General features: G+C 46.3%; 1 protein-coding gene across 1 annotated transcript; it reads left to right on the top strand.

Annotated features, from left to right (window-relative positions):
* Positions 1-28,564: 28,564 nt before the first annotated feature.
* Positions 28,565-55,677, top strand: LOC136933187 (NLR family CARD domain-containing protein 3-like). Its single transcript, XM_067228537.1, is given in 10 exon segments — positions 28,565-28,648; positions 29,915-30,031; positions 32,322-32,385; positions 32,496-32,724; positions 33,021-34,833; positions 34,964-35,131; positions 45,311-45,484; positions 48,323-48,369; positions 54,420-54,771; positions 54,773-55,677. Coding segments are annotated over 10 exon segments (3,222 nt in total). The 5' UTR covers positions 28,565-28,577; the 3' UTR covers positions 54,960-55,677.
* The last annotated feature ends 12,294 nt before the right edge of the window (positions 55,678-67,971 follow it).

Genomic DNA, 67,971 nt, shown 5'->3' with positions numbered 1-67,971 from the left:
AGCCTGGTTGTTGTTTAGGCAGCGGGTGATAAAAAAGAAAAAAGACAAAAAAGAAAAAAGAAAAGCCTGTACATCTCTGTGAGCCCGTAAGGCTTGACAGAGAAATGAACCACTAATAACCTGGGCACTCCAACCAGGAATAAAGTGGGGTTGTTATGGAAAGAGGCCCGAAAAAATATATAAGTAAATAGCCACACTTATTCTGCCCCAGACAGAAAACCACATAGTTATAGATAAAGATAAAAAATAAAAATAAACTGTTTTGAAAGCCGATGGCAAGCTCAACTCCAATGTTTCATGATTTTCTTGGATCCTAAGTTGTGAGACATGCAAAGTTGTTGGTTGAACATATCCCTGAATCATTGATATTTGTGGATGGTTAGAAACAGTTATAAGTGATTAGGAAAAATTGTGATATTCAGAAGCATCAGCGGATCATATCTCATAGACTCTTTTTCTCTCTCCCTCTCACACACACACACACACACATCCTGTCTCTCCCCCTCGAACACGTACACTCACATTCTGTCTGTCTCATTTTCACTCCCTCACGCACACACACACACTCACTCCCAGTTCCATATACTCACACATACATACATCCACAAAACACGCATCGCACTCACACACACACACATAACCACTGAAAACACACACACATTCACATCCTCTCACTCTTTGTCTTTTCTCCCCGTTTCAAAAACCCCCACCCTGTCTCCATCTCTCTCTCTCTTCTTCTCTCACACACACAAAAACACACACACACTCATTCCCAGTCATACACACACACACGCATATATCCACAAACACTTTCACACACACACACCCACCCACACATCCCAGTTACACACTCACGTACACACACGTCCACAAACACTCTTACACATATTTAAACTAACGTCCATCTCACGTACACATACTTCCATAAACACTCACTCTCATTCACGCACACACATACATTCACAAACACTCTTCAAACACACACACATGCACCCACTCATTCTCAGTCACACACGCACACACACACACTCGTTCCCAGTTACACACACACATACACACACACACATATATCCACAAACACTTTCACACACACACACACTCACGTACACACACTTCCACAAACACTCACTCTCATTCACGCACACACACACAAACGTTCATTCTCGATCCCTGTCACACACTTTCGCACCCTCTCTGTGACTCGCTATTCCTTGTTGTTACTCGCTGAGTTGTGTTTGAAGTTACCGAACGATAGACACGGGCTTGGCGGGGAGTAGCGCCACCTGTAAAAGATAAGAAAACGACTGCTTTCACAACTAGGAGCAATGTTGTGTGTGTAAGAAGCAGGAAGCGGCTCCATAGTCAGACAGGAAGAGAGGCACTAGAGATTGTGTGTAATACTGACAGCAATCGGAAGTATCAGGGGACTGTGATTATAGTAAAGTACACACAGAACTGAATGAACAAGTAAAGTTATTGTCGAACACTTTAAGGATCCTAGAGTTCCAGTTTTGAATACGGTGTGACATTTAAAAAATTGGCATACTGATAACAGTGATATAAAATACTACTTCTTACTTATTCTACTTTGATTAATGCATACAGACAGTAGTATTTTTGATAATAATAATAATAATAATAATAAAAATAACACACATTTGGAAAAGCTGAGAATTGACAGAACGCTCAGCTGTTAAACTTAAAAACTTGGCAGATTGCCTAGTAACAAATTCTGCCCTAGAAGAGAATTTTTCCCGGACGTGTCTTAACAGTAACACAATTGACTAACTCTACAGGTCCGGCCCAGGTTGGAGCAGACCACAGTAGCCACTATCCAAGTGACTTCCGTTTAAAAGTGCCAGTAGGGCACACACTAGTAGTGTGGGACAAGCCAGTCACATATCCTTCACTCAGTATTACCGTTGTTCCCAGTGGGCTAAGTAAGGATAGGGTGGTAGGATTGTACTACCAGACCTCCCTGAGCGATAGATAAAGAGACTGGTGTGGAAACCACCCTAGCTCCAGGGAGCTAGCTGAGACAGTAAATGAGCTATTTGGTAAAGATCAAGAAAGTTGGGGAGACGGACTGCCAACTGGAGCCTCCCAGGTCCTTGGCCAGCAGAATACAACAAACTTGCATGGGGATCATTCACGGGAAAAACAGGGGAGGAGCTATGGACAGCCAGGTGGTTCAAATGGAGGTAATAATACAACGCCACCCAGAGGACAAAAAGTCAATTCAACATTTTATGAAAAGATGGCATGCACGCAATTCACTGTGGCCGAAAGAAGGATCCTTTGATCTTGCATGTTGTGAGGAAATGGAGGTCAACATCAAACATCATAAATCTGAAGACCACAGCGACCAGAGATTAGGCAAGAAAACAAGGGAAAGAGTTGAATTGGTTTAGGAGAGAAGGATGTAGACGCCAGATGACTAAAAGAGCGAGGAAAATACAAGAGAAAACAGAGGAAAAAGCCTATCCAACAGTGGCAGGAACAGAGGGAGTACCGGGACAGAGCCCCACGGCACCAGTGTGGCCCCCTGAGCCACCCCCATATTTGGACAGTAAGAATCCATTCAGAACAGGACTGTATCCAGTCCTGAACACAGGCCCCGAGGGAGGAAAGAGGTCTGGACAACTACATGGAGATTTTACTTTCACTCTGGACACAATACCAGAATTATCAGAATTACCAGAAATCCACACCGGGCCCAGAGAAGCGATGATACCAAGCAGGAGGAAGTCGGACAAGGCTGGCATGGAGCAAGAGGACAGGATGTCGGCATGCAGCAGTGAACAGTCACAAGACATTCGAGACAGACTGGAGTACCAAGAGAAAACTGCAGCAAAGGCAGACGTGGCGCACCTGGTGGACAGACTGAATTACCTGGAAGAAGTAATAAGAAAAGATTCCATCGAAGATGAACTGAGAAGGTTAAGACATCATGACCGTCGAGAAATCCAACAAAAAGAGTGTGAGGACACCAACACAGCATCTCCACAAGCAACTCATCACTCATCAGGGGCACGCCCCAAACAAAGAAGCCGCGAGCTCAAAGAGAGGGACAACCTCAATCAGAAATGTGAAGACTGGAAAGAAAAAATAAGCAAGATGGAGAGTGAAATACACAATCTAACAACAAAAATACAACTTCCCGATGTTATGAGGTCCACACCTAAGTCGACACCTGAAGTCAGATCGAACGAGGATCCCCACAGCTCATGGCATCAGCTCAGCGACAGGAGGGCCCTGCACCTAAGTCTGGAAGGCCTCATCACTCCGCAACATGGAAGAACTGAAGCTAGACAACAGCAGGCTGCGGAAATGGAGAGGGCTCCGGACGAAGGACAACGACGCAGGCGACACACACACCAAGAACAACCACAACAGTGGGTAAGAGACGGAGGAAGACTTGGGAGAAGATCCAGCCTAACCGACCACCTAGATGGGAGGACAACAGAGGATCCAGACGATCTATCCCAGCAATGCCCCCTGGTGGTGAAAGGAGCTGGACAACATCCCTTGTACGTACCATGGTCATTCATGGACATGATAGGCCTGGCAGGGAGACTGCCTACACTCACTGATGGAGCTAACAAATGGATAACAGCATTGGAAGAGAGCACAGTAGGGGTGACATTGGCTCTGGGAGATATAAAGGCTCTGCTGATGCACATGGCCGGAAAAAAGATAACGGAAGACATTTTCCAAAATGCACAACTGCCAAGAGTGGTGACCGGAAACCAAGCGGACAGCGTAGGGTTCGGAGGTCACCGCAATCAAGTGTGGGCAGAGCTAAGGAAACACTACCCAGAGAAGATGGAACCCTCCAAGCTGGATGGCGAAATACTGAAAGACGACGAATGCCCATCAAAGTTCCTGCATGTTTTCCAACGCAGATGGAGAAACGAGACTGGGGCTGCCTGGAACACCAACAACACGACACAGAGACTGTTTATGCTGATGGAAAAGAAGGCAATGCCACAAGACGTGCAAAAGCGTCTGGACGGTGTGGTGGGCCTGATGAAAATGGACTGGCCGTTGTTCTCAGAACACATAGTCCACCATGTTGATAACTGCAGAAAAGAAAAACGGGAGGCTGAGGAACTGAACAAACAACTTGTCAACAAGCTAACACAACTACAGCTGGGAGAACTGTGTAAGCAAAAGAAAGACAAGGCCAAGACACAAGCCCCAGTGATAACAGCACAGGCCCTGGTTCCTGAGAAACCGACACCCCAGGCCCCAGTAATGTTCCAGCCATCACCCCAGTCTCCTGCTCCACCAGGACCAGTGCAGGCAGCACCAGTTCTCCCCCCAACTCTCACCCTGCCGCCAATCCATGTGCACATTGGCTCCTCAGATCAACCCTGGAGGGGAAAGGGAGGACCTTCGCAACGTGGTGGGAAACCCCGTGGGGGAGGAGGACGAGGCCAACCCCCACAGCCAGATGGACAAACACAGTCCAACCCCAATCTGATGAACAATCAGCCACAAAATGCACGGAAGTGCTGGGGATGTGGACAACAAGGACATTACCATCAAGACTGTCCAACAAACCCACCTGTGGGGCCTGCGGCAGACTGGCAATAGAGGTGCCCAGAGAAGCCTGAGGGGGAAAAAATGTCGCCAGTCATCTCATTACAACCACGAGAAGAACCCACCATACCAGTTACAGTGCAAGGACGAGAACATGCCTTCATGGTGGACACAGGAGCGACGTACTCATGAATTGGAAAAAATGGCTTCAATCTCCCCCTCTCAAATTCATCCATCCGAACTGTAGGCTTTTCTGGGAAAACACAAGTGATACCACTTACGGAGCCACTCACAATGCAAATTGAAGGAAAAACTATAGTAGCGCCTCTACTGTACTCAGCGCATACTCCCATCAATCTATTGGGGAGAGACATTCTCTGCATATTAAAAGCCAATATCGTGTGCACCCAAAACGGCCTGCAAGTGGAGTTCCAAGAAGATCCCTCAGCAGACCAGATGATGCCACTGACGGTTGAAAAGGACCTGCAGCATGCCTTAAGTCCCCTAATGAATGTAACATCACAAGATACCCACAGCCAGACACCACCACTAGCGTACTGGCTACAGTTGGCCCCTCAGGAATCTTCACTGATCCAGTCATGGGAAGAATGGGAGCCATGGATCCAAGCACTAGTAGGGAAACCAAGACCACAACAAATGCCGCTCCACTGCACTCTCCTCTATGACGAACATCAAGACCAAACAGACTATGCTAACTGCTGGGAGGAACTGATTAATAAAAAACTGCATTCTATCATCAGTCAGGATATATTTGTAGGCCCCGAAGGAGCTGCTGCAGCTGTAAAACTCCCGCCAGAGTTACTAGAATGGTATCAGATACAAGATTCTGCGCCCCACATCACACTAATGACCGCCAACGGACATAGATCTAGAGAGTTAGGACCAATGATAAAAGCAGCTTTACAGGTGTTAGACTGGAGGCCCACAAACAATAAGTACATACACATATCCCCTGACGCACGCTTTTATAGGATTTCAGCAAAAACTTACAACGTAGGGATAGCAGAGACAGTTATATTAAATGTACAACCACCAACCAAACAATGCTTACTTTCAGAACATGAGGATTTGTTAGGACAGGTACCTCCAACTTATGGTCAAAACATAAAACAGATGTAGGTTACATAAAGTCAGCAGTGCCCATACACATAAACGTAAAGAAGGGAGTAAGATTGCCCTACCAGAGACAATATCCACTCCGACAACACGCCATAGACGGGATTAGGCCGACCATTAAGGGCCTAGTGGACGCAGGAGTCCTTATAGAAACTAAAAGCTCCTGTAACACACCCATCTTTCCAATAAAAAGCCACACTCAAATGATTATCGATTGGTTCATGATCTGCGTGCTATTAACTCCATTGTAGACACTCCAAAGGCGATTGTTCCAGATCCACATACACTACTCTCTAACATTCCACCGGGTACTAAATGGTACACCGTCATTGATCTGTGCTCTGCGTTCTTCTCGATTCCCATAGATCCAGACTCTAGATACCTGTTCGCTTTCACCTATGGAGGCAAGCAAATGACATACACTCGCTTGCCCCAGGGATATTTGGACAGCCCAGCTGTGTTTAATCGAGTGTTGGCACAGGACCTGCAGAATCTTCAGGTTGATAGTACCGTACTTCAGTATGTAGATGATATCCTGGTATGCAGCTGTTCAAAGGAGCAGTGTGAGAGAGACTCTGTCACAGTGTTAAAACAGCTGGCAGAGGGAGGTCATAAGGTCAGTAAAAGTAAGTTGCAGTTTTGTCAGACGACAGTCGATTATCTGGGCAGGCGGCTTAGTGGAGATAAGAGACAGATAGCTCTGTCACAGATTGAGGCGGTAGCCAAAGCTCCGAAGCCTCAGACGGTAGGGCAAATGCTTACCCTGTTGGGAATGGCGGGATACAGCAGACCATGGATTTGTGATTATGCCCTCAAAACTGCACCTTTGCGTGCCCTTATTAGGGCTGCAGGGCAGAATAGTAATACTGCTATATTGCAGTGGACCGACGAGGCGGAGGGAGCTTTTTTGGCTCTTAAGAGTGACATGCAGTCCGCCCCCGCCCTTGGCAATCCCGACTATTCAAAACCATTTCACCTGTATGTGGCGGAACGCTCTGGATATGCTACTGCTGTATTGTTACAGGACACGCCCATAGGGAAACAACCACTAGCCTATTACAGTACAAAACTAGACAATGTAGAGGCAGGATTGCCACCCTGTTATCAGGGACTGGCAGCCGCTGTTTTTGCTTTCAAGAAAGCTTCAACATTAACGATGGGACACCCAGTAATTTTATATACATCCCATCAACTATATGCCTTACTCACTAGCCCACGCTTTGTGTTGACACAGGCCAGAAGGACTGGCTATGAGGTGATACTGTCGGCCCCAGAACTTACCATACAGAGATGTGACACAGTGAACCCAGCAACTAAGATGGTGTTACCTGTGGAGGGAACACCACACGATTGTGTTCATGCCACGGATGTTTTCATGCGTGCACGTGAGGACCTCCACAATGAGCCTATCGCAGCAGACCTCACATTGTTTGTGGATGGATCTTGCAATAGAGATGCAGTAGGTAACCATGCTGGCTACGGCATTGTGCAGCTCAAAGATGACGACACTTTTGAGATAATCCAAACTGTAAAAATGTACCAACCGTGTTCAGCCCAACTGGCTGAGATAAAGGCTCTTGCAGCGGCATGTCAGCTGGCAAGAGGTAAGAGTCTTAATGTCTATACTGACTCTGCATATGCGTACGGTGTATGTCATGTGTATGGTAACATATAGAAGCAGAGAGGCTTCCACAGAGCCGATGGTACCGTGATCAGCCACGGACAGTCTATTTCACAACTGTTGGACGCCATGCATGTTCCAACAGCCCTGGCCATTGTTAAATGCCCAGCCCACCAAAAAACGAACACTCTCATTGCCCGAGGTAACAACATGGCCGATGAGGCAGCCAGACAGGCAGCAACAGGGACAGGGGCAGTAATGGGACCCATACAGGTGGCTGACGACCCCGCCCCATTAACAACCTTATCTTCTCTTGTGCTGGCACAAGACCGCGTCAGCCCTCAGGAAAAAGACGTGGTTGAAACGAGGGGCCATACAAAACACTCAAGACGGTCCCAACAAGGGTCTATGGAGGAGCAGTCATGGACATTTCGTCTTGCCTAGTGCATTGTTGCATTCTGCTATAAGGATTGCGCATGGTAGTGATCATTGCGCCAGGGGGGAGATTATACGTCGCCTTCAAGCTGTGTGGTGGTCTCCTTATTTAGCAGCCACAGTTGACAGAGTGTTACACGAATGCGAAGTATGTGCACATTATAATGTTAGTAAAACATTTTCTGCTCCCATTTCACACATTCCAACGCCAGACGGACCATTTAGACATCTGATGATAGATTATGTAGACATGACGCAACGTATAGGAAGACTAAGATACATCTTGGTAGTAATCTGTCGGTTCAGTAGATGGGTAGAGGCAGTGCCAACTGCAGGACCAGACTCCCGATCAGTAGCCAAGTTCCTGTGTAGAGAGGTCTTTCCAAGATTCGGAATCCCGGATAGCATAAGCTCAGACAATGGACTACATATCGTGGCTGAAACATTCAAATTGGCAGTGAAAATGTTAGGAATCAGACAACGGTTTGGCTGTGTCTATCATCCCCAGTCACAAGGAGCAGTCAAGAGAGCCAACGGTATCTTGAAAACCAAGCTAGCAAAGATTATGGCTGATGGCAAGTTAAACTGGGTACAGGCTTTACCGCTGGCACTAATGGCAATGCGCTCGAGCACTAACCGCCTAACATTTCTAACACCGCATGAAATGGCAACTGGAAGACCGCTTCCAGTTCCTTACTTGAGAGGACCCATCGAGGGTCCTCCCCTCGAAAAATTGGAAAGGGAGCTGCATAGCTACCTACTGCTCTTAACACAGATACGTAAGGTAGTGTTTTTAACAGGTGAAAGGTGTCACCAAGGAAAGGGAAGCAGAGATTCCAGAGAACCTGCAGATGGTTGCACCTGGAGATTGGGTCTACGTGAAGATGAACATGGAAGACGATCCCAACCGGCTGAATGACCAACAACCCAGACCGCCGGCAGAGACCCATCTCCACCAGCCCTACTGCTCCGAGCCCCGGTGTGGCCACCACCTTTCAGTTCACCAGGACCATCACACCGGATCCAGCGGCTCGATGACCCAGGAACCACCAGGCTACGATCCAATGACCAACCACCACCTCCTGGAGACCAGACCATGGACAGGGAATCCTCGGGAGACAAGAGATGGAGAGCAGAGGAGGACCTGGATGCAGTCCGAGAAGAGGCGACCAACACCTACGAGGCTGTCGAGCTGATCTTCGGACCAGGAACAGCGGAGTCGGATCAGCGGGTGGGAGAGATGTCTACGGCCCAGTTTAACAGCTTCCGAGATGCGGCAGCCATGGTGCTATCGAAACGTCTGACGAGGACGAAAAGGAGAGGACAAGCGCAAATTCGGTGGAGGCAGCGCCAAAAGGAAAAAGAGCGGCGGAGGGAGGAGATGGCGACACTTCGCGACAAGAACCGGGGACTGAAGAGGATGTTGGAGAGCATGCAGCGACGTTGGGACAACTTCGAACGCGCACACCCCCCGGATACACGGGAGGATGATGACTACGAGTAAATATACTTGCTCACCTCCACCACTCAGTGGTAGTTATGTGGTTTACCAGTTACGCAGCTGTATTGTGGAGTGTGAAGAGGTCTGTCCCTGAATCACAGATTGGTTAACAACAGTTGAAGAGATTGATTATCCTATTATTTACATATGGTTTAGAATGATTTAAACTTAAGAAAGTGTTTGCTCTACACCTAGCAAAATTAAGCTCATGAGCACATAACCCTTGATCTGATCTATTAATTATGTTCCCTGTATCATTGACGAGTTGATATTATTCTTTTTTATTATGCCTACATAGCCATAAGTTGGGTCTTTGGAAGGTGTGACTACGAAAGGCCTGTGTAACTAAGGCAAGTCAGAGGTCACAATATTTCCAAAGTGTATAATGTCATGCAACTTTGTACGAGGAAAAAAGAAAGGAATGACAAGGCCAATTCTGGGAGCCCTATCTGTAGACCTAATCGAAAGCTATCTAGCCTACGATGTCCTTTTTCACTGCCTGACAATGGCTATGTTAATCATTTTGTATCCTCCCATGTAGTGATACCATATACTCTTTGTTTGAAGGCGTCACAATATAAGTGTATTTATGTCATTGTTTGTTTTGTCTTGTCTCTGGCAAAGTTGCCCTGGAGATGCCCTTACGGTGTAGGTCTTCTATCACATGGATGCAGAGTTATGTGGGACATGTAGAGGTATTGATGGCCTCTGCAAGTTATATCTGCAGAAGTGTAGTGGTGGGGAAAAACCCTAGTGCTCACTGGCTCATCATATGTCCAGCAGTCCCTGTGTGTAAGACGCTCACTGTCAAGGGAGAGACACCAAATTTACTAACCAAGAACGTCACGACCACTGGCTGGGGTGATGAGTATAATCGATATGTAATCATATATACATCACATGGAGTATTCTGTGCACATTATTTTTGATCTATGCGAGTGAAACGGACCAATTTTGATATATGTAATAGGACCTCAGTGCGAAGCATCTCAGTGTGGATGGTGGAAGGGCAGACAGTACAGTATGACGACTAGCGATGACTCAGTTTGTCACATATACTTAGGTAGAGGCTAGAACGGATACTCATGTCGCATTATGAGCATAGTTAACCCATATGGCTCGTGTTATGCGTGTCATTGGCTACGGGGAGTTTCTAGTTTTAGTCCCCCATACCCTTACAATTATACTCCCCTGCTATGTGATTGCAATAATCTGATAGCTTAAGCGAGTGTTGGAATGAAGGATAGTCCACCAGGCCACCTATGTTGTGCTTCGCTCATGATGCCATTTAAGGAAAAGATCAACATTTCCGATGCCTTGTTTTTGATTTTGATGTTTCAACGGTCAACTTGTATGCTTTTAAGGTGTATGTTGTTGATGTTTCAATGTTTTGACTATTTGTATTTTATCATTGTTTATGTTCTATCATGATTGTTTCTGTTTCATAATTACAATGGTAGTTCCAGCTTGGGTTGTGGTGGGACTTTGCCAGTCCCACAGGGGGGAATGTTGTGGAAAAACATCATATTGTTGTAATTATGAAGATGGTTAATGATTATGGACTTAAAGATATTTGTAATCACTCTTTGGTGTATGCCATATTATTGGAAACCATATTATTACAAGTTATATTATAGGAAACCAGATGCAAAGCTGTTTGCTGAATAGTGTTATTCCTAAACAATAGTAGGAGACATGAAGCCCAAAAATAAGGTTTAAATAATTAAAGGATGAGTGGGGGAGAGGAGCATGTGTATGCTTTCATAAAGGACCAGGACGCACAGCTATGACTTATGAGACATATTTGTGGCCTTTCGCCCAGAAGCCTAATGCAGCTGGCTGTTCAAGGTCAGAAAGAGCCTAATTGGAAGAAGTGTCTATGTAGGAAAGTACCTGTTTTGAATCCCCTGAGACAAGGGATCCGCTTTGTAAGATTACCTAATGTCTACGAAACCAACAAATATCGTACCATATTAACATACAATGGGGAGAAGACTATATAAGTTAAATTGTCCGGAGAGAACTTCAGTCTGATCCCGGGATCAGGCTCACGTTCTATTGGGAATCTTTGTTACCTGAGAACCAATAAAACACTTTGCATCAACCCTGCTGAGTTCCAGTGCCGTTTTTACATTTTGAGAATTGACTGAAGATGTACAGAACTTTTGTTTCATCAGTATGAGAAGGCTCAAAGGACATATTTAGGTGCCTGCATGAGTACCTGTCTTGTCTCTCCTCCCTGAGAGCCCTGCATATCCCAGACCTGCTCAACAAAGGACCAGACCTGATGTCACGGGGACGAACCACCGTTGGGGGTGGATGGACGAGGCCTCTCCCTCAGTGGAAGGATGCTCTCCCAAGCCGGAGGCACGGTGAAGAGCCCACCTGGGATCGGAGGTCCTCTCATGGCTTGGCTACTGAGAGGGACCTGTTAGAACACAGAGGTCTGTCTGAGGCTGTCATCCAGACTGTACAGAGCACACGCATGTGATCCACTGTGAGGGGTCATGTGACACGCTGACAAACTTTCTCTCGGTGGTGTGAAGGACAAAACGTTGACCCAGTCTCGTACCGGATCAAAACGTTCTTGTGCTTTTTACGATCACTGTTTGACAGGAGACTGCGGGTAGTGTCAGGGTATATGCAACAGCCGTCTCAGCTTGTCATGAAGGTGTTGCCAGGACGACTGTTCAGCCTCCTGTTGGTTAAACGTTTCCTGTCTGGTACGTACAGGCTCAGACCCCCTCAGAGAGCGTCAGGGCCCCGGTGGGACCACGTGAATTCCAGCACATAACCATGACAACATGGATCTCATTCCAGTGCTGCTGAATCAGCAGAGAGCAGCTGTCTGGGGAATGTCAGAAGGTTAATAAAGTGAAATGGATTAAAGCCTCAGAGACAAGGGTCTAGTTATGGAATCCTTTGTTTGAACCGATCAACAGCCTGCGCTTCGTTTATCTCACCAGCTTCCTCCTCGCTCTGACTCCGGCTAAGCCAGTGACTGACCTGTGTGCCTTGTCCACACACACAGACTGTCTGATCATCTCAGGTGACCAGACAAGCCCAGTGGTGTGACCTAACCCAGGCTGTGTGCCCAAGGTCACCTGTGGGATGTTCAGGGTACAGAGCTGCCAGCTGAGATCATTCTTCCCCCCTCCACACAGCGGGGAGAAAGAAAAACGTAGCTGTGTTTATGTCCAGTAGGTGCTCTCTCATGCTACTGTAAGGCTGGGTGTCCCCCTGCCCCCTCCTCTCTCATGCCACTGTAAGGCTGGGTGTCCCCCTGCCCCCTCCTCTCTCATGCTACTGTAAGGCTGGGTGCCCCCCTGCCCCCTCCTCTCTCATGCCACTGTAAGGCTGGGTGTCCCCCTGCCCCCTCCTCTCATATGCTAACATCTGGAGTTGCTGGACAGAGTCTCTGCTTGATGGGTCTCACACCTCATTGTGTAACTTCCTGTCACATTGCTAAGTCATGTGTTGATAAGTAAGGGTCAAGATGTGATCTGATTGGTTGTTCTTGTGTATAAAGGGAATGGTGAAGCATTGTTCTGTGGATTCTTCATCTCCTGAGACCTTCTCCTCAGCTCTGGCTTGTCCTACTCCTTCTCCTTCCTCACCTCTTGCTTTCTCTCTCTGAATTACAGTAATCATGGTAGAGTAGTATGATTTAAAGACTTCATTTTGTAACATGTTTGCCTTGTAATTGATTTCATTCATTTGCAATGTTATTAAATGTATATTCATTTAACCTTACTTTGACCATTCTTGCTCTGATTTAACCCACAGTTAAATACCTAATTATATTGATATTGGCATTGACATTGGTTAATGTTAAAACACTGTTTAGTTTCCCATTTTCCATCAAACAGGGGAATTTGTTTTGGTTGTTTGGCCAATATTGTCCTGTGTTACTGATGTGATGTGGTGGATCAAGAGTTGGGATACTTTGTCTCCACAAAGCCTCTCTCTCTGGCTCCACAATGCTCTCAGTATCATGGATGAGGGTGTGGGATGTCCTGTGTCTCCTGGCATTCAGGCTCATTCCACCAGAGGAGTGGAGACTTCGGTAGCCATCCTCCGTGGTGAGGGAGTGGAGGAGATCTGTAAGACACTACGGCCCTCCCTTTCTAACCCTAACCCTGTCTGAGACTGCTGTTATTGGACCCATTTACATGTGACCTCCAGCACACAGCCATGACAACACTGCTCTCATTCCAGTGCTGCTGAATCAGCACACAGCAGTTATCTGGGGATGTTTACAACAGAAGGTTAATAAAGTGAAATAGATTCAGCCCAAGAGAAAAGGGTGTAGATATTCCTGGTCATGAAGACTCTTGGTTGTAACAGGACAGAGAGACCAGGAGAAACACAAGTGCAGAACTTTTAATCAGAACACAGGTTCAGATGTACCAAGAGCTGATCCAGAATCATGGTCAGGAACAGGTGAGGGTCAGTCCAGGTACAGCAGGTCTATAGGAGTGTGGTGGTCAGTGACAGGTGAGGGTCAGTCCAGGTACAGCAGGTCTATAGGAGCGTGGTGGTCAGACAGGTGAGGGTCAGTCCAGGTACAGCAGGTCTATAGGAGCGTGGTGGTCAGACAGGTGAGGGTCAGTCCAGGTACAGCAGGTCTATAGGAGCGTGGTGGTCAGACAGGTGAGGGTCAGTCCAGGTACAGCAGGTCTATAGGGGACAGGGGAGATAGGGGAGGGTTTATACAGGAGAGCAGAACTTCTGGTTAAGTCAGGCAGCCAGTCCAGCCTCGGCCCTCCCCCTCTCTGACCCCCCCAGCCTGTGTCCCAGCCCACCGTCTGCTCCCCCTCTCTCTCCTGGTCCCCATCCCTCCCCCCCTCCGGCCAGAGCCAAGCTCCAGTACCACAGACTGCGCTCCCTGCCCCCCCCCCCCCCCCCCCCCCGTTACCTAGAGAGAGAGGGAAAGAAAGATCCTACCCTCCTCCCTGCCTTCTCACATGCACAACCTCCCCCCCACCCCCCTCCTTATTTACTCTCTCCCCCCTCGACCTCCTCGCCCCCCCCCCCTCTTTATCTACTCCCCCCCCCTCTTTATCTACTCCCCCCTCTCTATCTACTCCCCCCCCTCTTTATCTACTCCCCCCCTCTCTCTATCTACTCCCCCCCTCTTTATCTACTCCCCCCCCCCTCTTTCTATCTACTCCCCCCCTCTTTATCTACTCCCCCCCCTCTCTCTATCTACTCCCCCCCTCTTTATCTACTCCCCCCCCTCTCTCTATCTACTCCCCCCCCTCTTTATCTACTCCCCCCCTCTCTCTATCTACTCCCCCCCTCTTTATCTACTCCCCCCCCCTCTCTATCTACTCCCCCCCCTCTTTATCTACTCCCCCCCTCTCTTTATCTACTCCCCCCCTCTCTCTATCTACTCCCCCCCCTCTTTATCTACTCCCCCTCTCTATCTACTCCCCCCCCTCTTTATCTACTCCCCCCCCCTCTTTCTATCTACTCCCCCCCTCTTTATCTACTCCCCCCCCTCTCTCTATCTACTCCCCCACTCTTTATCTACTCCCCCCTCTCTTTATCTACTCCCCCCCTCTCTCTATCTACTCCCCCCCCTCTTTATCTACTCCCCCCCCCCTCTCTATCTACTCCCCCCCCTCTTTATCTACTCCCCCCCCTCTTTATCTACTCCCCCCCCTCTTTATCTACTCCCCCCCCTCTCTCTATCTACTCCCCCCCCTCTTTATATACTCCCCCCCACCTCCTCTCCTTGTCTCTGTCCTCCTTCCCTTCACTGCGCTCTCTCAGTGTGTCTATTGAAACGTTTTCATCCTCATCTCTCTCCCCCATGTGTGCTATCCCCCTGAAGAGAGCACATTCTCCCTCCCCCTCTCCCTCCTCCACGTCTTTGCCTGCAGCAGTTTCTCTCTCTCTCTGTTTCTCCCTCTTTCTGGATCTCTCTCTCCCTTCATAGTATCCTCTTTCCTTTGTGATCTCACCTTTCTCTATACTGCTTCTTTTACTTTTACTCTGAGGCTCCTCTGAGGTCATCTCCTCTGAGCTCATCTCCTCTGAGCTCATCTCCTCTGAGCTCATCTCCTCTGAGCTCATCTCCTCTGAGGTCATCTCCTCTGAGGTCATCCCCTCTGAGCTCATCTCCTCTGAGCTCATCCCCTCTGAGCTCATCTCCTCTGAGGTCATCTCCTCTGAGGTCATCCCCTCTGAGCTCATCTCCTCTGAGCTCATCCCCTCTGAGCTCATCTCCTCTGAGCTCATCTCCTCTGAGGTCATCTCCTCTGAGGTCATCTCCTCTGAGGTCATCCCCTCTGAGCTCATCTCCTCTGAGCTCATCCCCTCTGAGCTCATCTCCTCTGAGCTCATCTCCTCTGAGGTCATCTCCTCTGAGGTCATCCCCTCTGAGCTCATCTCCTCTGAGCTCATCTCCTCTGAGGTCATCTCCTCTGAGGTCATCTCCTCTGAGGTCATCTCCTCTGAGCTCTCCTCCTCCCTCCACTTCAGATGCAGCACTGTCCTGCATTCAAACCCACCTGCCGAATGTGGCTGGTGCATACGTGCCCCTCCCCTTCCTGTGTACAGACTCTGTAGCTCCTCCCATGTTCCATCTAGGATGGTGTCCATCCTCCACCTCCCACCTGTGCACCCCTGAACTGAAGCCCTTAGAACCCAGAGCATTCCAATACTTCCAGAAGCTCTCTGGGTGGTCAGGGAGCTGCTGCCATGTGTAGTGACATGTCACTCTGGTCACGTCATCAGACAGAGAGACACAAGGATGTGCAGTGTTGGGGTCCAAAACCACAGCAGCTGAAAAAAAAAGATAGAAGAATTCTACCCTTTAGATACTTTACACCAATAATACAATATGTTGACTTTGATATGAATCGGTCAACTTGCTCACTAACTGCACACCTTGTGGTGAAGAGTGGTATTGCTCTGTGCAACAGGAATGTGTTTACAATCTGCAGAGCTACACACGTTGTTCCATGAACCAGTGTGAGCAAATGCTGAGTGTGCCCAGAGTGGCCCCCACAGTCGTACTGACTTTGCAAGGTGAGTCAGCAGGTGCACATGACATGTCATGGATGCTTCCCCTGACAGTAACTGAAACCTTGTCCCAAACTGGACCAGCATGTTATCTGCTTTGTTGATGTCTTGGAAGGTGACCTTCTCTTTCAGAAGTAGAAACCCTGCTGACAGCAGAAGGCCTGGGTGCTCCACACAGCTTGGTTGAAGTTCACCATTCAGGACTGGCGAGCTGTAGAACAGGAGCCGTGCTCGCCACTGTGAGGCTTTCCAGGACTTGAACTCTGCAGGGGGTCTGGGTAGTCGTGTTATTAGGTGTGGTGGATGTATATCCTTGATCCTGTTGTTTCAGCACCCTCGTGTAGCAGGGTGGATCACTACTGTTCAGAAGAAGCTCTGCAAGCTGTCTAATGACACCAAGTAAGACAGCATTCATCTAGTCTGGATCAAAGCCCACACTACATCAGACTCTCTAATGACACCAGGTAAGACAGCATTCATCTAGTCTGGATCAAAGCCCACACTATATCAGACTCTCTAATGACACCAAGTAAGACAGCATTCATCTAGTCTGGATCAAAGCCCACACTATATCAGACTCTCTAATGACACCAGGTAAGACAGCATTCATCTAGTCTGGATCAAAGCCCACACTATATCAGACTCTAATGACACCAAGTAAGACAGCATTCATCTAGTCTGGATCAAAGCCCACACTATATCAGACTCTCTAATGACACCAGGTAAGACAGCATTCATCTAGTCTGGATCAAAGCCCACACTATATCAGACTCTCTAATGACACCAGGTAAGACAGCATTCATCTAGTCTGGATCAAAGCCCACACTATATCAGACTCTCTAATGACACCAGGTAAGACAGCATTCATCTAGTCTGGATCAAAGCCCACCTTATATCAGGCATGTTTATGAGTGCTGATGGACCTTCACTCCTCTTCCACTTGAGTTTGGTGCTACTGCTTGCTGTGTATCTGCCAGCATGTTCTTTGTCTCTCTGTCAGGATGTTCTGTAGCAGCACAGTTTACTTCACCTTGTTCTCTACTAGAGTACCAGGAATACAATACGCATCACGATATTTTGAACAACATTTTAAATGAAACTGAAATTCAACTTACAGATTTATTTCCAAAACATTAAACATTTTCAATCATTTTCTTTGTTGTACATACGTAAGGGATAATGTATAGAACGCCGGTCATTATCGGGAAAATAAGCCCTGACAGGGCGAACAGCACCCCGACGGGAAGCGGTGGAACACCTGGTTGACCTACGTCTGGTGTGTAGGTCCTCCCTCCACCCTGGGGGGTCATGGGGGAACTGATCACTTCCTGCCCTCCTCTCCAAGGCTGTATTCATACCAGGTGTGTCTCTGACTGCTCTATAGCAGCTCCCCCAGCTCTCTAATCACATGACCAACAGGCTGCTGGAGAGCCTTCATTTGTGTCCAGTTGGTCTAATGCTAGGGCCCCTGAAGAGGTGACTAATACCAGAAGAAACACTTTGAGGATCTAAACACTTGCAAAGTCTTGACATTGTTTCAATGCGACAAGTGTCCTGTAGCACCACTAGAGGGCAGCACTAGGACATGGCTGCATTGTGAACCACTGATTAGTGCTTCCACACACAGTAATGGAAAACACTCTCTATCCCTCCCTCCCGCTCCTTTCTCTCTCTCTCTCCCTCTCTCTCTCTCTCTCTCTCTCTCTCTCTCTCTCTATCTCTCTCTCTCTGTCTCTCTCGCTCTCCCTCTCTTTCTCTCTCTCTCTGTCTCTCTCTCTCCCTCTCTATCTCTCTCTCTGTCTCTCTCTCTCCCTCTCTATCTCTCTCTGTCTCTCTCTCTCCCTCTCTTTCTCTCTCTCTCTGTCTCTCTATCTCTCTCTCTGTCTCTCTCTCTCTCTCTCCCTCTCTTTCTCTCTCTCTCTCTCTGTCTCTCCACTCACACTTACATACAGTATATTTACACATACAGTACACTGATACAAACACGTTCACACATATACACAGTGTACATTCTCTATCTTTTTCTCTATCTCTCTCTCCTTCCTGTCAAGACTCAGGTTAAGAAAAATGATCTCAAGTGCGAGTCACAACATGCCTTAACCAGGATCAAATCCTCCCCCTCACCTCCTGTCTCATTTACTTCCTCTCTCCTCCTCTACACCTCCCCCTCTCTCCTCCTCACCCCCTGTCTCCTTTAACTCCTCTCTCCTCCTCTACACCTCCCCCTCTCTCCTCCTCACCCCCTGTCTCCTTTACCTCCTCTCTCCTCCTCTACTCCTCCCCCTCTCTCCTCCTCACCCCCTGTCTCCTTTACCTCCTCTCTACTCCTCTACACCTCCCCCTCTCTCCAAATCTCTGCCATTCTCCCATCCTGTTTTGGCATGCATGCACCCTTACATAAGAAAGTTCCAGTAATAAGACTCCAAACAGGATCAACTGGTCCAAGCATAAGAGTGTGTGTGTGTGTGTATGTATGTGGGTGTGACACATTCAAATATGTACTGTATGTTCATGAACAGTAACAATAACAACAGCAGTAAGAGCAGTCTTTAATGTTGGGATCAGATGAGTACAAGGCAGCACTACAGGTGATCAGACTGTCAGCATTACTGTCAGACACACACAGAACCAGATGGAGCACAGAGAGGAGGCTGATGGGGAAACCAGACTTTTATAAAGGTCAGTAGAAGGTGTTTATTCATATGTTGGAGAGTGAAGGATTTACTGTCAGTCCAGAATAGGTTATGAGTAAGTAAATTAGCATCTCTATTCCTGGTCGGATGTCTAACCCTTTCAAATACTGGACATGTGTTTGTTTAACAGAATAGATCCTCGGCTACAATATAACATGATTTCATGTCTGTTAAACATGTCTATTGTGTCTGTAAATGTTACCATAGGCTATTGTGTGTTGGCAACAATGTCAGTCAGTGGTTAAGGACCTCCCACCTGTGCTGATCAACAGGAAGAGGATGTGCTGTGTTATCAGTTATCAGTGTCGAGGGAGGAGACAGGCTAGGAGATTTGACAACAACACTATGTGTCATTAAGGGTTTAAAGAATATATATTTATATATCATATTTAGACTACTTTGGTCCTCTATAGACTGGGGAGCTAGTGCTAACAGCTTTTGATTGTGGGTCAAAGAGATGGCTAGCCCATGACAACCTATGATGATATAAACCTATATTCTATACACTCTCTAGTGTAAACCTGTTCCACTGTGTTGCTCTGTGCATTGGTGAATGTTTCATTTGCACTGGGTGACAAGTTATGTTTCTGGAACGATTAGGGGTGATTGTACATCAGACTGGCAGAGGTTTTTAAAATTATTTGTTTAGATCACGTCGTATTTACCCATCATTCTTATAAGTCCTGAGACCCACAACTCCACCCAACACATTTACATTACATTTACATTTAGTCATTTAGCAGACGCTCTTATCCAGAGCGACTTACAGTAAGTACAGGGACATTCTCCCCGAGGCAAGTAGGGTGAAGTGCCTTGCCCAAGGACACAATATCATTTGGCATGGCCGGGAATCGAACTGGCAACCTTCTGATTACTAGCCCACTTCCCTAACCAGTGAAACTGCATTTCCTCATCCATGACATGGTTTCTACAGAGCCCTGTAGCAGGAATGTAGAACTGGAATGTAGAAATGGGTAAAACCAGATAGATGAGAATCAGACTAAACTCTACAGTGGAGATAGAGAGGGGGAAGGGTGATGATTGACAGGAAAATTACATTTTCTTGAAGAAATATTGATAAATACAAAATGTTATGACTAATGTGGCAATGAAAATATCAATTTCTATATTTCATTTTGAGCACCTCCAGACAGTAGATTGAACTTGCGAGCACTGTCGGTGTACGGTTAAGTTTAGCTTAGAAACAGGTTTTGTTGCAGAGGGCCTAACAGGTAAGGTTTAGTTTATAGCACTGGCAGCGTCTGGTTAAGTTTAGCTTAGTGTGTTTTTGTTGCTCCATGATACTTTTCTTTGTACACTGCTGAATGATTCATTGGCGAGAAGTGTCATGATTATATTTATAAGGGACAGGTCTTGTTTCTGGACATAATAGGTGTCAGAGAGAGAATGACCTGTCTATATGGTTCAGTCAGGATCATGTCTTAGCAGGTCCAGGATGCTTGACTGATATAAATGACCTGAGTGACAAACCAGCACCTTGGGAAGTGGAGATTTGATTAATGCAGGTTAATGAAGGAAAGCATGTTTACAACTCCTCTCCTATATACACAGACTGCATCATGTAGACCTCTCCTATATACACAGACTGCATCATGTAGACCTCTCCTATATACACAGACTGCATCATGTAGACCTCTCCTATATACACAGACTGCATCATGTAGACCTCTCCTATATACACAGGCTGCATCATGTAGACCTCTCCTATAAACACAGACTGCATCATGTAGACCTCCTATATACACAGACTGCATCATGTAGACCTCCTATATACACAGACTGCATCATGTAGACCTCTCCTATATACACAGACTGCATCATGTAGACCTCCTATATACACAGACTGCATCATGTAGACCTCTCCTATATACACAAGCTGCATCTTGTAGACCTCTCCTATATACACAGACTGCATCATGTAGACCTCTCCTATAAACACAGACTGCATCATGTAGACCTCTCCTATATACACAGACTGCATCATGTAGACCTCCTATATACACAGACTGCATCATGTAGACCTCTCCTATATACACAAGCTGCATCTTGTAGACCTCTCCTATATACACAGACTGCATCATGTAGACCTCTCCTATATACACAGACTGCATCATGTAGACCTCTCCTATTTACACAGACTGCATCTTGTAGACCTCTCCTATATACACAGACTGCATCATGTACACCTCTCCTATATACACAGACTGCATCTTGTAGACCTCTCCTATATACACAGACTGCATCTTGTAGACCTCTCCTATATACACAGACTGCATCTTGTAGACCTCTCCTATATACACAGACTGCATCATGTAGACCTCTCCTATATACACAGACTGCATCATGTAGACCTCTCCTATATACACAGACTGCATCTTGTAGACCTCTCCTATATACACAGACTGCATCTTGTAGACCTCTCATATATACACAGACAGCATCTTATAGACCTCCTATATACACAGACTGCATCATGTAGACCTCTCCTATATACACAGACTGCATCTTGTAGACCTCTCCTATATACACAGACTGCATCTTGTAGACCTCTCCTATATACACAGACTGCATCATGTAGACCTCTCCTATATACACAGGCTGTATCTTGTAGACCTCTCCTATATACACAGACTGCATCTTATAGACCTCCTATATACACAGACTGCATCATGTAGACCTCTCCTATATACACAGACTGCATCTTGTAGACCTCTCCTATATACACAGACTATCTTGTAGACCTCTCCTATATACACAGACTGCATCATGTAGACCTCTCCTATATACACAGGCTGCATCTTGTAGACTTCTACTATATACACAGACTGCATCTTGTAGACCTCTCCTATATACACAGACTGTATCTTGTAGACCTCTCCTATATACACAGACTGCATCTTGTAGACCTCTCCTATATACACAGACTGCATCTTGTAGACCTCTCCTATATACACAGACTGCATCTTGTAGACTGCACCCCCTCAGTCTCACCATGTGTCCATCTCTGGGTTAACTTTGCCTCAAATGTTCTCAGACGAAACAACCTCTGTTACCTCAACCAGTCAGGTTAGCTCTGTCTTCTGTTACAGGGAGGGACATGTTCACAACAACCGCATTTCCTCATTCCTGGCTTGGTTTCTACAGAACAGAGGCTGACAGACTGATAGACATGAGCAGGAGTGATGAGTACAGTTGAGGAGTGACTGCCAGGTTCTCAGAAAGAAGAGATTCATATAAAGTTATAAACATTTAGACAATGCATCATTAACATTAGAGACTATTTTTGTAAAACATAAAATATTTCTACATGAAGCCAGTCTAAATTGTTATGGTGAGTGTTGGGGTACGACCAAATGCAGGAGAGGTAGCCAGTTAGAGCGTCAAAACCATGGTTTATTGTTGAACTCAGAAACAGACCGGATACTCACAGGGCAAGGACAAGACCAACTCTGGACACAAAACTGGAACCTAAATACACAGAACCAAACAAGACACAGGTGGACACGATAAGACTAACGAGAACTGAAACCACTCAACGAGACACAGGTGAAGACAATGACAGACACAGGGAAACACTAGGGCAGGGAAGACCATGACAGACACAGGGAAACACTAGGACAGGGAAGACCATGACAGACACAGGGAAACACTAGGACAGGGAAGACCATGACAGACACAGGGAAACACTAGGACAGGGAAGACCATGACAGACACAGGGAAACACTAGGGCAGGGAAGACCATGACAGACACAGGGAAACACTAGGACAGGGAAGACCATGACAGACACAGGGAAGCACTAGGACAGGGAAGACCATGACAGACACAGGGAAACACTAGGACAGGGAAGACCATGACAGACACAGGGAAACACTAGGGCAGGGAAGACCATGACAGACACAGGGAAACACTAGGGCAGGGAAGACCATGACAGACACAGGGAAACACTAGGACAGGGAAGACCATGACAGACACAGGGAAACACTAGGACAGGGAAGACCATGACAGACACAGGGAAACACTAGGGTAGGGCAAAACCGAAAAAAGATGGGGCACGGCTGTGGCCGTGACATAAATAAAACTAGTGCCATCTTCCAAGTTGGAGGCCTTCTCCTTCTTTATCTCTCTGCCCCTCTCTCTCTCTCTCTCTCTCTCTCTCTCTCTCTCTCTCTCTCTCTCTCTCTCTCTCTCTCTCTCTACCTCCCTCACAGTCTTGTCCTCTTCTTCCGCCCCTCCCTCCTATTTCTCTCTCTTCCGTTCTCTCTCCTCTTTGTCTTCCTCTCTCTCTGTCTCTCCCCCTCCTTCTCTCTCTTCCTCCGTCTCTCTCTCCCCTTCTCCTGTCTTCTTCTGTCTTTCTCTCCCTAAAGTTATTCTAAATATTGTAATTACACTGACATTGTTGTAATCCTGTAAACTCTATAAACATAGATAATCATACATCCAGAGACACATGTCATACATTACTGATCCATCAAGGTTTTCTAAGAGGAAGTGAGGTAGTGCTCAGTACAGCTGATGGTGCAGTGTGATGGAGTGGAGCTTGTTGTAAGAGGAAGTGAGGTAGTGCTCAGTACAGCTGATGGTGCAGTATGATGGAGTGGAGCTTGTTGTAAGAGGAAGTGAGGTAGTGCTCAGTACAGCTGATGGTGCAGTATGATGGAGTGGAGCTTGTTGTAAGAGGAAGTGAGGTAGTGCTCAGTACAGCTGATGGTGCAGTATGATGGAGTGGAGCTTGTTGTCTTCTGTTGTCTTATGTCAGTATGAGGTAAATGACTGAGGTACTGAATACATTTTAACTGAGTTGTGCACATCATAGTGATGTGTTCGTAATGAGGGTATCAAGCAGGGGCGATTCTAGGATCAGACCTTTAGGGGTGCTCAGCCCCCAATGAGAATGTGACATGAATACAGTGCCTTGCAAAAGTGCTAAACCCCCTTGCTAATATAAATCCCTAATTTCACTGGATAACAAGAAATACATTTATGTATTATTATGCAAAATATTGAATGAATGAAAAAACTAAGGATGTCCCTTTCTTCATGAACTACCAGCATCAAATGATAATAAACAATATTTTTTAAATGTTTTTATTATTATTTTTAGGGGTGCTGAGATGAAATTTAGGGGTGCTTGAGCACCCTAAAAAGGGTCTAAAATCGCCACTGGTATCAAGTTAGTTTTCCTTCCTCTCTTGAGGTAAAAGTCTGACAGGGTTGGATTATATCTGTTATTTGTTTACAGGTCTACAGTTCTGGCTTTAAAATCCTTCTAATCTGACCCTGAGGAGAGAAGTTCTGACTTTGAGAGAGAGGAGGGGAGCCCTGCCTCTAAAAAGAGTCTCTCTGGGAAGAGAGAGGAGGGGAGCCCTGCCTCTAAAATGAGTCTCTCTGGGGAGAGAGGTGAGGGGAGCCCTGCCTCTAAAAAGAGTCTCTCTGGGAAGAGAGAGGAGGGGAGCCCTGCCTCTAAAATGAGTCTCTCTGCGGAACATGACATGGACACCAAAGCTAAGAGGTAAGATGAGAATCCATACCTGTTCATGACTGTTCTCCATCTCAGAGCTCAGCAGTGATATTATGACATCATCATTAGTCAGAATAAATGAGAGACTGAAGGTTTGTCTCTGTTGTGTTGAAGCCCAATCCAGCAGAGACCAGCCTCACCTGCACCCAGCTGTGTGTCCATGAAGAGTGACAAGTCTATGGGTCTACCTATCATGTTCAGTGATGGAGGAGGACCTTCTAATGAGGAAGGGTATGTACTGACCTCTGCTGGTGTTCAATGTTATATGATGAAGGTGACATGATGTGAAGAAGCCATCTGTACTGGGACTCAATATTCCTACATTATAACTTACATTTGTCTTATAGTTTATATGTGATTATAGTGATAGTGTTTACATGTATTTGGGCCCACATGAATCAATGCAACATTACTTATTCATGTCAGAGCTCAACCTGACAGCCTCAATCCCTACTGTTTATTGTCTTTACTGTCTAATTGTTAAGTGTATACAGTTGGTCAGGCCAGACCCAGTAATTGCCAACACCTGTTTGTTGGTAATACTGAGCTGTTAACATGTTTGGAAAGAATCCATGAAAGGGGACATGCTGCTCACTGGTAAAGACATAGATTTTTTTGAGTGAAGCAAAGTATAAAGTAGTATTTATAATCTAAAAGTCCAATGTAGACCTTTGCTTTATCATGTAAAATCTCTACTAAAACACAGGGTTAGAGCTGCTGACTGTAGATACTAAAGTATCCCTCATCACATCCCTACTAAAACACAGGGTTAGAGCTGCTGACTGTAGATACTAATGTATCCCTCATCACATCCCTACTAAAACACAGGCTTAGAGCTGCTGACTGTAGATACTAAAGTATCCCTCATCACATCCCTACTAAAACACAGGGTTAGAGCTGCTGACTGTAGATACTAAAGTATCCCTCATCACATCCCTACTAAAACACAGGGTTAGAGCTGCTGACTGTAGATACTAAAGTATTCCTCATCACATCCCTACTAAAACACAGGGTTAGAGATGCTGACTGTAGATACTAAAGTATCCCTCATCACATCCCTACTAAAACACAGGGTTAGAGCTGCTGACTGTAGATACTAAAGTATCCCTCATCACATCCCTACTAAAACACAGGGTTAGAGCTGCTGACTGTAGATACTAAAGTATCCCTCATCACATCCCTACTAAAACACAGGGTTAGAGCTGCTGACTGTAGATACTAAAGTATCCCTCATCACATCCCTACTAAAACACAGGGTTAGAGATGCTGACTGTAGATACTAAAGTATCCCTCATCACATACCTACTAAAACACAGTGTTAGAGCTGCTGACTGTAGATACTAAAGTATCCCTCATCACATCCCTACTAAAACACAGGGTTAGAGATGCTGACTGTAGATACTAAAGTATCCCTCATCACATCCCTACTAAAACACAGGGTTAGAGATGCTGACTGTAGATACTAAAGTATCCCTCATCACATCCCTACTAAAACACAGGGTTAGAGATGCTGACTGTAGATACTAAAGTATCCCTCATCACATCCCTACTAAAACACAGGGTTAGAGATGCTGACTGTAGATACTAAAGTATCCCTCATCACATCCCTACTAAAACACAGGGTTAGAGCTGCTGACTGTAGATACTAAAGTATCCCTCATCACATCCCTACTAAAACACAGGGTTAGAGCTGCTGACTGTATCCCTCATCACATCCCTACTAAATAGGCAGGAATGACGTTACAACAGTCTCAGAGAAACATATTCACTGCTCCCAACACATGACAACTCTCACACCAGAGAGTTCATAGTTGGAGCTCTCCTTGTAGTCATGACAAGGACCGTTTAGCCAGTACTTTCTCCTGACCCCGAACATCTATTAACCTGACACACAGACACAATATACTGTTATTAATAGCAAGCTTACATGATAAACGTACTAACTAGTATCCAATGACTAGTTCTATTGATTACTGATTAATGTAGGCACACAGGAAATCCCAATTTCTTCCACACCCTCATCACATCCCTACTAAAACACAGGGTTAGAGCTGCTGACTGGAGATACTAAAGTATCCCTCATCACATCTCTACTAAAACACGAGGTTAGAGCTGCTGACTGTAGATACAAAAGTATCCCTCATCACATCCCTACTAAAACACAGGGTTAGAGCTGCTGACTGTAGATATTAAAGTATCCCTCATCACATCCCTACTAAAACACAGGGTTAGAGCTGCTGACTGTAGATACTAAAGTATCCCTCATCACATCCCTACTAAAACACAGGGTTAGAGATGCTGACTGTAGATACTAAAGTATCCCTCATCACATCCCTACTAAAACACAGGGTTAGAGATGCTGACTGTAGATACTAAAGTATCCCTCATCACATCCCTACTAAAACACAGGGTTAGAGATGCTGACTGTAGATACTAAAGTATCCCTCATCACATCCCTACTAAAACACAGGGTTAGAGATGCTGACTGCCAGCCTGGCTGACATACAGACCATGTGGTAAAGGTTCACAGTGAGAGATACAGAGTAACAACAGGTCTGGAAACCAGCCTTTCTGACTCTCATTCAAGTTGAACAGCAACATTTAAGCCTGGATCTGACCCTACTGATGAATGACTACAGCAACACATGTTGGACAGTATGATATATCTGTGGTGTCTACTTTAGTCATTTATGTTTGTAAGACACTTTGTTGTGTTTGTTGACAGGATGAGACAGCAGAGACCAGCCTCACCTGCACCCAGCTGTGTGTCCATGAAGAGTGACAGGTCTATGCATCGACCTATCATGTTCAGTGATGGAGGAGGACCTTCTAATGAGGAAGGGTATGTACTGACCTCTGCTGGTTAAACTAAAACAGGGTTAGAGATGCTGACTGTAGATACTAAAGTATCCCTCATCACATCCCTACTAAAACACAGGGTTAGAGATGCTGACTGTAGATACTAAAGTATCCCTCATCACATCCCTACTAAAACACAGGGTTAGAGATGCTGACTGTAGATACTAAAGTATCCCTCATCACATCCCTACTAAAACACAGGGTTAGAGATGCTGACTGTAGATACTAAAGTATCCCTCATCACATCCCTACTAAAACACAGGGTTAGAGATGCTGACTGCCAGCCTGGCTGACATACAGACCATGTGGTAAAGGTTCACAGTGAGAGATACAGAGTAACAACAGGTCTGGAAACCAGCCTTTCTGACTCTCATTCAAGTTGAACAGCAACATTTAAGCCTGGATCTGACCCTACTGATGAATGACTACAGCAACACATGTTGGACAGTATGATATATCTGTGGTGTCTACTTTAGTCATTTATGTTTGTAAGACACTTTGTTGTGTTTGTTGACAGGATGAGACAGCAGAGACCAGCCTCACCTGCACCCAGCTGTGTGTCCATGAAGAGTGACAGGTCTATGCATCGACCTATCATGTTCAGTGATGGAGGAGGACCTTCTAATGAGGAAGGGTATGTACTGACCTCTGCTGGTTAAACTAAAACAGGGTTAGAGATGCTGACTGTAGATACTAAAGTATCCCTCATCACATCCCTACTAAAACACAGGGTTAGAGATGCTGACTGTAGATACTAAAGTATCCCTCATCACATCCCTACTAAAACACAGGGTTAGAGATGCTGACTGTAGATACTAAAGTATCCCTCATCACATCCCTACTAAAACACAGGGTTAGAGATGCTGACTGTAGATACTAAAGTATCCCTCATCACATCCCTACTAAAACACAGGGTTAGAGATGCTGACTGCCAGCCTGGCTGACATACAGACCATGTGGTAAAGGTTCACAGTGAGAGATACAGAGTAACAACAGGTCTGGAAACCTGCCTTTCTGACTCTCATTCATGTTGAACAGCAACATTAAAGCCTGGATCTGACCCTACTGATGAATGACTACAGCAACACATGTTGGACAGTATGATATATCTGTGGTGTCTACTTTAGTGATTTATGTTTGTAAGACACTTTGTTGTGTTTGTTGACAGGATGAGACAGCAGAGACCAGCCTCACCTGCACCCAGCTGTGTGTCCATGAAGAGTGACAGGTCTATGGATCGACCTATCATGTTCAGTGATGGAGGAGGGCCTTCTAATGAGGAAGGGTATGTACTGACCTCTGCTGGTTAAACTAAAACAGGGTTAGAGCTGCTGACTGTAGATACTAAAGTATCCCTCATCACATCCCTACTAAAACACAGGGTTAGAGCTGCTGACTGTAGATACTAAAGTATCCCTCATCACATCCCTACTAAAACACAGGGTTAGAGCTGCTGACTGTAGATACTAAAGTATCCCTCATCACATCCCTACTAAAACACAGGGTTAGAGCTGCTGACTGGAGATACTAAAGTATCCCTCATCACATCTCTACTAAAACACGAGGTTAGAGCTGCTGACTGTAGATACTAAAGTATCCCTCATCACATCCCTACTAAAACACAGGGTTAGAGCTGCTGACTGTAGATATTAAAGTATCCCTCATCACATCCCTACTAAAACACAGGGTTAGAGATGCTGACTGTAGATACTAAAGTATCCCTCATTACATCTCTACTAACACACGAGGTTAGAGCTGCTGACTGTAGATACTAAAGTATCCCTCATCACATCCCTACTAAAACACAGGGTTAGAGATGCTGACTGTAGATACTAAAGTATCCCTCATCACATCCCTACTAAAACACAGGGTTAGAGATGCTGACTGTAGATACTAAAGTATCCCTAATCACATCCCTACTAAAACACAGGGTTAGAGATGCTGACTGTAGATACTAAAGTATCCCTCATCACATCCCTACTAAAACACAGGGTTAGAGCTGCTGACTGTAGATACTAAAGTATCCCTCATCACATCCCTACTAAAACACAGGGTTAGAGCTGCTGACTGTAGATACTAAAGTATCCCTCATCACATCCCTACTAAAACACAGGGTTAGAGATGCTGACTGTAGATACTAAAGTATCCCTCATCACATCCCTACTAAAACACAGGGTTAGAGATGCTGACTGTAGATACTAAAGTATCCCTCATCACATCCCTACTAAAACACAGGGTTAGAGCTGCTGACTGTAGATACTAAAGTATCCCTCATCACATCCCTACTAAAACACAGGGTTAGAGATGCTGACTGCCAGCCTGGCTGACATACAGACCATGTGGTAAAGGTTCACAGTGAGAGATACAGAGTAACAACAGGTCTGGAAACCTGCCTTTCTGACTCTCATTCATGTTGAACAGCAACATTAAAGCCTGGATCTGACCCTACTGATGAATGACTACAGCAACACATGTTGGACAGTATGATATATCTGTGGTGTCTACTTTAGTGATTTATGTTTGTAAGACACTTTGTTGTGTTTGTTGACAGGATGAGACAGCAGAGACCAGCCTCACCTGCACCCAGCTGTGTGTCCATGAAGAGTGACAGGTCTATGGATCGACCTATCATGTTCAGTGATGGAGGAGGGCCTTCTAATGAGGAAGGGTATGTACTGACCTCTGCTGGTTAAACTAAAACAGGGTTAGAGCTGCTGACTGTAGATACTAAAGTATCCCTCATCACATCCCTACTAAAACACAGGGTTAGAGCTGCTGACTGTAGATACTAAAGTATCCCTCATCACATCCCTACTAAAACACAGGGTTAGAGCTGCTGACTGTAGATACTAAAGTATCCCTCATCACATCCCTACTAAAACACAGGGTTAGAGCTGCTGACTGTAGATATTAAAGTATCCCTCATCACATCCCTACTAAAACACAGGGTTAGAGCTGCTGACTGTAGATACTAAAGTATCCCTCATCACATCCCTACTAAAACACAGGGTTAGAGATGCTGACTGTAGATACTAAAGTATCCCTCATCACATCCCTACTAAAACACAGGGTTAGAGATGCTGACTGTAGATACTAAAGTATCCCTAATCACATCCCTACTAAAACACAGGGTTAGAGATGCTGACTGTAGATACTAAAGTATCCCTCATCACATCCCTACTAAAACACAGGGTTAGAGCTGCTGACTGTAGATACTAAAGTATCCCTCATCACATCCCTACTAAAACACAGGGTTAGAGATGCTGACTGTAGATACTAAAGTATCCCTCATCACATCTCTACTAACACACGAGGTTAGAGCTGCTGACTGTAGATACTAAAGTATCCCTCATCACATCCCTACTAAAACACAGGGTTAGAGATGCTGACTGTAGATACTAAAGTATCCCTCATCACATCCCTACTAAAACACAGGGTTAGAGATGCTGACTGTAGATACTAAAGTATCCCTAATCACATCCCTACTAAAACACAGGGTTAGAGATGCTGACTGTAGATACTAAAGTATCCCTCATCACATCCCTACTAAAACACAGGGTTAGAGCTGCTGACTGTAGATACTAAAGTATCCCTCATCACATCCCTACTAAAACACAGGGTTAGAGATGCTGACTGTAGATACTAAAGTATCCCTCATCACATCCCTACTAAAACACAGGGTTAGAGATGCTGACTGTAGATACTAAAGTATCCCTCATCACATCACATATATAGAATATAATTGTAAATGGAGGCTGTGACTGCGTCCCTGTTGTTATGGTTACTTATTTCATTCACTTTGTACAGGCTCATATACTATGTAGCCAGCGCAGTAATTTAGAACGGTGAACAGACAGCTTTGCTGCAACTACGTAAGTAGGTGTCCGTATATCACCGGATAATGGACACCCCTGCAGCCAATCAGAATCAAGTATTCACCCAGACCATGGTATAATTAATATTATGTCATTAACATGTGGTGTTGGTCTTCTCTTTATGTATCTATGGTTTAACCACTAGACCACCATCAGACACATCAACACCTTTGACCTCCTTGTTGTGTTTGATCAGTGAGATACAGGACCACAACCTACCAGTCCACTGTGCTGCTTTAATGTTGAACTTTACCTGATATAACACAGAGACACAACCACAACACAACCACAACAAACTACCCTGAAACTAATGCAGTTATGCAAGCCATACCATACTACCCTTAGGTCATTCCATGTCGGTGCAGACAAATGATTCAAAGCTGCTCTCTCTAATTCAGTAGAGACTAGAGCGAACTCCAGGATAAGTCTGTGAGTTACTTCTCCACCTTAAAAGACTTGACATTTACTGTAAACATGTAATTTTGTTATAATAGCTTTACATTCAAATAAGAAAGATCAGTGTAGCTCTAGTGAACATTTGACAACAATAACCTACCTACACACACACACTCACATACACATACACACATACACACAGACACACACACACACAGACAGCATGAGAGTCAGTGTCCAGCCCTGCAGGTACCAGGCCTGGTATGAGCACAGAACAGGCGGGGCTCAGCCCTCTTAGAGTGGTTGAGACCAGAAGGTCTTCAACTCCTGGGTGGAGGAGTGCTGCAGTGTCTAAAGCAGGCTGCTAGCAAACATGCAGCCCTGTGTGAGGTGGACCCTGATGTCATTCTTCAGTGTCTGGTTGAAACACAACACACTTGTTTACCTGGGGGTGACAGTGCTCCTATCTTTGATGAATGTATTAAAGGAATAGTGCCTTGTAGTGGTATGGAAGATGGTTTACTTGGTAGTGATGGTATCACTCTTATACAGTGTGTCTGTGTGTATGCATGAGTGGATACTGTTAAGTTTACCACTCATGCTTATGTATGATAATACTCCTTAGTAGATTATCAGCCCTTATACATGTGGTTCATGTGGTTAAGTAATGTAATCTCTTGTCCTCAGAGATCAACAGGAGAAGTCTGAGTCAGACCAGAGTCACCATGAGGACTTGTCCTCCATATTCACAGTGAGTTTTGTGTTAATCTAAAGTACAAACAAGACAGAATCATTTTAATCATATTGTTCTACTGGGACTACAGTTCCTGGTTTGTCTAATATCTTCCCTCTCTGTTTCAGGTGCTTGAGGAGACTGTCATCAGGTTTGTGAAGAAAGAGCTGACGAGGATGAAGAGGATTCTGAGTTCAGATTTCCCAGAAGGCTTAGAGAGTCAGAGGGAGGACCAGGAAGTGGTGGACTCTGAATATGAGAAGCAGGAGAGCAGTGCCAGAGAGGGAGCTCTGAAGATCACACTGCACGTCCTGAGGAACATGAACCAGAAGGAGCTGGCTGACACTCTGGAGAAAAGTAAGAGACTCCATATTTAGTCTGAGTAGACCGATTGATGGTTTATGATGAAGGTTAGATATACAAAGAAAGTTATGAGACTCAGAGTAGCCCAATGTTGTGTAGATCTTCCTATGACCTTGTACCATGTGTGAGTATCCTAAGCTGTTTCATTATTGTGCACCTGATAAATGGTCATAGATTTGAAATATGTTTTGAATTGAATGTCAAGGACACATTGTCAGTTCATAATCTGTGAATAATCAAAACTACATTTAACAAAAACACGCACTTAACATGTGTTGTTTTTTGTTTAGATGAGCGTGCTGAGATTTGTCGACAGAAACTCAAATCTGAACTAAGGAAGAAGTTTGAAACTGTGTTCGAGGGCATGGCTAGACAAGGAAACCCAACTCTTCTCAATAAGATCTACACAGATCTCTACGTCACAGAGGGTGAGAGTGGAGAGATCAATAAAGAACATGAGGTGAGACAGATTGAGACAGCATCCAGGAAATCAGCAAGAACAGAAACAGCCATCACATGCAACAACATCTTTAAACCCTCAGCTGGACGAGACACACCTATCAGAATTGTTCTGACAAAAGGAGTTGCTGGCATCGGAAAAACTGTCTCTGTGCAGAAGTTCATCACAGACTGGGCTGAGGGACTAGCCAATCAGGAAATCCAGTTCATCTTTCCTCTTCCGTTTCGAGAGCTGAATTTGTTGGATGGAGAAGAGTTCAGTCTGAAGGAACTTGTCCATCACTTCTTCTCGGAAACCAGAGAATCAGGAATCTCCAACTACGACAAGTACAACGTTCTGTTTGTCTTTGACGGTCTGGATGAGTGTCGACTGCCCTTAGCCTTCAAAAAGAACAAGAGCTGGTGTGATGTCACAAAGTCCACCTCAGTGGATGTGCTGCTGACCAACCTGATCAGAGGAAAGCTTCTTCCCTCTGCTCTCATCTGGATCACCACTCGACCTGCAGCAGCCAATCAGATCCCTTCTGAGTGTGTTGACCTGGTGACAGAGGTACGAGGGTTCAATGACCCACAGAAGGATGAGTACATCATGAAGAGATGCAGTGATGAGATCCTGGCCAGGAGAATCATCTCCCACATCAAGACATCAAGGATCCTCTACATCATGTGCCACATACCAGTCTTCTCTTGGATTACTGTTACAGTCCTTGAACACATGCTGAGAACAGAGAAGAAAGAGAAGATGCCCAAGACCCTGACTGAGATGTACACAACCTTCCTGGTGTTACAGACCAAACAGAAGAAGGTGAAGTATGCTGGGAAAACTGAGACCGATCCACACTGGGATGAAGACAGCATTCAGAGTATTCTGTCACTGGGAAAACTGGCCTTCCACCAGCTGGAGAAAGGCAACCTGATTTTCTATGAGAAAGACCTGACAGAGTGTGGAATTGATGTCCGTGATGCCTCAGTGCACTCAGGAGTGTTCACACAGATCTTCAGACAGGATGGTAAAGTCTTCCAGGAGAAGGTGTTCTGCTTTGTCCATCTGAGCTTTCAGGAGTTTCTGGCTGCTGTGTTTGTGTTTCTCTCATTCATCAACAACGATGAGAATCTGATGTCTGAGACTCCATCAGCTTCCAGTTACAACAAACTGTTGGCTCTTTTCAGACAGAAACCAGAAGTCGGATTCTACAAGAGTGCTGTGGACAAGGCCTTGCAGAGTAAGAATGGACAACTGGACCTTTTCCTCCGCTTCCTCCTGGGCCTCTCAATGGAGTCCAACCAGACTGACTTGCGAGGCCTACTCACTCAGAAAAGTAACAAGACAGAGAGCCATGAGGAAACAGTCAAGTACATCAAGGAGAAGATCAGAGAGGATCCCTCTCCAGAGAGATGCATGAATCTGTTCCACTGTCTGAATGAACTGAACGACCATTCTCTGATGGAGGAGATCCAACTCTACCTGAGCTCAGGAAGTCTCTCCAGAGAGAAGAAACTCTCATCTACACAGTGGTCAGCTCTGGTCTTTGTGTTGCTGACTTCAGAAGAGAAGATGGACGTGTTTGACCTGAAGAAATACTCCAGATCAGAGGAAGGTCTTCTGAGACTGCTGCCAGTGGTCAAAGACTCCAAGGCTGCTCTGTATGTATAAGGCATTAGCTTTTTTTAGATAATATTACAACAGCACATATTGTGATAGTGTTTGATTATCGTATGTTCCTATTGTACAAAACGTGACTGATGATGTCTCATGTTCTCCTTATGTTATCAGGCTGAATGACTGTAACCTCTCAGAACGGTGCTGTGAAGCGCTGGCCTCAGCTCTCCCCTCCTCAGATCTGACAGAGCTGGACTTGAGTAACAACAACCTGGGGGATTCAGGCATGAAGCTGCTCTCTGCTGGACTGGGGAATCCACTCTGCAAGCTGGAAACACTGAGGTCTGTATTCATGTTCAACATGACACAACCAGGGGACAGTGTTGTAATCAAGATCACCTAAACCGAGACCAAGGTGTATCGAGACCGAGATAAGACCAAGACTTTGAGGGGTCGAGACCGGGTCAAGACTAAGACCAAGACTGGGGGATACCGAGTCACGTCCAAGACCAAGGCAGGGCGATACCGGGTCAAGACCAGACCATTCAAAACACACAAGCAGTAGGGTTTGACTCGGTAAAAAGTTAGATTTGATCTGTAACTGTGTATTACAACTAAACATTAGCACTCTCAAAGTAGTGCAGTGTGCTTATGGCCAGGCAATGCATTATATTTAATGCATTAGTTTTTTTCTTTTCTTAGAGGCGGATTAGTACTCTGCTTTCACATCTGTCTCTCACCCAAGTGAAGGAGCGCGGTACCGCAGTGTTTAACTTAGCTTCATTAAGTCGGGAGAGATATGCAGCTGACATGAGTTAACGTTCAGGTAACATAACTTTATATTCATCATTAGCTACATAGCTTTAGGTGGCCTGGCTCGTTATCACAAACAAAATCTGCCAAGCAACTTAAACAACATTTTAAATGCCGGTTTTATGTAGGCCTAGTCCCAGCCTCATCAGTGAGCGTCTCTTTGCATAATTACACAAGGTGTGTTTTCTTTTGGACGTTATTGTAAAGTATTTGTGGTTCAGGTCTGCATACCTGTTCAACATGACACAACCACAGTTATAATCACACCACACACTGGTTGTGAGTTTGGGGTCTATTAAAGGTACAAGAGGGCCGGACAAAGAATATTCAGAGCAGGCTAGGTTTGTCATCCACAAGGCAGAGTCATTCAGGTACAGGGCAGCAGGCAGACTCGAAGTCAGGGCAGGCAGGATGTAAGGACCAGGGGAACTAAGAGGCAGAAAAGACTAAAGGAGGTAGAGAAAAACATGCTGGTACTGTAGGTTTGACAAACAAGAACTGACCCCAAACAGAAATCACAGGTATAAATGAGGGTAGGAAGATGGGAGACACCTGGAGGGGGTGGAGACATGAGATGGGTGAAACAGATCAGGGTGGGACAGGAATCTCTTTAAGACATACTACTTCATTATATTATTGTAGATTGACATGGCATTGTGTTTTGTATCTGTCTGCTAGTGTACTGTTGTCCCTGTGCTTGACACTGTTCACAGAGTAAACACAACGACGTGGCTGACTTCGAACACACAGCACCAGCTGCGCTCACTCAATGAGATTTATTCATTAACACTCCAATGACATTACAGGTACACACCCACGTTAACAATCACAGGTGTCAGTATTCAATCAATAAACGAAACAAAACAGAAACATAATACAAGTTGAGAGCACACTTGTTAACAGACACCACTATCCCTGCATCAAGGGTTGTGTCAGAAATAGCCAGGAACGTGTGCTGCGTGGTATACTGACAGACCTGCTATTGGATGTAATATGTAATACTTTCTTGGTGTATTGTACTACATGACGATTTTGTGAGGAACAGAAGGGTAAAATTGAAGAGGCCACTGCAAATGTTACCCTTCTGTTCCTCCCTCAAAATGGTCCTTCTCCACTTTTTTAAAAAGAAAAGAAAAAGGTGCACTGCATGTACAATTTCTGACACTATAGTTTGGTACGATTCCATTTGAGATAAAAGTAAAGTCAGCCAACCTGGACAGACAGTCCTCTGACTGATCAAACCTTCTTGGTGTTTGAGAGGAAAATGACAGACTGATATTATTTATTTCTACCTCCAGAGGGTAGTAGTGTTTATAATTCTTCTTATAATCATAATAGAAATACCTCAGGATGACCACATGATGTCTCAGTATACGACAAGAGATAGAATATTCCACAGGTACAATCCAGCCCAGTGACATCAGCTTCTCAGACAGGTTAATATTTCACATTGGTTACTGACTACCATGTCATTGTGTTGATGTCATCAAATCAAATGTTATTTGTATAGCCCTTTCTACAAGCAATGTCACAGAAGGCCCATAGAACTGCACCTAAACCAACCTAATCCCTCAAGGAAGACAAGGAAAAACTCAGGAAAACTCAGTTAAAACATTTAAGAAAGCCTGGGAGGAGCAATTCAGTGAGAGTTCCACTTCTCCAGAGGTGGTTGGTGACTAACAGAGGTGCAGACCACAAGCAAAGCATAATCATGCATCAAGAGTAGAGATGGAAATAAAATTTGCAAATGGATAATGAACACAGATAATCAGAGTTCCAACTCAGTGCTCTTGATGTAACCCTAATAAACACCTAGACAGTGCCAGCCTCCCTGATTGAAACATGAAGTCTGTTCCAGAGGAGAGAAGCTCTATATGAGAACACCTTGTCCCCCCTGTTGGTTTCAGCTTGCAACAGTAACTCACCACAACACCCATAGGAAATTATCAGACTGATTTTCTTTATTTCTACCTCTAGAAGAAAGTAGTGGTAGGGTGGGGAATCCACTCTGCAAGCTGGACACACTGAGGTCTGTATTTATGTTCTACATGAGACATTAGTAAAGTTATAATCACATAATGTATTTGTATGGTTGATTTAGACAACAGAGTTTCACTCATGGCTTCATCAAAGAGGGAACCTGAGGGAATATCATCTGCAGCACCTTTATATAACTCTGTCATCTAAATCAGTAGCACACATAATATCCCAATAAACGCCGCACCCAATTTTTGGTGCGGCGTTTATTCGAAGAAGTACGCTAATTCAGACATGACATCAGGAGCGCATTTATAGTCCATCTGCATATTCATTTATGGGAGGAGGCAAGGCGGGGTCAGTGGCTCGTTCATGTGCGGTCAATCTCACGTCGATTGTGATTTATAAAGGAAAGGTGCGCAGGACCTGGCGTACGACACGGTTTTATACATGTGAATATTTCTGTGCGTAAGTACTTTTTGAGTTTTGGCCGTACGCCATCTTCTGGTATGAGAGCTGCGCAATCCTTTATACATGAGGCCCCAGGTCTTGACCCGGTATCGCCCTGCCTTGGTCTTGGACTTGACTCGGTATCCCCCAGTCTTGGTCTTAGTCTTGACCCGGTCTCGACCCCTCAAAGTCTTGGTCTTATCTCGGTCTCGATACACCTTGGTCTCGGTTTAGGTGATCTTGATCCCATTGTGGATATGTGTGTCTTTGTGGTTGTTATGTTAATTCGTTTTTACATTTTACGAATGTTGGGGTCACTAGGAAAAGTAAGACATTTGAAGTTGGGTAAAAAAAAAAACTATTTGGGGGTTTTCTCTGCTGTTAAATATAATAGCAGTCATGTTTGACCCTTATGACAACACAAGGTGTAGAGTCTTTTACCAACTCCTACATTAGGCCAATGAGGTGGGACCAGGGAAGCACTTGCTTGGACGTGTGTTCTGCGTGCCAATAATCAATGTCCACAATATGTCTGCATTTCTGTGCTGAAGGCCTGCTCACGGTAGCACCAGCAATACAGTCCATTTCATTTCATTTCTGGATTAGTTCCATTCATTTTCTTTTGCACACAAATCAAACAATGACACACAAACCTGACACGGTGAAAAGCTGTATGCTTTTCCACCTAGCCACACACCTGTGTATCCCTGGCTGTTAATTACCTATATGCCTTCCCAAAGACAATGCTCCACCCAGTGCTCAAACATAAAACTGCCCATTTATTAGCATCACCAATGTGGTATATAAATAAAACAAAACAAAGTTGTATAATGGCTCCAACACAAGGGTTAAGATATAATATTCCTCATATTATTGTACATTTACCTGGACAGGGAGTTATGCATCTGGCAGCTTTTGTGCTGTTGTTTGAAAATGTTCAAAGTCTTCAATCAATCTTCAAAGTTCAAAAAACGGCACTGGAACTTGGCAAAGTTTGATGCAATGGCTTTATTGGTCTTCAAGATGACAAAAATCCCAATAAATGTGAGCAGGTTCCGGAACCCAACTGATCTTTACCCCCCAGGCATGCAATTACATACTGCTCACCTATTTTCATGTGTTATTTTACTATTGATAGTTACAGATGGTCTTCGATCTTACGCATAACACCTGTTCTGGGGGTTTCAGATTTCACTCGCACCTTAGCTTTGATGCCTTTGACCTTGCTTACATTTGGAGATGTACATTTTGCTGCTGGGTGACACTAATACGTTTTTCTCTTAAAACAGGTTCTGTAAGCCACACTTACGATGAGGCTGCTCACGCTGCTTACACAATCAGGCTCGTTGTAAATCCTCCCTACTTAGGGCTAGTGCTGACCTTGTGCAGGCGGCCACAGATAAGATTCCAGGTGTGGGGTCAAAAACAGCGGATCTTGACTTCTAGCTCAGGCCTCTGCCTGCCTCCAGGTGGCCTTCTCCCTCACTCCTCAGCCTCTGTCACCCAGATCTCACACTCAGGCTCAATATCTTCTATCGTTTAGTGGTAATAATACTAAGCTCAACTATAATAAGTCAACAGCTTAACATATGGTTCCCAGTAATATAAAATAATACTAAAAGTAGAAAATTTATTTCATTTTCAATCAAATAAATCCATAATCATACTCATCGTCATCGTTTCAACAGTATGGTGTCAATTTCCACGTCAGTCCCTATGGTTGGCGCCTCTTCCACTGCATGAAGGGTTTCGGATTAGGAATAGCAAGAAGTGTGCTTGGTGTATAATACTACTCTGTAACTGGCTATTTTTACTTCAGAGGATGGTCCATTTACATGTATTCTTTCAGCAGACACTTTTATCCAAAGGGACTTCCAAGAGACAGCTTTACAAAAAGTGCATAGGTCAATGATCATAAACAACGAGATAGCCCCAAACATTGCGGGTAGCCAAAACATGAAGCATACATTGTGAAAAAGCAAATAAGTGCCAAAGGGAAGAAACATAAGAGCATGTACAATTAATCAACATGATCCTCTAAAGTGCTAGAGTGTATCTGGTGGAAAGCAAGCAACAATAATATAATTCACAGCGAGTACAAATAGTTAAATCAGTTACAACTAACCAACAGGAGTGACCAACAAGTCCCTCAATAATTGTCATTGTGTTCCTGGAGGAAATAAGCCAACTTCTGATCCAACAAATCTTTAAGTGCTGGTGTACTCCCGGAAAAAGTGCGTCTTTAGCCTTTTCTTGAAGGTGGGGAGACAGTCAGTGTCTCTGATGGAGGTGAGGAGGTGATTCCCCCATTGGGAGGCCAGACAGGAGAAGAGCTTGGGTTGGGAGCGGGTGCTCTTGAGAGGTGGGGCCACCAGACGGTTGTCAGAAGAAGACCGTAGATGGCGGGTAGGGGTGTAAGGCTGGAGGAGAGACTGGATGTAGGCAGGCGCAGTCCCGTTCACCGCTCTGAAGGTCAGTACCAGGGTTTTGAATCTGATGCGGGCCGTGATGGGTAGCCAGTGGAGGGAGATGAAGAGCGGGGTGACATGGGAGCGTCTGGGTAGGTTGATGGTAGCATTCCATCGGAGATGCAGGGATAGCATACTGGCCCACGATTTCTGTCGGTATTGCACCTTGCGTATGCGTACATTTAAGGGCCAGGGAGACGTGCACAAAGTACGCACCAAACGGACGCAGGATACGTGCTGCAGCCATTCAGCATGTGGACACGTACATAGCGGAAAGTATATTTCGGCCTTAAGTGTCAGGTGCAACGCTGCTCTTTAGGAAGTTGAACACACTTGTATTGGTCATTTGCACAGATCACTAAAGATAATATTGGCCATTATATTCCTTGAGGTTGGTTTTGCTACATGTAACATAGCATTAAAGCAAAAACAGAACAGAATGCAGACAATAATGTAACAACTTTAAACTACACTGCTCAAAATAATTAAAGGAACAGTTTTTTATCAGGGTATGGCATGAATTAACTTCTCGATAATGATCTGGTCAGTTAAGTAGCAGAGGGGTACTTTCCGCTGCATTGGTGTTGATGTAATTAACAACAGGTACACTAGAGGGGCAACAATGAGCCAACCCCAAAACAGGACTGGTTTTGCATGTGGAGGCCATTTCAAGTTTTTCCCTCTTGATCTCTTTGAGTGGGAGCATGAGGCGATTTCTTAACCCTAGAGAAGTTGCACATATTGTCCAACTCCGTGCCGTTGCAAGGAGATTTGATGTGTCTCCCAGCACAATCTCCAGTACATGGAGGACATTCCAGGAGACAGGCAGTTACTCTAGGAGAGCTGGACAGGGCCGTAGAAGGTCCTCGACCCATCAGCAGGGCCGATATCTGCTGCTTTGTGCAAGGAGGAACAGGTTGAGCACTGCCCGAGCCCTACAGAATGACCTCCAGCAAGCCACTGGTGTGAATGTCTCTGCCCAAACAATCAGAAACAGACTTCATGAGGGTGTCCTCAGGGCGCAACGTCCTACAGTGTGCCCTGTGCTCACTGCCCAGCACCGTGGAGCTCGATTGGCATTTGCTATAGAACACCAGAACTGGCATGTCCGCCCCTGGCGCCCTGTGCTTTTCACAGATGAGAGCAGGTTCACCCTGAGCACCTGTGATAGACGTGAAAGGGTCTGGAGAAGCCAAGGAGAACACTGTACTGCCTGCAACATCATTCAGCATGACCGGTTTGGTGGTGGGTCACTGATGGTCTGGGGAGGCATGTCCATGGAGGGACGCACAGGCCTCTACAGGCTAGAGAACGGCAGTCTGACTGCCATTAGGTATCGGGATGAAATCCTGGAACCCATGGTCAGACCCTACGCTGGTGCAGTAGGTCCTGGGTTCCTCCGGATGCATGACAATTCCCGGCCTCATGTGGCAAGAGTGTGCAGGCAGTACGTGGAGGATGAAGGAATCGATACAATTGAATGTCTCTCACGATCACCTGACCTAAACCCGATAGAACACCTCTGGGACATTATGTTTCGGTCCATCAGACGCCGCCAGGTTGCTCCTCAGACTTTACAGGAGCTCACTGATGCCCTTCGACAGATCTGGGAGGACATCCCACAAGACACCATCCGTCGTCTCATTAGGAGCATGCCGCGACGTTGTCAAGCATGCATACAAGCACGTGGGGGCCACACAAGATATTGAGAAGAATTTTGAGTTGAAGAAATTTAATTTTGGCAAAATGAACTAGCCTGTCACATAATTTTTTCACTAAAATTTTTGGGGTGACTATAAAATTAAGCCCTTAAAGTATGAAAACGTATTTCCATCAAAAGATGTGTCATCCTTTCGTTCCTAAGACATTAAACTGTCCATATCAGTATAGATATCCAACATAATTTTTTTTCACATTGAGATCTGATGTGTTTTCAAAAGTGTTCCATAATTTTTTTGAGCAGTTAAAAAAAAAAATATATATATATATATATATATCTGTCTGTATGTCTTTCTATGTCTTTCTGTATTTCAACATTTTATATATAAAATGTTGAAATGTTGAAATACAGAAAGACAGGCATGATGGTGTTGATGATTAACCGTTTGTTCCAACCCCGTTATCCACGAACAGCATCCGAATATAGCAGTTCCTCTTCTCTCAGGACGGAAGGCAGAGCCAACAGGCAGTTATGTTGCTCTTTTGTATCAGAATATGGTTATCTAATGACCAAACAGAATTAAATAAATACTGATAAGCATTCTGTTATTTTAAAATATATACATTTATTGGGTAGCTAAGTTTTTTTTGCATACATTTGGTTAATTTCACTTCCATTTAATTCCCCTTTCATTTTTCAGAAGAACTTGCTGTTATTTCACTATGATAATATTGTCCAATAGCATGTCGTGTTTGCATGTTCTGTCATGTGATCTCCATCTCTGGATCAGTTAGCCGTGTTTCTAAAAAGAACGACGTTAACTAATGGCGTCGGAACCAGCGATGTATATCTGCTCAGAAAATTCAAAGATAAGAAAAATGTAGCTAACATCTGAAAGTTTAAGTCAACAAAACATGACTTTCCAGTCCAGAACAAAAGTATTTCAGAGTTTGTTTACTGTAATTTTGAAGAAGTTTACCTCAGGATAACCACAGGATATTCGCGGTGTATAAACCAGGACATTTTGTAGCTAATAAAGAGCGACTGAGGTGGGATATTCTTCAATTGGAATCCAACTCAGTGGAACAAGTTCGCCAGGTAGGCTAATATTTCACCGTTTTATATGTAAAATGACATTTTAGGTGACTGAGGCAGGGTAGGGGGAACGGGAGGTAGTTACAAATATCTAGGAAGAGGCAGCAGGAGAGGGCTTTGCCGTTTAGTTGTTTATTAAGCATAAGACCTCATTGGCGTAATGCAGGAACGTTTGTATGCCGACTGCACGACTTTCAAACAGACGATATTGTTGTAAGATTTTAGCATTCAGTCGAACAACACCATTATATTATCCGTTTCCCAATATGGCTTTTATAGCATTCAATAAAGCGTGATTGATGCTGCCCATACACACTCTCCCTGCGCGTTGAACTTCAGAGTTTCCAATCTGTCAGACCAGCGCAGGTGACGACAATGTCCCTTGATTAGGGATAGCGGCCAGATTTTGTGGAATACAAAACACCTTTTTCAGTTTGAAGCTCAAGTTCCAATAAAAGGGCGAGTTCTCGCTTAATGTTTCTAGTTTTCCAATACGTCTATATCGTTGCCATTATACACAGGTAGTTTAGGAGTGATCTTATGCTGACACAATGTATCAGATTTTCCAGTCCTTATTTGCCGTTTAGTTGTTATTTATTATGCATAGTTGTAAAATGTAGATTGACATACCAGGTTTCCCAATGTCATTGGTGGTCTGTGCACTGTGGTCTGTTCTCTGGTCTGGTGAGAACTGTGTCCCTTCCCTCTACCTGTGCCCCTTCCTGTCACCTGTGTCCCTAAATATAGAACCCTGTGCCTCCAATGACTGCCACCCAGTGTCCAAAATATTCTGACAGTTCTATCTAACCAAAATAATATGACATGTCAATAAGAAACACAAATGGCTCCTACAGTTAGGAAAGTGGAAGATAGATGCTGTCTATTCTGCCGGAAAGCTAAAGGAGAACTACAGCTTAACTACAGTTTAAACAAGAACTCACACAGGGAGACTTATTAGTTGATTTGGTCACTACCTCCGTATACAGAGGAATGGCCATTTTTATTTATTTTTGTGTACGTCTATTAATTGTAAAGTGGTATGTTCACATCAACCAAGAGGCCAGTCGTGATGTGTCGTTTGTGAACGATTCCTTCATTTTGAACGAATCTTTAGAATGACTGGGGAGTAACGAGTCGTCTCAGTGAGTGATTCGTTCATCTTCTCGTGGCAGCGCATAGGGACTGTTGCATTGGCTCAGTAGAGGAAACAGAAAGGATTCGTTCACCTCATTCACGTTCACGTGACTGCTAGGTTTAGCATAGAAGACGTGAATGGTTCGAGTGATAATTACAGGTTTTGTTATTTTTGCTTTACTTACAGTTCAGTGCAGTAATTGTTTGCTGTGATAATTAAATACCAGTGTGATAATAAGTGACCATTTCAAATCATGCAAACTGTCATGATGTATTGTATTTAATGGGGGAATTTTTGTGGAAATATTATCTGGCACACAAATGTGCAATTCCTTTCCCTATAGCCTACTCTAATTTATCTTGGCTGGTTTAGATGCACTAATATTTCTTCCTTTGGAATATGATAACTGTTTAAAATAGTGGAAATATTGAACAAGCAAACTTGCTTGTTCTTTATCCTCGATTCTCTATTATCATCCCAACATTCCCAATACAAAAACCATGTTGTACAAATATATAGAATTGTCTGTCACATGGCTCTTCTTTCATTGGCTCCCTTGCATAGATCCTGCACGCGTGCGTGCGTGTGTGCGTGCATATGTCTTAAAGTGGCCCTGCTTAGGCTAACTAAATGAAATGCTCAGATAAGATAAGGATCTTTCTGTTTACCTAAGCCTTTACCTTGCCTATAGTTCACCTGGGGGGTTGGCCTCTCTCTACACAAATGGAATGCTGAACACAGTATCATTCTTATACACGATAAAGAGTTAGATCTTCAACTTTTCTGATATTGGATTACATGGGTCACTCTGTCTAATGAGGGGAGGTGCAGCTATGACAGTACCTGCCAAATGAACCCCTCTGTGCTGACTCACTCTGGAGGCCCAGATGGATTCTGTCACAATATTGATCCTCTTTCTACAGGCTGTCAGGCTGTCTGGTCACAGAGGAAGGCTGTGCTTCTCTGGCCTCAGCTCTGAGGTCCAACCCCTTCCACCTGAGGGAACTGGACCTGAGCTACAATCATCCAGGAGAAAAAGGATTGAAGCTGCTCTCTGCTAGACTGGAGGATCCACACTGCAGACTGGAGAAACTGAAGTAAGGAGATGTTTGTTTTTTATATATACCTCTTAATGTAATGTCGCTTAACACTGAATATATCTAATTACGTTAATAGGCCTTGCATTTCTTGATGTTACAATTAAAACTGCATGTTTACTCTACAATCTACAATATGGTTGTAGCCACAATCATAATTGTATTTCCAGAAAGCGGGTTTAGTGAAAACTGAGTTTTTAAACCCTGAGATGAGGGAAACTCTGGGTTTTTAGCTCCAGAAAGAGAGGTCACTAAAACCAGACGTTGTAAAATGTAGCTCAGCTCAAACCTAGGTCCTAGTGTCGGTTTGAAGTGAATGTAGCTAGGGACTTCAACAAGAAAAGAAAATGGAATCAATTTGAGCGCAAAATAGTTTTTGAGCTTCATATAATATAAACATTATGTTGGACTCATATTGTTATATTTGCCGAATGTTTTTAACTACAAATATTATTATATTTACTCAGTTTTGGACACCTTTGTGCAGAGAATGATGATACTAAGGCCCAATCCCAATGTCCCCCCTAAACCCTAAGCCCTGAACCCTCACACACTTACTTGACGTCACCTAGTAAGTGATTGAGTGCAAGAGGCTACAAGAGCTCAAAATGCTATAAATTGGAATGGTTCAGCACTTTGCGGAATTATAGGTAAAATAGTAATGTTGTTGGATCAAATCTGATGAAAGCATATTTGGAATTTATCATCAAAGGACAACCTACACACTAGGGCTGCACGATTATGGCCAAAATGATAAGCACGATTATTTTGATCAACATTGAGATCACGATTAATTATCATGATTATTTGTTGATTTTAACCAAAACAACTTTTTTTGTCACGTAGGCTAATTATACCATGCAGTTCGTCAGTGATGAAGTAAACAAACAGCGCTTGATCGGCCATGACTGACGTCAACGCAGCAAACCAGGAAGCAGGAATGTCCGACTTTGCGCAGCCGTTTATAACTCTTCCCCGACTGCAAGCAGCAACTCTCGCTGGTCGTTTCATGCAGCCGATGTCGAACGCACCTATGGTTTACGGAGCGCTAGATTGGCTTTGCCAAAAGAATGCCGCATTTTAAATATCGCTCCATCACGCGAATTTGATCGTGGGAAGCCAAAATCGTGATCGTGATTAAAATTTTATTAATTGTGCTGCCCTACTACACCCAGCTCTGGCTATATTAACCGTCAGTGAGCTTTGTGTTTAAACTACTGATGTTAACTGTTATTTCTAACTTCTATTTCTGTTTACGTCAGGGTTGGTTGCTCCTTCCATGCTTGTTTGTTTACTGTTCTTCGTCTTTCTTGTCTTATGAGGAGGGTTAGCCAGGATCTTTTTCTCTCTTCCAGGCTTCCCCCGGTAACCCTCGTGATTCACGTCACTACGCTGTGAATTGTGGGCAAGTCTGCAAAAATGCAGACTTACGGGTGCATAAAATGTGTTCGAAAGAGCCCTCACGAACTTGACAATTTGACAGTGGGACAGCCCTAAGCCCTCACAGACTTAGTGACAATGTGCCTCAAAGTCTGTGAGTCTGTGAGGGTGGACATTGGGATTGGGCCTAACCGTTCGTAAACTCCAGATTGATTGTCCTGTTGTCTCCGAGGGAAAAAGCTGTTTGACCCGTGCATTGAATCAGAGCGTGCACGGAGAGAGGGGATTATTCACAGACGTGTCTGTTGTAGTGAGAGAGAGAGAACACGAGCGGGGCAAGAAGGGGCTGAGCGAATCAGTATGCTGCGTGCAGCTCTACTATTAAATATTTTTTTGTGATGTTAAACAGTAAAAGCAAAAACACCGTTTTATAAATTTGTGGTGGTAAATCTCTAATTGTGGCGGGCCGTTACAAATAAATTAATGTATGGGAAACACTGAAAACTCTGGGTGTGTTGCCACGGTAACTGACTGTGAACCTCACCTGCTTGCTGGCAGCTTTTCTGTAACAAACCATGAGTTTCTCCCTCTCCCCTCCCTCATGCTGAGCCTGAAGCTACTGTCAGACATGGGGGGTCCTTTCCTCATCAACCTGATTGTTGTTGAAGCCATATAACACATACGGATGACATGAAATTCTACAGTTTTCCATGCAGAGCTAACCTGGCATTTCCTGAACATCTCACTGTTAATCTGTGCTGTGGAGGTTGATGGACCCTCCTTCTCGTAATCTTGTCATTAAAAAGGAGAAGAATGTGCCAGTTGTTTTGCGCACATAGGATTGTTCCATTTCTTCTTCACTTGTAGTAAGACGTTAGCCTGGTCCTAACCAGACTCTCGTACATTTAATTTGTACAGAGAGTCTGGGCTCGCTCCCTTGACAAGCGTTAACTTCCTTGAAGGCGGGTACTCTGTTGAAGTTTAAAACTATTGGATCTGCCCAGAGCCACTCTGGATCTGCCATAACCAGCAAAGCTAGTAAGACGTGGTTAAATGTGAAATTAATATACTGCTTTGAAATGTACTGAATGAACAATTGCCTCTTTTGCTGTTGAAGTAGTTTTTCTGCTTTCTGAAAATGTCTTCATACTCGCCTGCACGCATGAGAATTTCTAATTCTCTGGATGAGAGCGTCTGCTAAATGACTAAATGTAATTCCAGTGAATTAGAAATGAACTAACTCAGATCAGCTGTTCTAGAAGCGATAACTCTGAGCTTCCCATCTCAGGGTTCATCAAGTCAGAGTTCAGGGTTCGGCTCAGAGTTTGTAAAACCTGCTTTCTGGAATACACCTCTGATGATAAGAGAGAAACAACATGTTTACTTAGAAAGTCAGTTGCTAAGTCACTTATCAACAGGTGAAGTGTATTTTCATCAGTCCTCTGCTTATCCCTGCAGTGTGGATCATGGTGGAGAGTGCTGGATCAAACCTGGCCTTAGGAAATGTGAGTATTGACTGCTACTTGGTTCTAGTACACAAGGTCATACAAGGGACAATACCATTAGTGACTTGGACACTGTCAAAAATGGACACACACACACTGTAAACACACACTTTTAGAAGCAGTAATTTAACACAATTACCCACATCAATACTGTGTGTACGTCTGTGTGTGCTATGTCCCCTTCCTTCTCCCCTCCTCCCTCTCCTCCCCTCTTCCTCTCCTCCCCTCTTCCCCTCCTCTGCTCTCCTCCCCTCTTCCCCTCCTCCCTCTTCCTCTCCTCTCCTCTTCCCCTCCTCCCTCTTCCTCCCCTCGTTCCCTCCTCTCCTCTTCCCCTCATCCCCCTCTTCCCCTCTTCCCTCTGCTCTCCTCCCCTCTTCCCCTTCTCCCTCTCCTCTCCTCTTCCCCTCCTCCCCTCTTCCTCTCCTCCCCTCTTCCCTTCTTCCCCTCCTCCCTCTCCTCCCCTCTTCCCCTCCTCCCTCTTCTCTCCTCTTCCTCTCCTCTCCTCTTCCCCTCTTCCTCTCCTCCCCTCTTCCCTTCTCCCCCTCCTCCCTCTCCTCCCCTCTTCCCCTCCTCCCTCTTCCCCTCTTCCTCTCCTCCCCTCTTCCCCTCCTCCCTCTTCTCTCCTCTTCCTCTCCTCCCCTTCTCCCTCTCCTCTCCTCCCCTTCTCCCTCTCCTCCCCTTCTCCCTCTCCTCTCCTCTTCCCCTCCTCCCTCTTCCCCTCCTCCCTCTTCCTCTCCTCCCCTCTTCCCCTCCTCCCCTCTTCCCTTCTTCCCCTCCTCCCTCTTCTCTCCTCTTCCTCTCCTCTCCTCTTCCCCTCTTCCTCTCCTTCCCTCTTCCCTTCTCCCCCTCCTCCCTCTCCTCCCCTCTTCCCCTCCTCCCTCTTCCCTTCTTCCTCTCCTCCCCTCTTCCCCTCCTCCCTCTTCTCTCCTCTTCCTCCCCTCCTCCCCTTCTCCCTCTCCTCTCCTCCCCTTCTCCCTCTCCTCTCCTCTTCCCCTTCCCCCTTCTTCCCCTCCTCCCTCTTCCTCTCCTCCCCTCTTCCCTTCTTCCCCTCCTCCCTCTCCTCTCCTCTTCCCCTCCTCCCTCTTCCTCTCCTCCGCTCTTCCCCTCCTCTGCTCTCCTCTCCTCTTCCCCTCCTCCCTCTTCCGCTCCTCCCCTCTTCCCTTCTTCTCCTCCCTCTTCTCCCCTCTTCCCCTCTTCCCTCTACTCTCCTCCCCTCTTCCCCTCCTCTGCTCTCCTCTCCTCTTCCCCTCCTCCCCTCTTCCCTCTGCTCTCCTCCCCTCTTCCCTTCTTCCCTCTCCTCCCTTCTTCCTCTCCTTCCCTCCTCCCCTCTTCCCTCTGCTCTCCTCCCCTCTTCCCTTCTTCCCTCTCCTCCCTTCTTCCTCTCCTTCCCTCTGCTCTCCTTCCCTCTTCCCCTCTTCCCTCTGCTCTCCCCTTCCCTTCTTCCCTCTCCTCCCCTGTTCCCCTCCCTCTCCTCCCTCTTCCCCTCCTCCCTCTCTCTCCTCTTCCCCTCCTCCCTCTCTCTCCTCTTCCCCTCCTCCCTCCCCTCCCCTGTTCCCCTCCCCTCCCTCTGCTCTCTTCTTCCCCTCCTCCCTCTTCCTCTCCTCCCTCTTCCCCTCCTCCCCTCTTCCCTTCTTCCCCTCCTCCCTCTCTCTCCTCTTCCCCTCCTCCCTCTCTCTCCTCTTCCCCTCCCCTGTTCCCCTCCCCTCCCTCTGCTCTCCTCTTCCCCTCCTCTCTCTCCTCCCCTCTTCCCCATCTCCCTCTCCCCTCCTCCCCTCTTCCCCTCCTCCCTCTGCTCTCCTCCCTCTCTTCCCCTCCTCTCCTCTTCCCTTCCTCCCTCTTCCCCCCCTCCCTCTTCCTCTCCTCTTCCTCTCCTCTTCCCCTCCTCCCTCTTCCTCTCCTCCCTTCCTCCCCTCTTCCCTTCTTCCCCTCCTCCCTCTTCTTTCCTCTTCCCCTCTTCCTCTCCTCCCTTCCCTCTTCCCTTCTTCCCCTCCCTCTTCTCTCCTCTTCCCCTCCTCCCTCTCCTCCCCTCTTCCCCTCCCCCTTCCCCTCCTCTCCTCCCCTATTCCCTCCTCCCCTCTTCCCTTCTTCCCTCTGCTCTCCTCCCCTCTTCCCCTCCTCTCCTCCCCTCTTCCCTTCTTCCCTCTGCTCTCCTCCCCTCTTCCCCTCCTCTCCTCCCCTCTTCCCTTCTTCCCTCTGCTCTCCTCTTCCCCTCTTCCCCTCTTCCCCTCTTCCTCTCCTCCCCTCTTCCCCTCTCCCTCTCCTCTTCCCCTCCTCCCTCTTCCCTCCTCCCCTCCTCTGCCCTCCTCTTCCCCTCCTCCCTCTCCTCCCCTCTTCCCCTCTCCTCTGCTCCCCTCCTCCCCTTCTCCCTCTCCTCTCTTCCCCTCCTCCCCTCTTCCACTCTTCCCTCTGCTCTCCTCTCCTCTTCCCCTCCTCCCTCTCCTCCCCTTTTCCCCTCTTCCCTCTGCTCTGCTCTCCTCTTCCTCTCCTCCCCTCTTCCCCTTCTTCCTCTCCTCCCTTCTTCCCCTCCTCCCCTCTTCCCCTTCTTCCTCTCCTCCCTTTTTCCCCTCCTCCCCTCTTCCCCTCCTCCCCTCTTCTCCTTCTTCCTCTCCTCCCTTCCTCCCCTCTTCCCCTCTTCCCCTTCTTCCTCTTCTCCCTCTTCCCTCTGCTCTCCTCCCCTCTTCCCCTTCTTCCCCTCCTCCCTCTCCTCTCTTCACTTCTCCCTCTCCTCCCCTGTTCCCCTCCTCCCTAGAAAGATGGAGTGATGGGGGCATATCAGGGGTAAGGAGATAAGGGATGATGGAAAGAGGGATTTGGAGGGAGAGAGTTAGCATGTGAGGGAGGGAGAACAGAATGAGAGAATGAAAGGAAGAGAGGGAGAGTGGAAGAGAGAGAGAGGGGGAGGGACAGAGAGCAGGGTAGAGAGAGAGAGAGTGAAGAGAGAGAGAGAGAGTGAGGATGGGTAGAGAGAGAGAGAGAGTGAAGAGAGAGAGAGAGAGTGAGGATGGGTAGAGAGAGAGAGAGAGAGAATGAAAGGGGGAGTGAGGATGGGTAGAGAGAGAGAGAGAGTGAAGAGAGAGAGAGAGAGAGTGAGGATGGGTAGAGAGAGAGAGAGAGAGAATGAAAGGGGGAGTGAGGATGGGTAGAGAGAGAGAGAGAGAGAAAGAGAGAGAGAGAGAGAGAGAGAGAGAGAGAGAGAGAGAGAGAGAGAGAGAGAGAGAAAGGGTGAGGGCAGGAAGAGGGAGACATTCTAATGTGAACTAGAGAGGATACAATTTCTGGGGAAATTGTAGGGTGTGCTTGCTTGCGTCGGTTGCACAGGGGTCTGTATATTTTATATAAAAATGCATCGGGCCTACTTATTATTTATAAAGATTACATAGATTTAAAAGCATCTTTTTTTTGCTGCTCATTTACAACTCAAAATACGAGTGAAGTGTAGAATGAAATATGACGTCTTCTCATTTCCCCTGCAAGAGGCAGCTGACAGGCTGAATCAAAACGAATACATTTGGCAGACCGGTGTACAAATGGACCTAATCTCTATGACTTAAACGTCCTTTTAAGTTGTCCCTTCTCGTGATATTTTCAGGCATTTAGCCTACTCATATTGCATTCATTCATTAATAAAGAACCCCCTTTGAAGATTATTCTACGACTTTACCGGCAGAAGATAGAATCGCGATTCAAACAGTACCATCTGCTAACTGAAAATATGCCCCCAAAAACGTAAATAAGCTTGACATTTATTTAGTGGAAAATAGCTCATTCATAAAAAGCTCACTGGTAGCGATCATTGTCAGTAACAACTCAAAATGCGATATAGCCCTGTGTGGAGAAGCTGCCCGGTAAATTCTACTACTACAGTACAGTACTACTAGTAGACTACTGCTGTGTTCGTCTTGATAGCGATTGCGTTGGTTGAATTCGATTAAACGTTCCGTTGTACGGTTTAGGCTGAAATTAATTATTTTCATGAACAGATTGACAAAGTTTAGGCTGTGGCAATGAAGTTCAGGTTAGTAGTCAGATAGTTTCCCTACTGAAAGACTTTTGAGTAAGGGGAGTGCCGAACATGTTCTGTTGCCGTTTGACTTAAACAGCTGAGGAGTTGTTGTTAGCTACTCACACTAGTGTCTCGGGTACAGTAGGCTACAGCGTTGCAGTGAGCTACACTGGTTTGAAACCACAGGTAATGGTAATTTCACCAACAAATCGTTTACTAATGTCAGAATAAATCCTACAACGAAAATGTATATGTGAGGAATGTTTATTTTAACGATTGAAAACAGATACATCATAGACCACTGTAGTATGTGTTGCCCGGGCAACACAGGCTAATGTCATGATGCTAATATGTCAGTGAAATAGTAGACTACTGTTTCCGAAAGTAGATGTACTTCCTTAATAATATCAGCTTATATTGTACATTACACATCACAATTGTGTGTCATATCACAAAGTAAAATGAGTAAATATTTATCACCCTGGCCTCTTTGTTTGTGGCGTTTCTGCAGCTGCCTTGCAGTAAAGCTATAGTTAGCCTAGCTATCCCCCAAGTTAACAGATGCCAAACGAATGTTCTGACAAAGGTAGTCACGCGTGTTTTCGTGACATTATTGCAGACCGGTGTAAAAATTGACATAATCTCTATGATTTAAACGTCATTTTAAGTTTTTCTCTTCTCATGATATTTTCAGGCATTTAGCCTACTCATATTGCATTCATTCATGAATAAACAACCCCTTTGAAGATTATTCTACGACGTTACCCGGCAGTAGAAGATGGAATCGCAATTCAAACGGTACCATCTGCTAACTGAAAATATGCCCCCCAAAACGTAAATAAGCTTGACATTTATTTAGTGGAAAATTGCTCATTCATAAAAAGCTCACTGGTAGCGATCATTGTCAGTAACAACGCAAAATGCGATATAGCCCTGTGTTGAGAAGCTGCCCCGGTAAATTGTACTACTACGGTACAGTACTAGGCTACTGCTGTGTTCGTCTTGGTAGCGATTGCGTTGGTTGAATTGGATTTAACGTTCCGTTGTACGGTTTAGGCTGAAATTAATTATTTTCATGAACAGATTGACAACGTTTAGGCTGTGGCAATGAAGTTCAGGTTAGTAGTTAGATAGACTTTTGATTTAAGTAAGGGGAGTGCCGAACATTTTCTGTCGCCGTTTGACTTCCTAAACAGCTGTGTACTGTAGCTAGATGTTTTTGTAGTGTGTCTCGCGTAAGCTACAGCGTTGCAGTGAGCTACACTGGTTTAAAACCACAGGTAATGGTAATTTCACCAACAAATCGGTTTCTAATGTCAGAATAAATCCTACAACGAAAATGTATATGTGAGGAATGTTTATTTTAACGATTGAAAACAGATAACGCTACATCATAGACCACTGTAGTATGTGTTGCCCGGGAAACACAGGCTAATGTCATGATGCTAATACTTCAGTGAAATAGTAGACTACTGTTTCCGAAAGTAGATGTACTTCCTTAATAATATCAGCTTATATTGTACATTACACATCACAATTGTGTGTCATATCACAAAGTAAAATGAGTAAATAGTTATCACCCTGGCCTCTTTTCTTGTGGCGTTTCTGCAGCTGCCTTGCAGTAAAGCTATAGTTAGCCTAGCTATCCCCCAAGTTAACAGATGCTAAACGAATGTTCTGGCAAAGGTAGTCACGCGTGTTTTCGTGACGTTAGTGACGCAGTGACGTTAGTAACGTCAGTGACTGTGGCTAGCAAATTAGCCACCGTTAGCTTCACTTTTCGCCACAAAAACTTAATTTAAGCTTAAACCATGCAACGGAACGTAAATTCCAATAGAAGCAACTCAATCGCTACCAAGACGAAACTTTTGACACCTACGTTGTCTATGTAGGCCAAGTATTTACTGAGTTTTAGGGGGGCAAAAAGAAATAAAAATAATAATAATAATATATATGTGAGAGAACAAAGGTTGTGCTCTCGCCGAAGGCTTGAGCACACCCAATGATGATGATCAGTAATATATTGTGTCTTGGTCTCCCCCATCAGATGCCTGTGAGCTCACACTGGACCCAAACACAGCACACAGAGAACTCTCTCTGTCTGAGGAGGACAGAAAGGTGACAAGGAGGAGAGAGGAGCAGCCGTATCCTGATCACCCAGAGAGATTTGAGAACTGTGAACAGGTGCTGTGTAGAGAGGGTCTGTCTGGGCGCTGTTACTGGGAGGCAGAGAGGAGTGGAGGAGGGGTTCATATAGCAGTGACATATAAAGGAATCAGCAGGAGAGGAGTGGGTGATGACTGTGTGCTTGGATACAATAACAAGTCCTGGAGTCTGGACTGTGATTATTACAGTTACTCTGCCTGGCACAATAATAAGAGCACTGCCATACCTGCCCCCCCCCTCCAGCTCCCACAGAGTAGGAGTGTATCTGGACTGGCCGGCCGGCACTCTGTCCTTCTACACAGTCTCCTCTGACACACTGACCCACCTGCACACATTCCACAGCACATTCACTGAGCCCCTCTATCCTGGGTTCTGTGTTTATAACTATAACTCCTCAGTGTCCCTGTGTCAGGTAGAATAGCCCACACACACTCTCACACACTGTGCTCACATAGATGTCATTGAAGATTGAACTGTATACAGTTGTGATTGATATCCCAGAGTGTTTGTAAATATTGCTGTGTGTAGAATGTTTGTTTTGTTTTAACCTTTAGATGTAAATATTACTGATATGAAATATGATTAATATCTCTAAATATTACCGACGCTTCCACCAGAGTGAGTTATTTTTCCAAAACGGAAGCTAGCTAGCTTTAGTTAGCTTCCGTTACCTAGCAACCTAGCATAATACTCGTAGCAATGCTACTACCTGCTAGCGTTACTTGTTAGCCTCCTAACTGTACATTTTGAAGCCATACTACAGCGTTTGTCATGTCGTTTTTGTCTATCGGAAAATAGTGGGTTGGAATGTTCAGAATCACACGTGCGACGTTACTCTGTGGGGCTTTCGAACTATCGCACACGTGTGATGCTACTCCTTAACGGGTTCATTGTTGACAAACAACAATCCAAGTTTATGTACCCTTAGTATAGATAGTCCACATATTTACATTTTAGGTATATGTTTATTGTATGCACCTTCCTGCCAAAGCAAATTCCTTGTCTGTGCAAACTCTCATGGCGAATAAATCCCATTCTGATTCTGATTCTGATCCTGTCTTTGATCTCAGTTCCACTGAATGTGATGAACTAAATAGTGTCTTAGTGACTAAATAAGGAGAAATAAAGATGTTTTATACAGGATGATAGAAGACATGCTGTGTGTTTGTTGGTGACCCAGTGGCCCTATAGACACACACACACACATGTACACACACACATGTACACACACACATGTACACACACACACACACACACACACGTACACACACACACATGTACACACGCACACACACACATGTACACACGCACACACACACATGTACACACACACACACACACACGTACACACACACACATGTACACACACACATGTACACACACACACACACACACGTACACACACACACATGTACACACGCACACACACACACACACACTGGAAACACTACATTTAGGACCAGTAATATGACAGTATTACCCACTTGAATATACACTGTGTGTGTGTCTAGTGTGATTCCCTCCCTCCCTACTCTCTCCCCCACCCTCCCTCCCTACTTTCTCCCCCCCACCCTCTCTCCCTACTCTCTCCCCCCACCCTCCCTCCCCACCCTCCCTCCCTACTCTCTCCCCCCACCCTCCCTCCCTACTCTCTCTCCCCCCACCCTCCCTCCCTACTCTCTCCCCCTACCCTCCCTCCCTACTTTCTCCCCTCACCCTCCCTCCCTAACCTCCCTCCCTACTCTCTCCCCCCTCCCTCCCTACTCTCTCCCCCTACCCTCCCTCCGTACTCTCTCTCTCCCTACTCTCTCCCCCCACCCTACCTCTCTACTCTCTCCCCCCACCCTCCCTCCCTACTCTCTCCCCCACCCTCCCTCCCTACTTTCTTCCCCACCCTCCCACTCTCCCCACCCTCCCTCCCCACACTCCCTCCCTACTCTCTCCCCCACCCTCACTCCCTACTTTCTCCCCCACCCTCCCCCCCTCCCCACTCTCCCCACCCTCCCTCCCCACACTCCCTCCCTACTCTCTCCCCCCACCCTCCCTCCCCCCACCCTCCCTCCCTACTCTCTCCCCCACCCTCCCTCCCTACTCTCTCCCCCCACTCTCCCTCCCTACTCTCTCCCCCCACCCTCCCTCCCTACTCTCTCCCCCCCACTCTCCCTCCCCACTCTCTCCCCCCCACCCACCCTCCCTACTCTCTCCTCCCACCCTTCCTCCCCACCCTCCCTCCCTACTCTCTCCCCCCCACCCTCCCTCCCTACTCTCCCCCCCACCCTCTCTCCCTACTCTCTCCTCCCACCCTTCCTCCCCACACTCCCTCCCTACTCTCTCCCCCCCACCCTCCCTCCCTACCCTCTCCCCCCACCCTCCCTCCCTACTCTCTCCCCCCCACCCACCCTCCCTACACTCCCTACTCTCTCCCCCCACCCTCCCTCCCTACTCTCTCCCCCCCACCCTCCCTCCCTACTCTCTCCCCCACCCATCCCTCCCTACTCTCTCCCCCCACCCTCCCTCCCTACTTTCTCCCCCCCACTCTCCCTCCCCACTCTCTCCCCCCAACCTCCCTCCCTACTCTCTCCCCCCCACCCTCTCTCCCTACTCTCTCCCCCCACCCTCCCTCCCTACTCTCTCCCCCCACCCTCCCTACTCTCCCTCCCTACCCTCCCTCCCTACTCTCCCTCCCTACTCTCTCCCCCCACCCTCCCTCCCTACTCTCTCCCCCCACCCTCTCTCCCTACTCTCTCCTCCCACCCTTCCTCCCCACACTCCCTCCCTACTCTCTCCCCCCACCCTCCCTCCCTACTCTCTCCCCCCACCCTCCCTCCCTACTCTCTCCCCCCCCACCCTCAATCCCTACTCTCTTCCTCCAAGATCACAATGACTCTTACTTAGAGACTTCCTGCTCTTGTTGATTAACTGTAACTGATTTAAAATGATCGTACTCGCTGTGAAATATATTTTTACTGTTGCTTGTTTTTTCTACAGGTACACTCTTGCACTTTTTTGAGGTTCATGTTGTTTAATTGTAACTTACTCAACGACAAGCTCTTATGGTTCTTCCTTCTGGCACTTATTTAGGTTTTTCACAATGTATGCTTCTTGTTTGGCTCCCCGCAATGTTTGGGGCGTCTCAGTGTTATGATCAGTGACCTGTGCTCTTTTGTAAAGCTCTCTCTTGGAAGTCGCTTTGGAGAAAAGCGTCTGCTAAATGAATAAATGTAAATGTACTCTCTCCCCTCACCCTCCCTCCCTACTCTCTCCCCCCACCCTCCCTCCCTACTCTCTCCTCCCACCCTCCCTCCCTTCTCTCTCCCCCCCACCCTCCCTCCCTACTCTCTCCCCCCCACCCTCCCTCCCTACTCTCTCCCCCACCCTCCCTCCCTACTCTCTCCCCCCCACCCACCCTCCCTACTCTCTCAATCTACCTGGAGGAGGCCAGGGGGAGATGGGCGGGGTCACACACACACATGAACCAGGGAGATGGTTTAGTAACTTAACTAGGAGGTAGTTCGGGGACAATCATTGTTTAGCTGAAACCCATCTGTTTGTATCTGTCCATTTGTAGTATGAGAAGGCTCAGAGGACATATTTACATGCCTGCATGAGTATCTGCTAAATGAATAAATGTAAATGTACTCTCTCACCCTCCCTCCCTACTCTCTCCCCCCTCCCTCCCTACTCTCACCCCCCCACCCTCCCTCCCTACTCTCTCCCCCCCACCCTCCCTCCCTTCTCTCTCCCCCACCCTCCCTCCCTACTCTCTCCCCCCACCCTCCCTCCCCACCCTCCCTCCCTACTCTCTCCCCCCCACCCTCCCTCCCTTCTCTCTCCCCCACCCTCCCTCCCTACTCTCTCCCCCCACCCTCCCTCCCTACCCTCCCTCCCTACTCTCTCCCCCCACCCTCCCTCCCTACCCTCCCTCCCTACTCTCTCCCCCCCACCCTCCCTCCCTACCCTCCCTCCCTACTCTCTCCCCCCCACCCTCCCTCCCTTCTCTCTCCCCCACCCTCCCTCCCTACTCTCTCCCCCCCACCCTCCCTCCCTACTCTCTCCCCCCACCCTCCCTCCCTACTCTCCCTCCCTACTCTCTCCCCCCACCCTCCCTCCCTACCCTCCCTCCCTACTCTCTCCCCCCTCCCTCCCTACTCTCTCCCCCCCACCCTCCCTCCCTACTCTCTCCCCCCCACCCTCCCTCCCTTCTCTCTCCCCCACCCTCCCTCCCTACTCTCTCCCCCCACCCTCCCTCCCTACTCTCCCTCCCTACTCTCTCCCCCCACCCTCCCTCCCTACCCTCCCTCCCTACTCTCTCCCCCCACCCTCCCTCCCTACCCTCCCTCCCTACTCTCTCCCCCCACCCTCCCTCCCTACTTTCTCCCCCACCCTCCCCCCCTCCCCACTCTCCCCACCCTCCCTCCCCACACTCCCTCCCTACTCTCTCCCCCCACCCTCCCTCCCTACCCTCCCTCCCTACTCTCTCCCCCACCCTCCCTCCCTACTCTCTCCCCCCACCCTCCCTCCCTACTCTCCCTCCCTACTCTCTCCCCCCACCCTCCCTCCCTACCCTCCCTCCCTACTCTCTCCCCCCACCCTCCCTCCCTACTCTCTCCCCCCACCCTCCCTCCCTACTCTCTCCCCCCACCCTCCCTCCCTACTCTCCCTCCCTACTCTCTCCCCCCACCCTCCCTCCCTACTCTCTCCCCCCACCCTCCCTCCCTACCCTCCCTCCCTACTCTCTCCCCCCACCCTCCCTCCCTACTCTCTCCCCCCACCCTCCCTCCCCACCCTCCCTCCCTACTCTCTCCCCCCACCCACCCTCCCTCCCCACCCTCCCTCCATACTCTCTCCCCCCACCCTCCCTCCCTACTCTCCCTCCCTCCCCACTCTCCCTCCCTACTCTCTCCCCCACCCTCTCTCCCTCCCTAATCTCTCCCCCCACCCTCCCTCCCTACCCTCCCTCGCTACTCTCTCCCCCTACCCTCCCTCCCTACTCTCTCTCTCCCCCCACCCTCCCTACCCCCACCCTCCCTCCCTACCCTCCCTCCCTACTCTCTCCCCCCACCCTCCCTCCCCACCCTCCCTCCCTACTCTCTCCCCCCACCCTCCCTCCCTACGCTCCCTCCCTACTCTCTGATATGAAAGGACCCTGGACTTAGTGGTGGACGCACATCCCATCTACCTGCACCTGGGCTCAATCTACCTGGAGGAGGCCAGGGGGAGATGGGCGGGGTCACACACACACATGAACCAGGGAGATGGTTTAGTAACTTAACTAGGAGGTAGTTCGGTGACAATCATTGTTTTGCTGAAACCCATCTGTTTGTATCTGTCCATTTGTAGTATTGTTGTGGAAAAACATCATATTGTTGTAATTATGAAGATGGTTAATGATTATGGACTTAAAGATATTTGTAATCACTCTTTGGTATATGCCATATTATTGGAAACCATATTGTTACAAGTTATATTATAGGAAACCAGATGCAAAGCTGTTTGCTGAATAGTGTTATTCCTAAACAATAGTAGGAGACATGAAGCCCAAAAATAAGGTTTAAATAATTAAAGGAAGAGTGGGGGAGAGGAGCATGTGTATGCTTTCATAAAAGACCAGGATGCACAGCTATGACTTATGAGACATATTTGTGGCCTTTCGCCCAGAAACCTAATGCAGCTGGCTATTCAAGGTCAGAAAGAGCCTAATTGGAAGAAGTGTCTATGTAGGAAAGTACCTGTTTTGAATCCCCTGAGACAAGGGATCCGCTTTGTAAGATTACCTAATGTCTACGAAACCAACACATATCGTACCATATTAACATACAATGGGGAGAAGACTATATAAGTTAAATTGTCCGGAGAGAACTTCAGTTTGATCCCGGGATCAGGCTCACGTTCTATTGGGAATCTTTGTTACCTGAGAACCAATAAAACACTTTGCATCAACCCTGCTGAGTTCCAGTGCCGTTTTTAAATTTTGAGAATTGACTGAAGATGTACAGAACTTTTGTTTCATCAGTATGAGAAGGCTCAAAGGACATATTTACGTGCCTGCATGAGTACCCGTCTTGTCTCACCTCCCTGAGAGCCCTTCATATCCCAGACCTGCTCAACAAAGGAGCAGACCTGATGTCACGGGGACGAACCACCGTTGGGGGTGGATGGACGAGGCCTCTCCCTCAGTGGAAGGATGCTCTCCCAAGCCGGAGGCACGGTGAAGAGCCCACCTGGGATCGGAGGTCCTCTCATGGCTTACTTACTGTACAGAGCACACGCATGTGATCCACTGCGGTTTTAGTTTCATTTTGAGAGATAGTCTACATTTCTGAGAATGGTTTGAGTTCTAACTTGTCTTGAATGGATGTATTATGCCACCATATTATTCTCCATTTATTTATTCTCCATTTCTTGGAATAAATTACTGAAAATAAAGACAACCAAATTATAGATGCCAAATTCTGGAAGGTTACATAGCATACAGTTGCTGCTGAGTAGACTAATCTCAGTACGGTTTAACCTATATATAGACAACAACAAGGATTTGGTTTCCAATGCTTTGTACAGAAAATACAATACTATTTTATTGCACCTCATATCACAAAGTAAAAAACACAAATGTCAATGTCAAAATAGCAAACGCCCCTCAGACAGAACTGTATATGCAGCGCTGTATGGTGAATTAGACCTACAGTTATGACAACTCGCTCAACCATTGCGCATGTATTTTCTTATGTAATTAACTAAATGTCTAGATGTTTGTGGAGGTAATATTATTTAACAAAAAAGCTGTATGATACATTTGGATCAACATGACATAAGCACAGGCACTGCACTATCTATCTATCATTCCAGACATCTGTGTGTCACTGACATCTTACTCACCTGCTGCATCACAGGCACTGCACTATCTATCTATCATTCCAGAAATCTGTGTGTGTCACCGACCTTATCACAGGCACTGTGTCCTATCTATCTACAGTTCCAGGAATTTGTGTGTGTGCCTCACCGACATCTTAATCACCAACTGCATCACGGGCACTGTGCCCTTGTGGACAATAAAGTCAATCAATCTCCTGAAGTAGCCAACAGGGAGCAGAAGGTCGAGGATGCAGGTATTACAGACTTTGTAACAATAAAACACCTTTGCTCATCCCATGACTCGTTTATCATGTGCAGGGTCAAAAGGTAGAACAGTTTAGGTTTCATTCTGAGAGCCTCTGCATTTCAGAGAAATGGCCTGACAATTATCATAAAGGTCATACAAGGGGAATTCGTTTTGGTTGTTTGGCCAATATTAAACCCCCTACACTACTTGACATGCTGTGCATCTATCAGATCTTCCCCTCAGTTACTGATCTGCTGTGGTGGATCAAGAGTTGCCTCTCTCACTGGCTCCACAATGCTCTCAGTATCATGGATGAGGGTGTGGGATGTCCTGTGTCTCCTGGCATTCAGGCTCATTCCACCAGTGGAGACTTCGGTAGCCATCCTCCGCGGTGAGGGAGTGGAGGAGATCTGTAAGACACTACGGCCCTCCCTTTCTAACCCTAACCCTGTCTGAGACTGCTGTTATTGGACCCATTTACATGTGACCTCCAGCACACAGCCATGACAACACTGCTCTCATTCCAGTGCTGCTGAATCAGCACACAGCAGTTATCTGGGGATGTTTACAACAGAAGGTTAATAAAGTGAAATAGATTCAGCCCAAGAGAAAAGGGTGTAGATTTTCCTGGTCATGAAGACTCTTGGTTGTAACAGGACAGAGAGACCAGGAGAAACACAAGTGCAGAACTTTGATTCAGAACACAGGTTCAGATGTACCAAGGGATAATCCAGAATCATGGTCAGGAACAGGTCAGGGTCAGTCCAGGTACAGCAGGTCTATAGGAGCGTGGTGGTCAGTGACAGGTGAGGGTCAGTCCAGGTACAGAAGGTCTATAGGAGCGTGGTGGTCAGTGACAGGTGAGGGTCAGTCCAGGTACAGCAGGTCTATAGGAGTGTGGTGGTCAGACAGGTGAGGTTCAGTACAGGTACAGCAGGTCTATAGGGGACAGGGGAGATAGGGCAGGGTTTATACAGGAGAGCAGAACTTCTGGTCAGAGTGTAATAATCTGCTTTATGATGTTCATGCTGCTAATGACTCAACATTCTAGTGTGTTGCCACCAGGGCATTGTGAAGTCACTGTGATCTCAGGTAACAAGGGCAGTGGAGAGGTGGATTCTGGGACCTGAAGTCCTGTAGATATCCAGACCAACAACTCTGCATCTATAAAATATATTTTCTCAGGGATATTGTCTTTCTCCATTTAGTCGTAGGTCTGTAACTTCACTTGTGTCTGATGTTCTGATGTGACAGTACACCCAGGGCCCTCCTACCTGAAGGGTTAACAGCTCTCATGATGGGGTCTATATCACTGGACTCTGACCTGTTTTATTGTACTGTTCAGTGTACGTGCTACTACAATGAATGATAGCGTCTATATGACCAGACTTTGACCTGTGTTCTTGTACTGAACCTGTAACTATAATGTTCCAGAGACACTCCTGGAAGCAGCACAAACAGCATCAACAGATTTCTTCTTCAGCATGAAGGACAATGCCTGCTTGACTTGACGTTGTGTTTGTGAATTCAGACCAGGAGAAAGCAGAGGTAAGTCCCTCCAGGGATCATGTTCAGGTCAGGTAGGAAGTGAGGATGATTCTAGTTGAACGCTCAGACCTACAATCCTCCTGAATGGAGGACCAGGGTGGTCAAGAGACACAGCTGAACCGTTGGAACATGTGGTTGGACACTCACATGAATAACTGTATCTAGTAGAGTGAAGGATTTTAATGGGTTTAATGGTAATATTTGTTTGTCAGTAGTTAGTGTTTCATGGTACTGAAGGTGATTTTGAGTACAAATGTACAGTACAGATCCTTGGTGATTCCTGTTAATCATTGTCTACAGTACATATGTCTACTGGACTGGGTGTTCTTACAGAACATGTGATGACAGAGAGCAGTTTCAGAGAAGGCAGTAAAGATGCTTTAGATAAGATTACACTGTTCATTATGTCTCTTGAGTTAAGGTTGTTGAAAGTGATAATGTGTTAAATAATAGAATGTAATCCAATGTCGATATTGCAGAGTTAGACTTGTCTGATGTTTCCCTCTGTCTCTCCATCTCTCTGCATAATACACACTACACACACCTGCCTCTCTCTCTCCCTCTGTCTCTCTGTCCATTACTCTCTCCATCTCTGCATAATAATCTCGACCTTTTTACAATCACTGTTTAACAAACTCACTCCTCGCTCTGACAACGGCTAAGGTGAGGGTCAGTGCAGGTCCAGCAGGTCTATAGGAGCGTGGTGGTCAGGAACAGGTGAGGGTCAGTGCAGGTACAGCAGGTCTATAGGAGCGTGGTGGTCAGGAACAGGTGAGGGTCAGTGCAGGTCCAGCAGGTCTATAGGAGCGTGGTGGTCAGGAACAGGTGAGGGTCAGTGCAGGTCCAGCAGGTCTATAGGAGTGTGGTGGTCAGGAACAGGTGAGGGTCAGTGCAGGTCCAGCAGGTCTATAGGAGCGTGGTGGTCAGGAACAGGTCAGGGTCAGTCCAGGTACAGCAGGTCTATAGGAGCGTGGTGGTCAGGAACAGGTGAGGGTCAGTCCAGGTACAGCAGGTCTATAGGAGCGTGGTGGTCAGGAACAGGTGAGGGTCAGTGCAGGTCCAGCAGGTCTATAGGAGCGTGGTGGTCAGGAACAGGTGAGGGTCAGTGCAGGTCCAGCAGGTCTATAGGAGCGTGGTGGTCAGGAACAGGTGAGGGTCAGTGCAGGTCCAGCAGGTCTATAGGAGCGTGGTGGTCAGGAACAGGTGAGGGTCAGTGCAGGTCCAGCAGGTCTATAGGAGCGTGGTGGTCAGGAACAGGTGAGGGTCAGTCCAGGTACAGCAGGTCTATAGGAGCGTGGTGGTCAGGAACAGGTGAGGGTCAGTCCAGGTACAGCAGGTCTATAGGAGCGTGGTGGTCAGAGACAGGTGAGGGTCAGTCCAGGTACAGCAAGTCTATAGGAGCGTGGTGGTCAGACAGGTGAGGTTCAGTACAGGTACAGTAGGTCTATAGGGGACAGGGGAGATAGGGCAGGGTTTATACAGGAGAGCAGAACTTCTGGTCGGAGTGTAATAATCTGCTTTATGATGTTCATGCTGTTAATGACTCAACATTCTAGTGTGTTGCCACCAGGGCATTGTGAAGTCACTGTGATCTCAGGTAACAAGGGCAGTGGAGAGGTGGTTTCTGGGACCTGAAGTCCTGTAGATATCCAGACCAACAACTCTGCATTTATAAAATATATTTTCTCAGGGATATTGTCTTTCTCCAGTTAGTCGTAGGTCTGTAACTTCACTTGTGTCTGATGTTCTGATGTGACAGTACACCCAGGGCCCTCCTACCTGAAGGGTTAACAGCTCTCATGATGGGGTCTATATCACTGGACTCTGACCTGTTTTATTGTACTGTTCAGTGTACCTGCTACTATAATGAATGATAGCGTCTATATGACCAGACTTTGACCTGTGTTCTTGTACTGAACCTGTAACTATAATGTTCCAGAGACACTCCTGGAAGCAGCACAAACAGCATCAACAGATTTCTTCTTCAGCACGAAGGACAATGCCTGCTTGACTTGACGTTGTGTTTGTGAATTCAGACCAGGAGAAAGCAGAGGTAAGTCCCTCCAGGGATCATGTTCAGGTCAGGTAGGAAGTGAGGATGATTCTAGTTGAACGCTCAGACCTACAATCCTCCTGAATGGAGGACCAGGGTATGGTCAAGAGACACAGCTGAACCGTTGGAACATTTGGTTGGACACTCACATGAATAACTGTATCTAGTAGAGAGTGAAGGATTTTAATGGGTTTAATGGTAATATTTGTTTGTCAGTAGTTAGTTTTTCATGGTACTGAAGGTGATTTTGAGTACAAATGTACAGTACAGATCCTTGGTCATTCCTGTTAATCATTGTCTACAGTACATATGTCTACTGGACTGGGTGTTGTTACAGAACATGTGATGACAGAGAGCAGTTTCAGAGAAGGCAGTAAAGATGCTTTAGATAAGATTACACTGTTCATTATGTCTCTTGAGTTAAGGTTGTTGAAAGTGATAATGTGTTAAATAATAGAATGTAATCCAATGTCGATATTGCAGAGTTAGACTTGTCTGATGTTTCCCTCTGTCTCTCCATCTCTCTGCATAATACACACTACACACACCTGCCTCTCTCTCTCCCTCTGTCTCTCTGTCCATTACTCTCTCCATCTCTGCATAATAATCTCGACCTTTTTACAATCACTGTTTAACAAACTCACTCCTCGCTCTGACAACGGCTAAGGTGAGGGTCAGTGCAGGTCCAGCAGGTCTATAGGAGCGTGGTGGTCAGGAACAGGTGAGGGTCAGTGCAGGTCCAGCAGGTCTATAGGAGCGTGGTGGTCAGGAACAGGTGAGGGTCAGTGCAGGTCCAGCAGGTCTATAGGAGCGTGGTGGTCAGGAACAGGTGAGGGTCAGTGCAGGTCCAGCAGGTCTATAGGAGCGTGGTGGTCAGGAACAGGTGAGGGTCAGTGCAGGTCCAGCAGGTCTATAGGAGCGTGGTGGTCAGGAACAGGTGAGGGTCAGTGCAGGTCCAGCAGGTCTATAGGAGCGTGGTGGTCAGGAACAGGTGAGGGTCAGTGCAGGTCCAGCAGGTCTATAGGAGCGTGGTGGTCAGGAACAGGTGAGGGTCAGTGCAGGTCCAGCAGGTCTATAGGAGCGTGGTGGTCAGGAACAGGTGAGGGTCAGTCCAGGTACAGCAGGTCTAAAGGAGCGTGGTGGTCAGGAACAGGTGAGGGTCAGTGCAGGTCCAGCAGGTCTATAGGAGCGTGGTGGTCAGGAACAGGTGAGGGTCAGTCCAGGTACAGCAGGTCTATATGAGCGTGGTGGTCAGGAACAGGTGAGGGTCAGTCCAGGTACAGCAAGTCTATAGGAGCGTGGTGGTCAGAGACAGGTGAGGGTCAGTCCAGGTACAGCAGGTCTATAGGGGACAGCGGAGATAGGGCAGGGTTTATACAGGAGAGCAGAACTTCTGGTCAGATTGTAATAATCTGCTTTATGATGTTCATGCTGTTAATGATTCAACATTCTAGAGTGTGTTGCCACCAGGGCATTGTGAAGTCACTGTGATCTCAGGTAACAAGGGCAGTGGAGAGGTGGATTCTGGGACCTGAAGTCCTGTAGATATCCAGACCAACAACTCTGCATCAATAAAGATCTTGTCTCAGGGATATTGTCTTTCTCCAGTTAGTCGTAGGTCTGTAACTTCACTTGTGTCTGATGTTCTGATGTGACAGTACACCCAGGGCCCTCCTACCTGAAGGGTTAACAGCTCTCATGATGGGGTCTATATCACTGGACTCTGACCTGTTTTATTGTACTGTTCAGTGTACCTGCTACTATAATGAATGATAGCGTCTATATGACCAGACTTTGACCTGTGTTCTTGTACTGAATCTGTAACTATAATGTTCCAGAGACACTCCTGGAAGCAGCACAAACAGCATCAACAGATTTCTTCTTCAGCACGAAGGACAATGCCTGCTTGACTTGACGTTGTGTTTGTGAATTCAGACCAGGAGAAAGCAGAGGTAAGTCCCTCCAGGGATCATGTTCAGGTCAGGTAGGAAGTGAGGATGATTCTAGTTGAACGCTCAGACCTACAATCCTCCTGAATGGAGGACCAGGGTATGGTCAAGAGACACAGCTGAACCGTTGGAACATTTGGTTGGACACTCACATGAATAACTGTATCTAGTAGAGAGTGAAGGATTTTAATGGGTTTAATGGTAATATTTGTTTGTCAGTAGTTAGTTTTTCATGGTACTGAAGGTGATTTTGAGTACAAATGTACAGTACAGATCCTTGGTCATTCCTGTTAATCATTATCTACAGTACAGATGTCTACTGGACTGGGTGTTCTTACAGAACATGTGATGACAGAGAGCAGTTTCAGAGAAGGCAGTAAAGATGCTTTAGATAAGATTACACTGTTCATTATGTCTCTTGAGTTAAGGTTGTTGAAAGTGATAATGTGTTAAATAATAGAATATAATCCAATGCTGATATTGCAGAGTCAGACTTGGTGATGTGTCCTCAGTATGAACACCTCTACCAGCAGCTCTGACAGTCCCTCCCTTCCTGACTTTATGACTCTTATTTCATCTACTCATTTGTCTCACACCAGCTCTCCCTCTGTCTGTCTCTCCATCTCTCTGCATAATACACACACTACACACACCTGCCTCTCTCTCTCCCTCTGTCTCTCTGTCCATTACTCTCTCCATCTCTCTGCATAATGAACACACACACACCTGCCTCTCTCTCTCCCTCTGTCTCTCTGTCCATTACTCTCTCCATCTCTCTGCATAA

This window comes from Osmerus mordax, chromosome 2 (genome assembly GCF_038355195.1).
Source record: "Osmerus mordax isolate fOsmMor3 chromosome 2, fOsmMor3.pri, whole genome shotgun sequence".
Taxonomy (NCBI): Eukaryota; Metazoa; Chordata; class Actinopteri; order Osmeriformes; family Osmeridae; genus Osmerus; species Osmerus mordax.
This window is presented reverse-complemented; position numbering and strand designations above follow the sequence as displayed.